The sequence below is a fragment of the Eretmochelys imbricata genome, chromosome 13 (genome assembly GCF_965152235.1).
Source record: "Eretmochelys imbricata isolate rEreImb1 chromosome 13, rEreImb1.hap1, whole genome shotgun sequence".
In the NCBI taxonomy this organism is placed as follows: domain Eukaryota; kingdom Metazoa; phylum Chordata; order Testudines; family Cheloniidae; genus Eretmochelys; species Eretmochelys imbricata.
Window position 1 is genome coordinate 39,842,385 of NC_135584.1, and position 72,089 is coordinate 39,914,473.

The window sequence follows — 72,089 nt, forward strand, 5'->3', positions numbered from 1 at the left end:
AACAAGGGTGATGTCGTGGTGGGCGTGTGCTATAGACCACTGGATCAGAAGGATGAGGTAGACGAGGCTTTCTTCAGACAACTAAGTGAAGTTTCCAGATTACAGGCCCTGGTACTAATGGGGGACTTCAATCACCCTAACATCTGCTGGGAGAGCAATACTGCAGTGCACAGCCAATCCAGGAAGTTTTTGGAGAGTGTTGGGGACAACTTCCTGGTACAAGTGTTGGAGCAACCGACTAGAGGCCATGCTCCTCTTGACCTGCTGCTCACAAACAGGGAAGAATTGGTAGGGGAAGTAGAAGTGGGAGGCAACGTAGGCAGCAGTGACCATGAGATGGTTCAGTTCAGGATCCTCACGAAAGGAAGAAAGGAGAGTAGCAAAATACGGACCCTGGACTTCAGAAAAGCAGACTTAGACTCCCTTAAGGAACTTAAGGATCCCCTGGGAGGCTAATATGAGGGGGAAAGGAGGCCAGGAGAGCTGGCTGTATTTAAAGAAGCCTTAGTGAGGCGCAGAAACAAACCATCCCGATGTGCGGAAAGAATAGTAAATATGGCAGGTGACCAGCTTGGCTTCACAGTGAAATCTTCAGGGAACTTAAAAGCAAAAAGGAAGCTGACAAGAAGTGGAAATTTGGACAGATGAAGAGGGAGGAGTATGAAAATATTGCTACAGCAATACAGGGGTGTAATCAGGAAGGCCAAGGCAAACTGGAGTTGCAGCTAGCAAGAGATGTGAAGGGGAACAAGAAGGGTTTCTACAGGTATGTTAGGAACAAGAAGAAGGTCAGGGAATGTGTGGGACTCTTCCTGAATGGGGGAGGCAACACAGTGACAGATGATGTGGAAAAAGCTGAAGTACTCAATGCTTTTTTTGCCTCGGTCTTCACAAACACAGTCAGCTCCCAGACTGCTGCACTGGGCAACACAGTATGGGGAGTAGGTGAGCAGCCCTCACTGGTGAAAGAACAGGTTAAGGACTATTTAGAAAAGCTGGACATGCAGAAGTCCCTGGGTCCAGATCTAATGCATCTGAGGGTGCTGGGGGAGTTGGCTGATGTGATTGCAGAGACATTGGCCATTCTCTTTGAAAATTTCTGACAATAGGGGAAGGTCCCGGACGATTGGAAAAAGGCAAATATAGTGCCCAAATTTTAAAAAGGGAAGAAAGAGAACCCGGGGAACTACAGACAGGTCAGCCTCACTTCAGTCCCTGGTAAAATCATGGAGCAGGTCCTCAAGGAATCCATTTTGAAGAACTTGGATGAGAGGAAGGTGATCAGAAACAGTCAACATGGATTAACCAAGTGTAAGTCATGCCTGACCAACCTGATTGCCTTCTATGATGAGATAACTGGCTCTGTGAATATAGGGAAAGCAGTGGATGTGATATATCTTGACTTTAGCAAAGCTTTTGATACGGTCTCCCACAATATTCTTGCCAGCAAGTTAAAAAAGTATGGATTGGATGAATGGACTATAAGGTGGATAGAAAGCTGGCTAGATTGTCGGGCTCAGTGGGTAATGATCAATGTCTTGATGTCTAGTTGGCAGCCGGTATCAAGCAGAGTGCCCCAGGGGTCTGCCCTGGGACCAGTTTTGTTCAACATCTTTACCAATGATCTGGATGATGGGATGGATTGCACCCTCTGCAAGTTCTCAGATGACACTAAGCTGTGGGGAGAGGTAGATACACTGGAGGGTAGGGATAGGGTCCAGAGTGGCCTAGACAAATTAGAGGATTGGGCCAAAATAAATCTGATGAGTTTCAACAAGGACAAGTGCAGAGTCCTGTACTTCAGAAGGAAGAGTCCCATGCACTGTTACAGGCTGGGGACCAACTGGCTAAGCAGCAGTTCTGCAGAGAAAAACCTGGGGATTACAGTGGATGAGAAGCTGGATATCAGTCAGCAGCGTGCCCTCGTTGCCAAGAAGGCCAATGGCAAGTTGGGCTGTATTAGTAGGAGCATTGCCAACAGATGGACGGAAGTGATTATTCCCCTCTATTCGGCACTGGTGAGGACACACATGGAGTATTATGTCCAGTTTTGTTCCCCCCACTACAGAAGGGATGTGGACAAATTGGAGAGAGTCCAGCGGAGGGCAATGAAAATAATTAAGGGGGGTTCCAAAGAGGATGGAGCTAGGCTGTTCTCAGTGGTGGCAGATGACAGAACAAGAAGCAATGGTCTCAAGTTGCAGTGCGGGAGGTTTAGGTTGGATATAAGGCAACGCTATTTCACTAGGAGGGTGGTGAAGCACTGGAATGGGTTACCTAGGGAGGTGGTGGAATCTCCATCCTTAAAGGTTTTTAAGACCCGGCTTGACAAAGCCTTGGCTGGGATGATTTAGTTGGTGTTGGTCCTGCTTTGAGCAGGGGATTGGACTAGATGACCTCCTGAGGGCTCTTCCAACCCGGATCTTTCATGATTCTGTGATTTCTGTTATACACTAACACTTCTACTCTTGGGCTAGAAGCTGTAGTAATACAGAACTAAGAATGGGAAGATCCAACGATGCATTCAGCAGTGCCTGGGACACCCCTTCCTGCATCAATTTTGCATTGGGGGTGTGACGTTATCTGGATTTTATTTGATGAAATTGTTTTAAAGAACCACTCATCTTTAAGTCTAGTGGTTTTGGTGGTGATACAAGCACTGGAAAACCTAAGGAAACTGCTTTTCTGACTTCTTGTCAGCTAGTGTGGTGAAACATCAGTTTACTTTTGTTGCTGGTTTGGTATATCTTATGAGATAATAACTACCAGTTTTAGGGTGTATTTTCCCTATTTCTCAGCAGTTTGTCCTGAATTTGGTATTCTCAGATGTGACCCACCAAGGCATGGTTATAGCCAGATCCCCAGTGAGTGTAAATCAGGAGTAACTCAAGTCTACTTGAAGAGGAACCTAAAGGGAGCGGGAAAGAATCTGCTGATCGTCCTTCATGTGGGAATAAATTATACTGATAGATTCTCGCTGGAATATATCAAGGGAGACTATGTCAGGCTGGGGAAGACGCTTAAGGAAATCGAGGCTCAGGTGATCTTCAGTGGGATTCTGCCTGTTCCTAGAGAAGGGCAACAATGGTGTGACAAGATTATGACTATCCACAGATGGCTCAGGCAGTGATGCTATAAGGAGGGGTTTGGGATGTGTGGCCACTGGGAGGCATTCATGAACAGAGGACAGGTCTCTTGGGATGGACTTCATCTGAGAAGGGAAGGAAATGGACTTCTAGGATGGAGGCTGGCACAACTAATTAAGAGAGCTTTAAACTAGGAATTTGTGGGAGATGGTTGGTTGGGGGATGTCCAGGTAATTTCCACGCCGGATTTTAACATTGAGAGGGAAGAAAACAACAAAGTAAGAAAGGATACAGCCGTGGGTAGGAGAATGGACATAAGGAGGAAGGGCAGTGTGGGTACCAGTCTAATAGGTCAGAGTGGCAGTAGAATGTCCGTGCCTAATCGGGTAAAGAACGTGAGCGAGGCCAAACAGCAAAAATTAAGATCTTTGTATACCAATGCGAGGAGCCTAGGTAACAAAATGGAGAAACTAGAGCTACTGGTGCAGGAAGTGAAACCAGATATTACAGGGAGAACAGAAACATGGTGGAATAGTCGTGATGACTGGACTACCACTATTGAAGGGTATGTGCTGTTTAGGAAAGACAGAAATAAAGGTAAAGGTGGTGGAGTAGCATTGTATATCAATGATGAGGTAGAATGTAAAGAAATAAGAAGTGATGGGATGGATAAGACAGAGTCTGTCTGGGAAAAAATTACATTGGGGAAGAAAATTACTAGAGCCTCCCCTGGGATAGTGCTTGGGGTGTGCTATAGACCGCCAGGATCTAATTTGGATATGGATAGAGCCCTCTTTAATGTTTTTAATGAAGTAAATACTAATGGAAACTGCGTGATCATGGGAGACTTTAACTTCCCAGATATCGACTGGAGGACAAGTGCTAGTAATAACAGGGCTCAGATTCTCTGAGATGCAATAGCTGATGGATTCCTCTGCAACTAGGGTTTTTGATTTCAAAAGGGCTGACTTTCAAAAATTAAGGAAATTATTTAGGGAAGTGGATTGGACTGAAGAACTTATGGATCTAAAGGCAGAGGAGGCCTGGGATTACTTTAAGTCAAAGCTGCAGAAGGTATCAGAAGCCTGCATCCCAAGAAAGGGGAAAAAATTCATAGGCAGGACCAAGCTGGATGAGCAAACATCTCAGAGAGGTGATTAAGAAAAAGCAGAAAGCCTACAAGGAGTGGAAGATGTGAGGGATCAGCAAGGAAAGCTACCTTATTGAAGCCAGAACATGTAGGGATAAAGTGAGAAAGGCTAAAAGTCAAGTAGAGTTGGACCTTGCAAAGGGAATTAAAACCAATAGTAAAAGGTTCTATAGCTTTATAAAAAGAAAACAAAGAAAGAAGTGGGACCGCTAAACACTGAGGATGAACTGGAGTTTAAGGATAATCTAGGCATGCCCCAATATCTAAACAAATACTTTGCTTTAAGTCTTTAAAGAGGCTAATGAGGATCTTAGGGATAATGGTAGCATGACAAATGGGAATGAGGATATGGAGGTAGATATTACCATATCTGAGGTAGAAGCGAAACTCAAAACAGCTTAATGGGACTAAATCGGGGGGCTCAGATAATCTTCATTCAAGAATATTAAAGGAATTGGCACATGGAATTGCAAGCCCATTAGCAAGAATTTTTAATGAATCTGTAAACTCAGGGGTTGTACCGTATGACTGGAGAATTGCTAACATAGTTCCTATTTTTAAGAAAGGGGGGAAAAAGTGATCCAGGTAACTACAGTCCTGTTAGTTTGACAACTGTAGTATGCAAGGTCTTGGAAAAAAAATTTGAAGGAGAAAGTAGTTAAGGACATTGAGGTCAATGGTAATTGGGACAAAATACAACATGGTTTTACAAAAGGTAGATCGTGCCAAACCAACCGGATTTCCTTCTTTGAGAAAGTAACATTTTTTTAGACAAAGGAAACTCAATGGATTTAATTTACCTAGTTTTCAGTAAGGCATTTGATACGGTGCCACATGGGGAATTATTAGTTAAATTGGAAAAGATGGGGATCAATATGAAAATTGAAAGGTGGATAAGGAATTTGGTTAAAGGGGAGACTACAGTGGGTCATACTGAAAGGTGAACTATCAGGCTGGAGGGAGGTTACCAGTGGAGATCCTCAGGGATTGGTTTTGGGACCAATCTTATTTAATCTTTTTATTACTGACCTCGGCACAAGAAGTGGGAGTGTGCTAATAAAGTTTGCAGATGATACAAAGCTGGGAGGCATTGCCAATTTAGAGAAGGACCGGGATATCACACAGGAGGATCTGGATGACCTTGTAAACTGGAGTAATAGTAATAGGATGAAATTTAATAGTGAGAAGTGTAAGGTCATGCATTTAGGGATTAATAACAAGAATTTTAGTTATAAGCTGGGGACACATCAATTAGAAGTAACGGAGGAGGAGAAGGACCTTGGAGTATTGGTTGATCACAGGATGACTATGAGCTGCCAATGTGACATGGCTGTGAAAAAAGCTAATGCGGTCTTGGGATGTGTCAGGCGAGGTATTTCCAGTAGAGATCTTCAGGTTTTAGTACCGTTATACAAGGCACTGGTGAGACCTCATCTGGAATACTGGGTGCAGTTCTGGTCTCCCATGTTTAAGAAGGATTAATTCAAACTGGAACAGGTACAGAGAAGGGCTACTAGGATGATCCGAGGAATGGAAAACCTGTCTTATGAAAGGAGACTCAAGGAGCTTGGCTTGTTTAGCCTAACCAAAAGAAGGCTGAGGGGAGATAGGATTGCTCTCTATAAATATATCAGAGGGATAAATACCAGGGAGGGAGAGGAATTATTGAAGCTTAGTACCAATGTGGACACAAGAACAAATGGATATAAACTGGCCATCTGGAAGTTTAGACTTGAAATTAGTCGAAGGTTTCTCACCATCAGAGGAGTGAAGTTCTGGAACAGCCTTCCAAGGGAAGCAGTGGGGGCAAAAGACCTATCTGGCTTCAAGATTAAACTTGATAAGTTTATGGAGGAGATGGTATGATGGGATAACATGATTTTGGCAATTAATTGATCTTTAACCATTCATGGTAAATAAGCCCAATGGCCTGTGATGGGATGTTAAATGGGGTGGGATCTGAGTTACTACAGAGAATTCTTTCCTGGGTATCTGGCTGGCAAACCTTGCCCACATGCTTAGGGTTCAGCTGATCACCATATTTGGGGTCGGGAAGGAATTTTCTTCCAGGTCAGATTGGAAGAGGCCCTGGGGGTTTTCCACCTTCCTCTGCAGAATGGGGCACAGGTCACTTGCTGGAGGAGTCTCTGCACCTAGAAGTCTTTAAACTATGATTTGAGAACTTCAATAGCTCAGACATTGGTGAGAGGTTTATTGCAGGAGTGGGTGGGTGAGATTCTGTGGCCGGCATTGTGCAGGAGGTCAGACTAGATGATCATAATTGTCCCTTCTGACCTTAATATCTATGAGTCTATGAATCTAGTGAAAGCAGTTGCAGAGACTTTACGCTAGCTGAAGATTTGGCCCCATGAGGAATTCGCTCCATCCTTTGGGTGTGATACAAACCCAAAGGAGGGCAAGAGGATGAATCCCGTTGTCTCTGATTGGCACTGGATCAATCCCTCAATGTGCTTGTCTCCTTTACAAGAACAGGAGGGGTCCTGTGAGTCTGACACAGAGACGGGCCCCAAGAGAGCTGAGGCACAAGGTCTCCAAGGGGAGAGTGATTCAGAACAGGACTCACTCCAGATTGGGGTTCACAGATGAAAGGAGGGATCTCTGCACCCAGCGGGGCTCTGGGAAGGAAGGGGAGAGACATTGTCCGTGAACGGAAGGGTTAAAACTGACGGGAGGTTCGTGTTACATTCATCGGGTTGCTGGGATGTGATAACAGTTTGCAAGTACATAAAAGGAGGAGTACAAGGAGGAGGGAGACAAATTATTCTCTTTAACCTCTGAGGATAGGACAAGAAGCAATGCGCTTAAATTGCATCAAGGGAGGTTTGACATTAGGAAAAACTTCCTAACTGGCAGGGTGCTTAAGCACTGGAATCAATTTCCAGGGAGGTTGTGGAATCTCCATCAGGGAAGATTTTTAAGAGCAAGTTGGACAAACACCTGCCAGGGATGGTCTAGATAATACTGAATCCTGCCATGAGTGCAGGGGGCGGGACGAGATGACCTCCCGAGGTCCCCTCCAGTCCCAGGAGTCTATGGCCCTATAGATGGATACTGAGCTCTGAAACCTGAGCACGGATTTGTTTTTCACTCTGGCTGTGGGTCCCGTTCCTGTGCCCAGGGCTGGGCTGTCTGTGGAAGTGCTGCCCCCGCGCGGCGCACGGGAGAAGGGCGGTTCTGCCGCTCGGGTTTTTGTGTGAGCCTGGTCGGGATTCCCCTCGCTGGGTCTCTCGCTCAGTGAGACCGGGCGGTGTCCTCGGGCTTCAGGCCGGTCATCTGCAGGAACAACAGGCTGTTGGGGTCATCTCTGGAGACGGCGAATCGCCCTTTTACCGAGTCACTGTCCTATATGCTACAGCCATGAATCTGGGCGACCCACTCCAGTCCCTTCCCGGAGCCTGTCGGACCCAGCTCATCCAGTAGCTGCTGAAGGTGAACCTGGAGGCTTTGCAGGAGAGGCGGAGAGAGTCTCCGGGCTTCTTCACATCCCCTCCGGACTCCACCAGCTGCAGCTGGGACCGGGCACCTGGGAATAGCAATTAATTATGCGGAACATGAGGACCTCGGGAAATAGCACAATAACCCCCCGCCTCTCCAGTACATGGAACGGGAGAATGGACCTTCCGGAGATGCTGCAGTGAGAACCAGGTACAACCAAAGCTTCATTTCCCTTGGTGCTGAAGGGGAAAGTTCTCCGGGGACTGGCTGGTGACTGCAGAGACCCAGGGGGCTGCGGATTGTGTCTCCGGGTGCAGCCTGGGCAGAGGGAGGGACAGATTTAAACAGGAAACTCTCACCCTCATTTGCATATCTCTCTCCTTATAAAAGACACCCGCCATTTCCTAGCCCGGACTCAGTTCCTCTGTGTGGGGCTGAGAGAAGAGGCGGCGCTTTCTCTCTGTGGCACCTAACCCCTGTCTCAGTCGGAGCTTCCTACTCGACCATAAGGAGAGAAACTGGCATCTTCTTTATCCCTCCTCTAGCTCCCCCACCTAACCGTGACCCTGAGGATAAACGCCACCTTCATATATGTCTGAACCGGAAAACTACATGAATACCTGACTTAGAGCCCCAAATCCGGACTTTACCCAGGGTGCAGTTCTGACCCTGAATGTAAATTCTAACCTGAGTTTTAATATTAGCCCTCAACCTTCATCCCTACCTCGAAACTAAGACTAGGCGAGACTTTGGGGAGTCCGTGGCCGTATCTCACCCAGTGGGAGCTGCGCCCTGTGACCCTCGTGCCCCCCCCGCCCCCCACCCACGGGCCTCTGCTTCTCCCTGGGCAGCCGCCTCCCCCTGAGCGACCCCATTAAATCCCTTCGTGTCCCTGTCCACAGCCCTTAGCCACGTGACTGTCCCCAATGCCCTGCGGGCCAGCGCTGGGCTGTGATGTCATCGGGGGCTGAGGGGCGGGGTCTTTTATCTCCATGGTGACTCTGTGACATTGTGGAACTTTATTGGGGCCAGGATCCTGAGCTGCACCGTTTACACTGGGGCTGTGATTTCCAGCTGTCAAATGGATGAAAAAAAATGCTCCAGTCTCTTTGGAAAGTCCCAACGGTGCCACATTCCCAGGCTCAGTGGTGTGGGGTTTATTCCGGCGCTGGGTGATCTCTGCCCCCAGGACCAGCTCTAGGCACCAGCAAGCTTACATGCTTGGGGTGCCAAAAAACCTAGAGCCGGCCCTGCCAGCGAGCCACCGCCGCAGAGGCAGAGGGAGGGGCCGGGCCCGGAGCCACCCCCGAGAGGAGGAGACGCCACCCGTGGCATGGGCTGAGTGGCCTCCTCCGGCCCTGCTGAGCCAGACTTCACTGCAAAGGCACACAGAGCTGCCCCTGGACTCGGGACTGACCAGTCCAAAGCTGCGTCCCACCCCCCTCCGGGCCAACTCTCCTGGGACTGGTCCAGCATTGGGACCCGGGTGTCTCGACACCAGCCTGCCCCCAGGCTCTGGGCACCATCCCTGCTCCCTGGCTGTTCTGGCGCTGTGGGACTCAGCTCTGCCCTCTGAGCCCTGGGGGCTCCACTGGGCTCCATGCCGGTGGAGTTTGGCTGAAGGTGCATGGCCAGGTACCCTTTTGTGGGTTTTAAATGAGCAACTGCAGGGACCTGGCTTTGGATGTCCCTGGACCAGTTGCTCCTTCCCTCCAGTTAGGTGCCAGAGGACTGGAGAAAGATTTGACATTTGCCATCTTTAGGAAGAGGTCCAATGAAGCAGCAGTCAGCCCAACTTCGATCCTGGAAAGGGACTGGAACAAATGACTAAACAATGCATTTGTAAGCTCCTGGTGGATGTCGAGGACTAGCCAGCATGGATTTGCCAAACCAGCTGAATTTTCTTCTTTGGCAGGGTCACTGGCCCAGGGGATGGGGGAAGCAGCAGCTGGGCCATCTCTCCATTTTCGCCAGGCTTTGGTGGCTCCAAGGGGAGGAGTGGAAGTTCCTTTGCTTGGGTGCTGGTGTTAATGAGTACACTAATAGGAAATTGTTTTATTTCACTAACTACAAATTCTGTTTTCATTTTTTAAAATTTTAAACAGTCAAAACAAAAAGAAAATTGCAAAGTGCAAATGTGTAAAAGCCAAAAAAAGGGGGAGCAGCCAAAATTTTTTTTGCTTGGGGCAGCACAAAACCGAGAGCCGGCCCTGTCTGCCCCACAGCCCCGCCCGGACTCTGAATGGCCCTTTGCCATATCCCAGCCTCCATCTCTCTCTGCCTCAGTCCCACTTTTTGAACCTGGGGCTGTGATAGTTCCCCGGCCTCATGGCGGTGTTGTGGGGATAAAGGCAATAAACGTTTGTGAAGGGCACAGATGCCACGGGGAGGGGCCCCACATCGGTTATAATTAACTAATTACCTTCTGCTGCATTAATGCCATAAACATCCCTGGTGTAAATCAGGAGTAACTCGAGTCTAGTGAAAGCAGTTGCGGTGATTTTACACAAGCGGAGGATTTGGCGCCAGGAGCAATTGGCTCCAACCTTTGGATCTGATGCAAACCCCAACGTGCTTGTCCCCTTTACACTGACAGACGCTGGCCTGTGAGTCTGACACCGAGGTGGGCCCGGGAGAGGCAAGGTGCCAGGTCTGCGAGGGGAGAGTGATTCAGAAAAGGACTCACTCCGGATTGGGGTTCACAGATGAAGCGAGGGATCCCTGAACCCCAGGACCAGCGGGGCTCTGGGCAGGAAGGGGAGACACGTTGCCCGGGAACGGAAGGGTTAAACTGGCGGGAGGTTTGTGTTCCATTCCCCCGGGTGCCGGATCTCCTGCCCGAGCCCAAAGCAGGGGGTGTCGCTGCTGCCTCCGCGCGGCCGCCAGGAGAAGGGCGATTCCGCAGCCTGGGTTTTTGTACGATCACAAACCCATTTGGTGTCACTGTGTCTCTCGCACAGTAATAGCGGGCGGTGTCCTCGGGCTTCAGGCCGGCCATTTGCAGATACAGCTCCCTCTTGGAGTCATCCCTGGAGATGGTGAATCGCCCTTTCACTGAATCAAGGTAGTATATTGGACTCCCAGCGGTGCTATAAAAGAGACCCATTCCAGTCCCTCCCCGGGAGCCTGGCGGACCCAGCTCACGTAGTAAGCATTAGCATTGTATATCCCTGACGCCTATATAGGCATATGCATGGGAAACGATTTTGGGAGGGGTTGAAGGTGTGAGTGTGGAGTGAAAGATTCCTTTGCAAGTTGCAAGAGGCCAAAAGGGGAGGAAGGGAGAAAGGGACGGGTTAACTCGACGATCCAGCTAGGTCCGAAGAAAAGAAGCTGACTCCAGCCGCTCAAGGCCAATGCACCCAAGCAGACTCTCTGATGCCAAGAAAGATGGGGGCCTGGATTCCAATTCCAACCAGCTGTGAGAACAGAGCAGTAAACTGAACAGGACTGCAGGGAATTGCAAAAACTAGTGAGAATGCAAAGGTCGGTGAATGGGAACATAACAACCCTGAAGCCGATGTGTTTTGGGGAAGCCAAGGAAGCCTCGGAAGGCCGGTTTGGACTGATACAAAGAGTACAGCGGACAAAGGTCCCTGGACGAAATGCCCCAAGAAGAACCCAGGACTTAAAACCCTCCCGAGAGCTGAAGCAAGTTGGAGATCAACAGTGGACCCTGGATGACCTGTGCACAGCACAGAATTCCCATCCACCACTCCACCCGATTCTTCATACATTACACCCGGGCTTGGCCAGCCTCGAGTAGTGCATGTCTGAGTATGAAAGTGGATTAGGGCTGGGACATTAACGCTTTCTTCCTTCCTCTGAGTGATGTGGGAATCCCTCAGCACTCTCCGCTGTTATTTTACTTTATTTTATTAATAAAGCTTTAAACTCAGTTACTTGGTGTCCTCCATCATCTCCTTCCCTAACGATCCTGTGGCCTCAGCCTGATCACCTGATACCTCAGGCAGATTGGTAACTTAATCTCTCACAAAGGCACCTATTGGAACCAGACTAAAAGAGTTATTTGAGAGTAAGCAGGAGCCTGGTGAAACTGTCTGGGCATATGCATATGAGCTCCAGGAGAGAATGAACAAAGTGGAGGGGTGAGACCCTCGATGAGTTCCAGACCCAGTAATGTCAGGTGTAATGATTTCCAGACCAATGAAGAAGTTGGAAGGAATAAAGGATGTGAAGTCAGGGTGCAGGATTCGCTGCAATCAAAAAGACTAAAATGATGGTGACACTCATAGAATCAAAGAATCATAGAATATCAGGGTTGGAAGGGACCCCTGAAGGTCATCTAGTCCAACCCCCTGCTCGAAGCAGGACCAATTCCCAGTTAAATCATCCCAGCCAGGGCTTTGTCAAGCCTGACCTTAAAAACTTCCAAGGAAGGAGATTCCACCACCTCCCTAGGCAACGCATTCCAGTGTTTCACCACCCTCTTAGTGAAAAAGTTTTTCCTAATATCCAATCTAAACCTCCCCCACTGCAACTTGAGGCCATTACTCCTCGTTCTGTCATCTGCTACCATTGAGAACAGTCTAGAGCCATCCTCTTTGGAACCCCCTTTCACGTAGTTGAAAGCAGCTATCAAATCCCCCCTCATTCTTCTCTTCTGCAGGCTAAACAATCCCAGCTCCCTCAGCCTCTCCTCATAAGTCATGTGTTCTAGACCCCTAATCATTTTTGTTGCCCTTCGCTGGACTCTCTCCAATTTATCCACATCCTTCTTGTAGTGTGGGGCCCAAAACTGGACACAGTACTCCAGATGAGGCCTCACCAATGTCGAATAGAGGGGGACGATCACGTCCCTCGATCTGCTCGCTATGCCCCTACGTATACATCCCAAAATGCCATTGGCCTTCTTGGCAACAAGGGCGCACTGCTGACTCATATCCAGCTTCTCGTCCACTGTCACCCCTAGGTCCTTTTCCGCAGAACTGCTGCCCAGCCATTCGGTCCCTAGTCTGTAGCGGTGCATTGGATTCTTCCGTCCTAAGTGCAGGACCCTGCACTTATCCTTATTGAACCTCATCAGATTTCTTTTGGCCCAATCCTCCAATTTGTCTAGGTCCTTCTGTATCCTATCCCTCCCCTCCAGCGTATCTACCACTCCTCCCAGTTTAGTATCGTCCGCAAATTTGCTGAGAGTGCAATCCACACCATCCTCCAGATCATTTATGAAGATATTGAACAAAACCGGCCCCAGGACCGACCCCTGGGGCACTCCACTTGACACCGGCTGCCAACTAGACATGGAGCCATTGATCACTACCCGTTGAGCCCGACAATCTAGCCAGCTTTCTACCCACCCTATAGTGCATTCATCCAGCCCATACTTCCTTAACTTGCTGACAAGAATACTGTGGGAGACCGTGTCAAAAGCTTTGCTAAAGTCAAGAAACTGTAGACAACAAACAGAGGATAGGATTCCGATAGGGCAAATATTGTCAGGGTCAGTCAGATCTAAAGGCAGACATGGATGGTGACACTGTACTGCTACCTTTAAAGATGTTTAGGGCTGAAGAGAAGAAGCTGAAGAAGAAGCCCTATAATCTTACCCTGTAAATCACTGAATTACCTGAGGCCTTAGTCCATCCCGTGCTTTGCTACACATTGGGCTACCCACATTTGCCACTCTTGCCTAATGGAAGCATGCTGAGAAGGAAAAAGAGAGGAAGCATACCCTGGAGATGGAGAAGGCAAAGGCTCAGCAGAATAGCAATCCTTCTCCAGGTTCCACTTCACATCCCAGGAAGTTCCCCACCTACAAGGCAGGCGATGATACCGAGGCCTTCTTAGAAAACTTCGAAAAGGCCTGCCTTGGTACAGCATCTCTACAGACCAATACAAAGCTGAGGTCACAGCTCAGTGGACCCTTAGCTGAGGTGGCGGCTGAAATGCCTAAGGACCACATGAACCAGTATGAACGGTTTAAAACCAAGGCGAGAGTCAGAATGGGGCTAACCCCCGAGCATTCCCGTTGGCGGTTCAGAGCCCTAAGGTGGAAACCAGATGTGTCATTTACCTGACAAGCCTACCACATTGTGAAACATTGGGATGCCTGGATATCAGGAGCAGGTGTGAAATCTCCAGAAGATTTGCCCTTCCTAATGCAAATGGAGCAGTTCTTAGAGGATGTTCCTGAGGAAATAGAAAGATACATCCAAGATGGGAAGCCCAAAACTGTAATCGAGGCGGGGGAGATTGGAGCCAAATGGGTGGTGTTAGGGGGCTTATTCCTTCACCCACTTACTTCCCTGGTCCTTCTCACATGAACAGAGAGCAATAATACCCGAAGTCCAAAGGTGCAAACAATTCGATGTTTATTGGGGTGAACTTCCAGCAAGCATGATTCCAGTTTCCTTCCTTAGTGTCCTCCTTCCCAGCTCTGACACCACAGAGCCTTACACCTGTGTCCCTGTTCCCATTCCTACCCTTAGCCAAACATGATTCTAACTTCCTTACCAACATTCCCTGTTCCTATTTCCCCCTTAGCAAAACATGATTCCAATTTTCTTACCCCCATTCCCTGTTCCCATCTCCCCCTTTAGCAAAACATGATTGCAATTTCCTTACCCCCATTCCCTGTTCCCATCTCACACCCCCACCCCCACCCACACCCACTCACTTCCTCATTGACTACAGATTATATAGTAAAACTTGAGTTCTGCTTAGCTATACCTTAACCAATCATTTTCCTGAAATTTAACTAACCAATCCTAACATATTGTAACATGATTATGTAACCAATTATATCCCACCACCTTAATTAGTTTACACCCAGCAAAATTAATTATACAGCAGACAGGAACAATCACAGAACCAGACAGAGATTATACAGACAAACAACAGCAAAGTGGGAACTATGATGACAAAACAATACAAAAGGGAGGATTTCACATCCCAGCTATTGATAAGTGAGTTCTTGCTAGACAGGATGCTATCAAACTAAGTTTCCTTTTACATTTTCTAGGCACTTCCCTTTCTCTGGAGGTGATAGGATACAATCCTGTCCTGATAGTGCCTAACAGCCCAATAGCACCTTATTTCAATGTGACTAGTTTGGGATGCGAGGAGGTGACCGGTCGCTTCCCAGCTTATGGCTGCCTCTGCTGCTTAGCCAAAGGCCTTAGCCTAAGAACAGGGCCTCAGACTGTCACAGTAACAGAAGGCCCTTACACCAGCAGATAGTGATTTTGATTCTTTCTTTTATACCTCTATAATTAGCCAAGTGATAAGAATACACCTAAATTCCTAGAGTATAGGCCTTTACAGACAGGCCTGAATATCTATATCCTAACAGGTGGAGGTAGCAGAAAAGAAAAAAACTGGTCGCTGTTTAGGCCTGTCCCAAAGTCAAAGAAACAGGTTCAATCTTTCTTAGGCTTGGCCGGATATTACAGGTGATTTGTACCACAATACAGCCAAATCACTGCCCCACTGACAGACCTAACCAAAAAGAAACAGCCAAATGCCATTCAGTGGACCAAAGAGTGTCAGAAGGCCTTTAACCAGCTTAAAGCGACACTCATGTCTGACCCTGTGCTAAGGGCCCCAGACTTTGACAAAGGGTTCCTAGTAACCACAGATGCGTCCGAGCGTGGTGTGGGAGCAGTTTTATTACAGGAAGGACTGGATCAAGAATTCCACCCTGTAGTGTTTCTCAGCAAGAAGCTGTCTGAGAGGGAAAGCAACTGGTCAGTCAGTGAAAAAGAATGTTACGCCATTGTCTATGCTCTGGAAAAGCTACGCCCATATGTTTGCGGACGGCGTTTCCACCTGCAAACCGACCATGCTGCACTACAGTGGCTTCATACCACCACGGGAAATAACAAAAAACTTATTTGTTGGAGTTTAGCTCTCCAAGATTTTGATTTCAACATCCAACACATCTCAGGAGCTTCTAACAAAGTGGCTGATGCACTCTCCCGTGAAAGTTTCCCAGAATCAACTGGTTAAAATTGTCCTTGAGATGTGGAAAATATTCTTAGTCTTTATGTACTTGGTAGTATATTTAGAGGTGCATGTGTCTTATTAACTCTGTTTTTTTCCTAGAGCTCCAGGAAGAAATCCCAGCCAGCGTTTCACCCTAGCTGTGATTTGGGGGGAGTGTCATAAATATAAAGGGAAGGGTAAACCCCTTTAAAATACCTCCTGGCCAGAGGAAGAATCCTTTCATCTGTAAAGGGTTAAGAAGCTAGGATAACCTCGCTGGCACCTGACCAAAATGACCAATGAGGAGACAAGATACTTTCAAAGCTGGGAGGAGGGAGAAAAACAAAGGGTCTGGCTCTGTCTGGGTGATGCTTTTGCCAGGAACAGAAAAGGAATGAAGTCTTAGAACTTAGTAAGTAATCTAGCTAGATATGCGTTAGATTCTGCTTTCTTTAAATGGCTGAGAAAATAAGCTGTGCTGAATGGAATGTAGATTCCTGGTTTTGTGTCTTTTTGTAACTTAAGGCTTTGCCTAGAGGGATTCTCTACGTTTTGAATCTAATTACCCTGTAAGGTATTTACCATCCTGATTTTACAGAGGTGATTCTTTTTACTGTTTCTTCTATTAAAATGTTTCTTTTCAAGAACTGAATGTTTTTTTCATTGTTCTAAGATCCAAGGGTTTGGGTCTGTGGTCACCTATGCAAATTGGTGAGGATTTTTATCAAGCCTTCCCCAGGAAAGAGGGTGTAGGGTTTGAGGAGGATTTTGGAGGGAAAGACGTTTCCAAGAGGGCTCTTTCCCGGTTATATATTTGTTAGACACTTGGTGGTGGCAGCAATAAAGTCCAAGGGCAAAAGGTAAAATAGTTTGTACCCTGGGGAAGTTTTAACCTAAGCTGGTAAAAATAAGCTTAGGGGTTTTTCATGCAGGTCCCCGCATCTGTACCCTAGAGTTCAGGGTGAAGAAGGAACTTTGACACCTGTCAACTGCCCTTTTCTCCAAATCTTCCCTTTTCATGTTGAGGTGTCATTCAGACCTGTTCCTTCCCGTGTTACTCGCGTTAGGACATCTTTGAATTGTAATGCACTATTGACCGCTGCTGTCCATTGGGAAGATTGCACCCACCTCCAAATCAGTTTTTGACCGGTCCGCACGAGCTTTGTGCTCACTGCGGGATTCTCGAACAATAGTACAGGACGGTGTCCTCAGGTCTCAGGCTGCTCAGCTGCAAATACACCAGGTTGTTGGGGTTGTCTCTGGAGATGGTGAAGCGGCCCTTGAAGGGCTGTGCGTAGTTGCTGGTAGTTGCAGTTCGGTGTATTTCCCCTTTCCACTCTAGTCCCTTCCCAGGTGCCTGTCTGACCCAGCTCATTCAGTAATCGCTGAAAGTGAAGCCGGAGGCTTTGCAGGAGAGGCGGAGAGAGTCTCCGGGCTCTTTCACATCCCCTCCGGACTCCACCAGCTGAGCCTGTGAAAAAGCCCCTGAAAATAGACACAATGAGATTCGTAGAGACCCTGGCTCCCAAGTGAGATTGTAACAAACCCTGGGGGAAATCGATGTTCCTGTGAAAGCTGTTTCAATGAGAAGGAAAAATAACCACAGTGCCATGTTCCCGACTGTGGGGAGAGTTCTGGTGGGGTTTGGCTGGTCTCTGAGCAGACAGGGGCTGCGAACTCTGAACCCCAGAGCTGCAGGGTCAGGGGAATCGCTGGCTTTTAACAGGAAATGTAAGGGGATAATTTGCGTGCACCGCTCTATATAAGAGAGACATGAACATCAATCCCAAATAACTGATATTTCCCTGAGTTTTACTCAATAGGTCTCATAGATTCTAAGCCCAAAAGGGACCATTGTGATCATCTTGTCAGACTTTCTGTGTAACACACACCTCAGAACTTTCACCAACAATTCCTAGAGCAGATCTTTTAGAAAAAATCTACCAATGTTAATCTAAAAATTATCAGTGACAGAGAATCCACCACTAAGCTGATAAATTGTTCCAATGGTACATTAGTTTCACAATTAAAAACTTATTAACCACTATGATTTTGTGGGTTAAATTTCCTACTGTTCCGAGGGCTCATCAGCCCTCTGGACTACTTGAATCCCTTCAACTGAATATCGAGGAATTAAGTGGTCTGTAAGCTTTGTATTGACATATCTGCCTACGGTGGAATTTAACCTATAGAGAACAAGGATGGATAGACCTACCTGAGTAAGAAAAGTATGGGATATTCCCTTGATGCCCCACTGCATTTCCCTCTCTCTCCTTCCCTTTACTGTCCCCTCTCCCTCACTTTAAACTCTCTCTCTCTCTCTCTCTCTCTCTCTCTCATAGATCGACATACAGAAGTATTGACAGATCCTGAAATCCTTCATTTTGCAAGGCAAACAGTTCTGTCCCTGTGCTATGAGTCTGACACATCTTTCCATCACTGCAGGGAATCCCAGTCCCATTGAGCCAATGGGAGTTTTGCCTTTGACTTGAATGGACCAGGATTGATCACTTCACAGCTGAGTCACTGTGGTGAAGTGTGTAGTGAGGGCAGCTGTGCTGGAAGGGAGCAGTCAGCCTGTATTAGCTCTCTCCACATTTTCTTTTGTGATATTCCAGGCCTGGCCCTTTCAAAGCTTATATGTGAAATGATTCCCCTGCACTTTGCCGCTCCTAGTTAATGGTCTGTCTTTCGCAGACGTGGGCCGAAGGAAGGAAGACGAAGCGATGCTACATGGTGACACGGCTTGTGGGACAGGTTGTGTGCTGCCCTGTTGTAATCTTGAATTTGATTTCAGTTGGAACAAATGTATCGAAACACAGAGGCGCAGAATGACTGTCTGACACAGGAATGAACCAGACACCGGTGGTGTTAACTTTCAGTGCGCTCAGAAAACCACGATTCCTTCTTTTTTTAAAAGGGAATTCTTAAACTGAGACGCTCTCTGTACACTGGGTGTTTTATTATGAATGGGCAAGTGCAAGAAACTTGGAGTTTGGCTAAAGAGGAATCCACTAGAGTCTGTAAAGAGGATTCCCACGGTCTGCCTGTGTATTTAGGACGAGTGACCCCCATTTCCTGCTTCCTGCAGAATGTGGCATTGATTAATCAGGGACCCCAGTCACTTTGGAAATGAAGCAGTGTGTTCAAGAAGTACGATTTGGCCTTTCTTTAGGTGAGTGCAAAGTGTGGCAAGATTCCGGTGTGAAAAATTCTAGTTCACGTCCACCTTCGGCTGCATGGCTCCTGCTTCCTGCCCAACTTCTCCAGCTGAGTTTGCTGGGAAAGGAGGGTGAAGGACGGAGAGCTAAGTGTGAATAACACTTTGGAGAAGGAATCTATTTCTGCATCATTAGGGAATGTTTAAGGACGGTCTCGGTTCTGATGGAACCGTGGGTCTTTCATCATCAAAGTGAATTTTGAGAGGAGTGAAGCCCGGATAAAGGACTGGAGGCTTCACACTCTGGGTTCCTGTCTGTATGAACGGCTCTGTTTTGGCAGTGACTGTGGGCACGGAGAGGGAGGGGGATTCGTGCTGGAGGTTTCTGTGCTCACCGCAGGAGGTTTCTGATCGCTGTGTCTCTTGCACAGTGATACCGGGCGGTGTCTTTGGCTCTCAGGCTGTTCATTTGCAGATACACCGTGCTGCTGAACTCGTCTCTGGAGATGGTGAATCGCCCTTTCACCGCATCACTGTAATATGTTGCTGAACTATAAGTAGGATTGAGTATCTGTGCGACCCACTCCAGTCCTTTCCCCGGCGCCTGACGGACCCAGTTCATATGGTAGCTGCTGAAGGTGAATCTGGAGGCTTTGCAGGAGAGGCGGAGAGATCCCGCAGGGGTTTGAATCCCCACTCCGGACTCCACCAACTGGACCTATGACCGGACACCTGGAAAGAATGAGAATCACATTCACACACGGCCTGGTTCAAAGCCCATTGGAAGCAGCAGAAAGGTTCCCGTTGACTTCACTGCCCTTTGGGTCAGGTTCGGGATGTGCAGCATCCCCCGTTGTCTCCAGTCCATGTAGCGAGGAAGGGGATAAAATTACCTGGAAGGGCTGCTAGTAAGAAAGCGAGGTTCAGCCACAGTCTTATGTTGCTGACTCTGGAGGGTTTATGGTGGGATCTGCACGGACACCCGGACTTGTCCGTCCTCTCTGCTCACCCTGCAGGGACCTGGATATCACACGATTTTTATCGTGCGCTGAGGCACTGAATTTGCATCTGCTTCTCTTTCTAAGACACAGATCTTGGACCTCAGCCCTCAGCAAACTCAGCCTCCTGGAGGTGGGTGTAGTGGGAAAGGGTGATGTGAGTAAAGGAGAAGATTAAGAATTCCACTCACAGAATAATTTCTGCAGTGTTCTCTACAATTCTTAGAGACAAAATTCCTTAAGAACATAAGAGTGGCCAGACTGGGTCAGACCAAAGGTCCACATAGCCCAGTAACCTGTCTACCAACAGTGGCCAATGCCAGGTGCCCCAGAGGGAATGAACAGAACAGAGAATCATCAAGTGATCCACCCCATCGCCCATTCCCAGCTTCTGGCAAACAGAGGTTAGGGACACAATCCCTGCCCAACCTGCCATCCTGGCTAATAGAATTGATCTAGTTCTTTTTTGAACCCTGTTATAATCTTGACCTTCACAACATCCTCTGGCAAGGAGTTCCACAGGTTGACTGTGCATTGTGTGGAAAAAAAACCTTCCTTTTGTTTGTTTTAAACCTTCTGCCTATGAATTTCATTTGGTGACCCCTTGTTCTTGTGTTATAAGAAGGAGTAAATAACGCTTCCTTATTTACTTTCTCCACATCAGTCATAATTTTATAGACCTCAATCATATCCCCCCTTAGCTGACCTATTCCAAGATGAAAAGTCCCTGTCTTATTCATCTCTCCTTATATGGCAGCCTTTACATTCCCCTAATCATTTTTGTTGCCCTTTTCTGAACCTTTTCCAATTTGATATATCTTTTTTGAGATGGGGCGACCACATCCGCACACAGTATTCAAGATGTAGGCGTACCATGGATTTATATAGAGGCAATATGATATTTTCGCTCTTATTATCTCTCCCTTTCTTAATGATTCCCCACATTCTGTTCACTTTTTTGCCTGCCGCTGCACATTGAGTGGAGGTTTTCAGAGAACTATCCAAAGTGACTCCAGGATCTCTTTCTTGAATAGCAACAGCTAATTTAGCCCCATCATTTGCTATGCATAGTTGGGATTATGCTTTCCAATGTGCATTGCTTCGCATTTATCAACACTGAATTTCATCTGCCATTTTATTGCCCAGTCACCTAGATTTGAGAGATCCTTTTGAACAGGGGTCTCCAACCTTTTACGCCCAAGATCACTTTTTGAATTTAAGGGCAACCCAGGATCCACCTGACCCCTTCCCCAAAGTCCCACCCCACTCACTCCATCCCCCACCCCTTCACTCGCTCTCCCCCACCCTCACTCACTTTCACAAGGCTGGGGTAGAGGTCTGGAGTTCGAGAGGGGATGCGGGCTCCTGGCTGGGGCTGAAGGGTTCACAGTGTGGGAGGGGGCTCTGGGCTGAGCCTGGGGAAGGGGGTTGGGGTGCAGGAGAGGGTGAGGGGTGCAAGTAGTGGGAGGGAGTTTGGGTGCAGGAGTTGGCTCCGGGCTGGGGCAGGGGGTTGGGGTGCAGGAGGGGGTACATGTTGCTGGCTCTGGGAGGGGGTCAGGGCTGGGGTTTGGGGTGCGGGAGGGAGTTCAGGGTTTATGAGGGGGTATGGCAGGGCTGGTCAAAGTTTTTCGCCTGAGGGCCACATCTGGATATGGAAATTATATGACGGGCCATGAATGCTCACAAAATTGGGGGTTGGGGTGCAAGAGGGGGTGAGGGTTCTGGCTGGAGGTGCCGGGCTCTGGGGTGGGGCCAGAAATGAGGAGTTCAGAGTGTGGGAGCAGGCTCCGGGCTGGGGCAGGGTGTTGGGGTGCAGGTGGAGGGGTGAGGGCTCCGGCTGGGGGGTGCAGGCTCTGAGGTGCATGAGGCTGTGACTGAGGGATTCGGAGGGCAGGAGGGGGATCAGGGGTGCAGGCTCCAGGTGGCACTTACCTCAAGCAGCTCCCGGAAGCAGTGGCATGTCTCCACTCCGGCTTCTACATGCTCCCCTGGTTGCCGGCCAATGGGAGCTGCAGAGGTGACATTTGGGGCAGGGGCAGCGTGTGGAACCCCCTGGCTGCCCCTGTGCATAGGAGCTGGAGCAGGAACATGCTGCGGCTTCCAGGAGCCACTTGAAGCCACGGCACATGTGGAGAGGGCAAGCCCCAGACCCCGCTCCCTGGCAGGAGCTCAAGGGCCGGATTAAAATGTCTGAAGGGCCAGATGTGGCCCCTGGGCCATAGTTTGCCCACACCTGGGGCATGGGGTGCTGGCTCCAGGAGGGGGCTCAGGGCTGGGGGTTGGGGTGCGGCCTCCCGCCAGGCAGCATTTCCCTCCAGAGGCTCACGGTCGGTGGCACAGTGTGGCTGCCACTAAGGCAGGCTCCCTGCCTACCTGTGCACTGCGCCACTCCTGGAAAGGGCCAACGCACCCCTCCGGCCCCTGGGGAGGGTCAGGCAGCACTTGCCTCTGTGCATTGCCCCTCTCTGCAAGCACCACCCCCGCAGCTCTGATTGGCCACAGCTCCCCATTCCCAGCCAATGGGAGCTGTGGGGGTGGTGCTTGCAGGAAGGAGCAGCATTCAGAGGGAGAACCCTGTCTCCCCACCCCCGGGCCATGGGGCTACGCTGGCCACTTCTGGGAGGGGCGTGGGGCCGGGGCAGGCAGGCAGTCTGGCTTAGCGGTGTGCTGCCGGAGATCGTGATTGACCGGGTGGTGACCACTGCTCTTGTAGCTCTTCGCAGTCTGCCTGCGACTTAACTATCTTGAGTAGTTTTGTATCATCTGCAAATTTTGCCATCTTCCTGTTTACCCCAGCAGGTTCTGGGTGTTGTCTCTGGAGATGGTGAATGGTCCTTTAACCAGGTCTGTGTAGTATGTGGTGTCACCAGCCCCGTTTGTAATTGAAAATCCCCTTTCCAGTCCTTTTCATGGAGACCTCCGTGCCCAGTACATACCATGACTAGTGTATGTGTGTCCAGACACTTTACAGGAGAGTTTTGCAGAGTCTCCTGGCGTTGTAACTTCTGCTCCGGACTGGATTAACTGGATTTGAGACAAGAGACACCTGCAAATAGACAAATATTAAAGATCTCGATCATGATTCAGCAAAACACGTTTTTCAGTGCTCTGGAGAATCAACGATTCCTTTTGGCTGCATTTGTTTCCTTCTTTTATCCCAGGTGCCTCTGAGGTTCTTACCTGAGAAAGCTGCCAGCAGGGAAAGAAAAATGAAACACATATTTAGTTTTGAATCAGAAACCTACCGGAACAGATGAAGGAATACGGCACAAAGTAAGTTACTTGGGGTGTGCCGGAGAAGGAGAAATTCTCTGGCTCTTAAAAAAAGAGGTTACCCTCCTTAATTTTCATGAGGCCTGAGGCAGTACAAAAACCTTTAAAGCCAGGCAGCAAACAAAGGGGCTGGAGAGAGGGAAGAGGAGGTAACCATAGGGGAAGGTTTCCAGATGACTTGGGTTAAGATTTCCAAAACTGCCTTTCTTCCTAATATAAACCAGGCATCTAAATGCCTTTAGGTGGCTTTGAAAATCTCAGCCAGAATTAAACTAAAAGGGTGGGAGGGGGAACCGAACTGGTTTCAAGACTGATCTTGATAAACTTATGTGGAGGGGGATGGTATGATGAGATGGGCACATCGACAACTGCTGGTAGCAAATATCCCCAATGGCCAGTGATGGGACACTAGATGGGGAGGGCTCTGAGTGACTACAGAGAACTCATTCCCAGGGGTCTGGCTGGTGGGTCTTGCCCACATGCTCAAGGTCCAACTGACTGATATTTAGGGTTGGGAACGAATTTACTGCTACTTCCTCCTGTCAGAGCCTTTCCTTGCTGGGTTTAGCTACACAGAAAGAGTGTGTGGATGCAGCCTATGTATTTCAGACCATGTCTCCAATTTGTCAAGCTCGTTCTGAATTCTAATTCTGGTCTCTAAAGTGCTTGCAACCCCTCTCAGATTGGTATAAGCTGCAAACTTTATAAGTGTACTCTCTCTGCCATTATCCAAATCATTTATGGAGCTATTGAATAGAAGTGGACCCAGGACAGATCCTTCTGGGACACTTCTCCGTATTCCCTCCTAGCTTGACTGTGAATCATTGATAACTACTATCTGAGTACATTTTCTAACTCATTGTGCACCTACCTTATAATAGGTTCATCAGTCTATATTTCCCTGGTTTGCTGACGAGAAGGCTATCTGAGACTGTATGAAATGTCTGACTAAAGTTGAGATATACCACATCTACTGTTCTTGTCCCCACCCCCATCCACTCATCTTGTTACCCTGTCAAAGGAGGGTATGAGGTAGGTTTTCTATGGGGAGACTTTGGCAAACCAGTAAAGTGCCTGAAACCACTATGGATTATTGCTAAAAGCAGCCAAGTCAGCAGGCTGTAAATTGGCCATTCAGCAGTCTAAGCTTGACCAAAGCAGGAGCTGGAGGTGGGAGAGGGGAGTTTTGGGTGCCACAGAGAGGGCACCTTGACCCCCTGTGATAAGAATTGTGTTGAAGTTGCTGATACATGCATCTCAGAAGAGCAGAATGTGCCCCAGGAATGTCTATTGGGGCCTCAAGGCTGCAAACTCTGGAAAAACCCACACCTGGTTAATCAATAATCAGAAGCCACCTCTCGCTTGACCATTGAAACTGCTTACTTAACAAGTTTGCTTTAAGGGACATGTCATACTATTACTAATGTATAAATAAGGGGAAAAGTTTTTATTAACTGACAGCACCTCACACAGAGTAAAAGTTACCAAGAGTTTTGGGTTGAACCCCGGGTACCAGGTTTGACATGATTTGTTAGTTGTCACCTTATCTTCTAGGTGCTTGCAAATTGATTATTTGCTCCATTCTTTCTGGGTACAGAAGTTAAGTTGAGTGGTTTATAATTCCTGGGTTGCCCTTATCTGCTTTTTATTGATAGGTACCACTTGCCCTCTTCCAGTCCTCTGGGATCTCTCCTGTCCTCCGAGAATTCTCAAAAATATTGTTTAATCCCTAAGATCTCTTTGGCCAGTCCCTTAAGTATTCTCTGGTGTATTTCATCTGGCCCTGCTGAGTTAAGGACGTCGAACTTGTCTAAGTAATTCTTAACTTGTTGTTTCCCTATTTTAGCCTCAGATCCTACCCCATTTACACTCATGTTCACTGTTAGTCCTCTGATTACTGCTAACCTTTCTGGTGAAAACCTAAACAAAAATGGCATTTAATATTTGGGCAATTGCTGCATTTTCTTGTGACCGTGTTACCCTCCTCACTGAGCAGTGGTCCTTCCCTGTCCTTCATCTTCCTCTTGCTTCTAATGTATTTGTAAAATGTTTTCTTGTTACCCTAAATACTTCAATGGTTGCGATGCTCAAACACTACAGTATTGGGAACAATATAAAAACCTAAGATAGCTTGAGGGCTCGAGCTCAAACATGGCTTATTAAAAAAAGAGAAAAAAGATATGGAAATGTATATCCTTAATGCGCTGCCTAAGTCATTTAAAAGCTCTGCACCTGCATGGCTAGGACACAAGGAGGGGTCTGGGCAGCTAATGCCGGGACACCATGAGCACTTTATCCAGCATCAACAGCATATTTTGGCTGAATTGTCTCTTTAGTCTAGTGGCCTTTAAAGGAATTATGGTTTCTCACATTTTCTGGAGATATTGGGGAATATTATGCTCTATGGGCCTCGTGCAAAGGTCACTAAAGGCAAGGGGAGGAATTCCCTTGGTCTGAGTGGGGTTTGGAGCAGGGCCTACTGGAATGTTGATTGACATTTTTGAAGGGGACTTAGGTAATGGGGTATATAATTCCCCTTGACTTTACCCTTTGAAAATTCCAGATGTGATTCACGATACTTTCCCCCGACTTGGAGCTCTGTCAGAGGTCCAGCTTTTGAAGTCTGGAGGGGATGTGAAAAAGCCCGGAGACTCTCTCTGCCTCTCCTGCAAGGCCACCGGCTTCTTCATCAGTAGCAACTGGCTGTATTGGATCTGTCATGTTCCTGGGAAGGGACTGGAGTGGGTCTCCAGCATAGATAGTGCAGGTACCCCATATGACCTGGACTCAGGGAAAGGGCAATTCCCCATCTCCAGAGACGCCTCCAATAACCTGGTGCATTTGCACATCAGCAGCCTGAAACCTGAAGATGCCGGTGTGTATCCTTGTGCTAGAGATATGGGATCCCACAATGACTCACTTCTTTACAAATACCCTAATGGGATCCTGCGCTGGAGAAAGTCCCTAAAGAAAGAGAAATACTCTGACTGCCTTCTGCTTCAGTCACAGAGTACAAGAAATTCAGAGAATCCTAGAAAGGTAGGGCTGGAAGAGGGACTTCAAGAGGTCAACTAGCCGACCCCCTGCACTGAGGCAGGATTAGATATACGGAGACCACCCCTGGTTCTTCCTCTGTTCTTAAAAACCTCCAGTGCTGGGGATTTCACAACCTGCCTAGGTAACCGGTTCCAATGTGGATAGTTAGATATGCGTACCCTTAAAAACTTCTCCCCCCTCCCAAGCCCCATATCTAACCTAAATCTCCCTCGATGGATTTTGCATTTCTTTATTTTCTGAAAGACACAGAATCATACAGACGATAGTTGCTTGTGACGGAGAATCCACCATGACTCTTGATCAGTTGTTCCAATGGTTAATTCATCTTAATGTCTTTTTAAAAAATCACCTTCTTTCCAGCTGAACATTGTCTAGCTTCAGCTTCCAGCGTCGGATCCTGTTGTATCTTTGTCTGCCAGACTGAAGAGCCCATGATCAATTTTCTCTTCCCCATCTCGGATCTAGAACCGGCACCAGTGTAAAGACTCCTTGTTTATTCCCCCAGACAGGGGATGGAAGAATAACCTAGTGGCTATAGCTTGAGTCTCGGTATGAATATTCCTGGGGTCTTTCCCACACACACAGGGATGAGACCCGGGAGAGCCAACGTGCCAGGTGTACGAAGGCAGAGCGACTCAGAACAGGACTCACTCCGGATTGGAGTTCACAGATGGAGCGAGGGATCTCTGCACCGCAGCCCAGCGGGGCTCTGGGCAGGAAGGGGAGACACATTGCCCGGGAACCGAGAGTGGTAGCGGGCGGTGCCCCAAAGGCTTCAGGCCGGTCATTTTCAGAGGCAGCAGGTTGTTGGGATTGTCTCTGGAGATGGTGAATCTCACTCAGTGGGAGCTGCGCTCTGTGACCCTCGTGCCCCCATGCCCCCCTCCCCCCCCCGGGCCTCTGCTTCTCCCTCGAAGCCGCCTCACCCCGAGCGACCCCATGGAATCCCACGTGTCCCTGTCCACAGCCCTTAGCCCCCTGACTGTCCCCAATGCCCTGCGGGCCAGCGCTGGGCTGAGTGATGCCATAGGGGGCTGAGGGGCGGGGCCTTTTATCTCCATGGTGACTCTGTGACATGGGGGCCCTTTATTGGGGGCAGGATCCTGAGCGGCACCGTTTACACCGGGGCTGTGATTTCCAGCTGTCAAATGGATGGAAAAAATGCTCGAGTCTCTTTGGAAAGTCCCGGCGGTGCCACATCCCCCGGCGCAGAGGATCGGGATTTATTCCGGCGCCGGGTGATCTCTGCCCCCCAGCCCCGCCCGGACCCTGCATGGCCCATTTCCACGCCCCGCCCTCCATCTCTGGGGTAGGGAAATGGGCCATTCAGAGTCCGGGAACGGAAGGGTTAAACTGGCGGGAGGTTTGTGTCCCGTTCCCCCGGGTGCCGGGTCTCCTGCCCGAGCCCGAAGCGGGGGGTGTCGCTGCTGCCCCCGCGCGGCCGCCGGGAGAAGGGCGATTCCGCAGCCTGGGTTTTTGTACGATCACAAACCGGTTTGGTGTCACTGTGTCTCCCGCACAGTAATAGCGGGCGGTGTCCTCGGGCTTCAGGCCGGTCATTTGCAGATACAGCTCACTCTTGGCGTTATCCCTGGAGATGGTGAATCGCCCTTTCACTGAATCGAGGTAGTATGTACTACCCCCATCGTAGCTTATATAAGCGACCCATTCTAATCCCTTTCCGGGAGCCTGGCGGACCCAGTTCATGTTGTAGCTGCTGAAGGTGAACCCGGAGGCTTTGCAGGAGAGGCGGAGAGAGTCTCCGGGCTTTTTCACACCCCCTCCGGACTCCACCAGCGTCTGGGACCGGACACCTGGGAATGAAGACAGGCCATTAATATCGGGTTAAAAAGAGCGAGAACACAATATTCTTCTAACTCTGCCAGGTCTTCAGAGGAGGAAAATACCTTCCAGAGCTGCTAGAGCGACAATGACAAGGAGCAAAAATCCCATTTTGCCGGGTGCTGGAGGGGAAAGTTCTCAGGGGACTGGCTGGTGACTGCACCGACCCAGGGGCTGCGGATTGTGTCTCCGGGTGCAGAGGGAGGCTCAGATTTAACCAGGAAACTGTCTCCCTCATTTGCATGCTCCGCTTTATAAGAGACACTCTCCTGCTGCCAATGATCGGACTGATTCGCCCTAGGGCTCCGGCTGCAGGAGTCAGAGTGTCCCGTCCGGAGTGTCTGTGCAGCGCCGGGCACAGGGCGCTGGGGTCCTCCTGACACTTTCGGACCCTGGGAGGAATGAACAGCTCCCTGCAGGGACTGTATTTCCTCGCATGGGAACTGAGGGTCTGGCTTTTTTCACCTGATATTGGGGATTGGGGGGCCTCAGCTCTGGAGCCCGGTTCCACAAGCATAAGGGCCATGCAACGTCCAGTCATGGGGGCCAGTGTCCGGTGGGGGGAGGTGTGAAGTCTTCTCTCAGGGATCCATTGGGCTGGGCCACCCGCTGGAGATGGAAGATTTCCCATGGCGCTGGGAGGGATTTGGGAGGGAAGCCCCTTTCCCTTCCCTTCCCAGCAGTGACCAGTTTACATTGAAATGATTCATGACACTAGGAAAGTGATCTGAGCAAGCCTGGCTCGTGCTTTGGACCAGGTCTGGTGGCCCGCCTGTGGGTGCAGGTAGGAGAAGCTGGGGGGAAGGGGCGGGGGAGTCTGAGGGCAGAGTTAAGTTTTGCAGTGAAGCCTCCCTGACATTCGTGTGCCAAGAGCAGCCTCTCTGGGTGTTGTTCCTCAGGGGAGAGTCGAGGGAGGATTCAGGCAACAGTGAAGGAAGATTATTATGCATGGTTGAGATTTATATTCCTGTTTATATTTCCATTCCCACTCCACTTCCCATTTACACTCAGATTGTAAACTCAGCAAGAGGGGTCCTGTCCTCTGTGTGAGCTGGAATTGCCTGGGCCCTTCAGAGTGGGGCCAAGCTAAGGGGGTAAAGTTATTTGGAGTGAGGACTCAAATCCTTTCACTAGCCCATTTCACCAGGGTAGTGTATAAGCCAGGAAAGTTCCCCACAGTAGCTAGATCATTCCCCCACTTACAGAATTGGCATCACGAACAGGATCCTATCCACAGGGTCCACCCCATTGGTTTCCTGGTTGAATTCTGACAGCACTGTCCGGGCCTGGTCAAGAACCTGACTATGGCTGGAATTGAAGAACTATGGGCCCACTTTGCTGAACTTGTGCGCAGATGATCAGACCAAGCTGAGGCATTACAACAAGCTAGAACAGAACAGAGAGAAGCCTTATCACTGGCTAAGGCAATAATGGACCATCAGGCAGCAGAAGCTCAGAAACTCCCTATTATTTATAGCCTATGGGACCAGAAAGTCACAGAATTTGGTGGTTTCCCAACAAGACCAGGAGACATTACAGTAGAGGAGTGAGTCAAGTCTGTGAAGGCAACTCTGTGTGTGCAAAGAGTACCTGAAGAGGATCATACGGGCTTCATAGAGGAACACCTGAAGGGCCAGGGCCAAGGCCATGGTTAAGCTCATGGCAATGGCAGACAAGAAAGATGTGGAAAAGGTATTTGAACTCCTCCTAGAAGTGTACAGAGACAAGATGTCACAGTCACAATAAAATAGCCTCATGGGAATGTCCCAGTCACTATAAAATTGCCCCCCATGAGGTCTTCTGGGTAAGCAGCAGCATTGTATATCGCTGACACCTATATAGGCATATGCATGGGAAAGGATTTTGGGAGGGGTTGAAGGCGTGAGTGTGGAGTGAAAGATTCCTTTGCCGGTTGTGAGAGGCCAAAAGGGGAGGAAGGGAGAAAGGAACGGGTTAACCTGGCGATCCTAATCCTACCGAAGAAAAGAAGCTGATTCCAGCCACTCAAGGCCAATGCACCTAAGCAGACTCTCTGATGCCAAAAAAGATAGGGGCCTGGATTCCAACCCCAACCAGCTGTGAGAACAGAGCAGTAAACTGAAAAAGACTGCAGGGGATAGCAAAAACTAGTGAGAAGGCAAAGGTCAGTGAATGGGAACATAACAACCCTGAAGCTGAAGTGTTTTGGGGAAGCCAAGGAAGACTTGGAAGGCTGATTTGGGCTGATACAAAGAGCACAGCGGACAAAGATCCCTGGATGAAACGCCCCCAGAAGAACCCAGGACTTAAAACCTTCCCAAGAGCTTAAGCAAATTGGAGATCAACAGCGGACCCTGGACGACATGTGCACAGGACACAATTCCCGTCCACCTTTCCCCCCAATTCTTCATACGTTAATCCCGGGCATGGCCAGCCTCGGGTAGTGCATGTGTGAGTATGAAAGTGGATTAGGGCTGGGGCATTAATGCTTCCTTCCTTCCTCTGAATAACATGGGGAACCCCTAGTACTCTCCACTGTTATTTTACTTTATTTTATTAATAAAGCTTTAAACTTAATCACTTGGTGTCCTCTGTCATCTCCTCCCCTAACGATCCTGTGGCCTCAGCCTGATCACCTGACCACTCAGGCAGATTGGTAACTTAATCTGTCACAAAGGCACCTATTGGAACCAGACTAAAAGAGTTATTTGAGAGCAAGCAGGAGCCTGGTGAAACTGTCTGACCATATGCATATGAGCTCCAGGAGAGAATGAGAAGAGTGGAGGGGTGAGACCCTCGACGAGTTCCAGACCCAGATACGGTTCTGAAAGAGCAGTTGGTGCTGGGGCTCCAGGATGATTCCTTCCACCGTGAAATTAGAAGGAGGTTTAAGGAAGAGCCCAGTCAGAAGTTCCATTAACTCAGTCTGGCTGCCATTATGTGGTCGGAAGAAGAGGAAGTTCCTGTGGCAGAGACAGCCAAGCCGAAGTCCTGTACACGAAGTGGGGGCCTAGTGAATGCAAGTGCTGGGGAAAAGACCCTGCCCCAAACACAGTTAACACTGGAAAGTTTAAGTGAAGCTGTCCAAAAACTGACAGTCAGTCTCTAAGGTGCCACAAGTACTCCTTTTCTTTTTGCGAATACAGACTAACACGATTGTTACTCTGAAACCAGTCCAACAGCTGAAAGTGATGACTGAGGTGATAAAAGGAAAAACCTCCACTAAAATGCCAAAGTACCAAGGACACCAGGATCCTGAAGACCCCCACTGCAGGATGAGCAGGGAAGGCACACTTGTTACCCTTGTGAAAGGCCGGGGCATACTAGCCGAGAATGTCCACTGAGAAGGAGAAGAGAGTCCCAGGCACTGGAAACCAATGGGGCACCAGGAGCAAGTGGTCCATCTACAATAGAAGGCCAAGCAGCTGCAGAAGGATTCCTCGGCCTGTGATTGGTGGAAAATCACTCTGCAAACAGTGTTGAAAGGAACACCGGCAGTGCCAGCATATCTAGTGACTTCCGTAAGTGAGCATTTGGAGACTGTCTAACTTCTGAAGTACGTATAGCAGGGGTGGAAAGCAGATGTTTGTTAGATACTGGCTCAGAAGTCACCACCATGACTGAGTCGCATTTTCAAAATTATTTGAAAGACAAGGAGCTGACCATGCACAGCACACAGTTTCTATGTCTAACAGTAGTTAATGGACCGGCAATCCCAGTGGTGGGATGCGTTAAAGCAGACATAGACTACATGGGTCAGACTCTGCCAGGGAAATGCATCTTCATCCTGAAAGACAAAGCCTGTGAAGGGAGCCATGTGGGAGAAGGAGTCCCAGGGATTCTAGGGATGAACATCATTAGTGAGCTAAAGGAGGTACTGTTGCCAGTAGAAGGAACCAGGAGGATAAATTGCCATAGGCACCCCGAGAAGAATGCTGTGCTGAGTCGAGTACTGGCTCGAGCAGAGAGACAAAACCATTGACTGGGCCCTGCGGGGCAGATTATAAATGTTAAAGTGGGCAGATAAGAGAAGAGTGTTGTTCCTTCTCAGAGAGGGAGGATCCTTGATTAACACTGCTGGGTCCCAGGAAATCCCAATGGATATGGAGCTCTTGTAGAGCCTACATCTGGGATAAACCTACCGAATGGGCTCCAGCCAGCCAATGTCTGACTAATGCCATCAAAGGAAGAGGACCAGTGAGTCTTCTAAACTCAAGTTTGAAGGCTGTGGAGTTGCATCCTCAAAACAGCACTGCAGAGGTACATTGGCCTGCGGGAGTGGTTCCTCGGGTGAAGGTAACATTTGAGGAGAATGGAAATGAGCTGCGGGTGACAAGGAGGGAGCAGGGAGGATGAGTTCCCTTTCCTCGAGAAAGACGTGGTGAGAGACTGCGGGTTCCAGTTCAAGCAGCACTCCAGGGGCTGATGCCTGCACAGGTGGCTAACTTAAGGGCATTCCCAGAGAAGCATCAAGAAGGCTTTTCTAAGGATGGGGTGAACAGTTTGGATGATTGGGTCAAAGGTCACCATGACAGGCTGAAGATAGCCTGTGAAGTTGCTCTCAATACAACTAAAGACACAGCCCAAAGCAGGAAAAGGACTTAGGATCGCAAGTCCAGTAGCGATCTCCTCAGGCCTGGTGACCATGTACTAGTTCATACCCATAGACACCGGGGGCGTAATAAAATGCAGGACAAGTGGGAGTCAAATCCCCACATTGTAGTCTCTCACAATCCCTCCGGACTCCACCAACCCCTGCCTGCCCAACAGGAGGAAAGGGACGACCTTCTCACAGCAGGGCTCCGAGCATGATTGCATCTGAGATTCCTTGCTGAATTTATGTCAGTCAAAGTCACATCTTCTGTATCCCCTTCCCTGACTCCCAGACCTAGTCCTCACCCTAATGATAAATTCGAACCCTGACCTGAACATTTATTGTGACATTCTCTGATTAGAATAGGACCATTTGGATCGTTGTTGCAACTACTGGTATATATTTGCAGCAAATTTTGTATAAAGGTTGTTGAGTGAGGTGTCTATGAAAAGGTTATGATTTGCTGATTAGAATTATGCTATCTATATACAGGTATCATTTTTGTATGTGAAGTTATCAGTATTGGAATATCCTCCTGCTTTATGGGGATTGTCTGCCCCTTTCTTTGCAGTTCACCCCAGTGGAGTGACCATAGCTATCCTCACTGGGATACCAGTCACAGCCAGATATATCATGTAAGATATCTACAAAAAAGTTATAATTTGGCAGGTATGATGATCTTGTTTATATGTTTGTATCACCTTTGTCTTATGAGTTATTGCTATGTGTCTGTATCTCTGTATTTCAAACTTGTGCTATGCTTCTGGTGACACCCCAGGCAGTTTGGCATCAGCACTGCCTAGCCTGCTGGATGCCCCATGAAGGACCCTCAGCGATACAACTGACCCATTGAGAGAAGGCAGATGCACCTTGTGACTCAGCAAGGCAGGCAGGGACATGCCCATGGTCAGAACTCTAAGGGCTTGTCTACACTGGCACTTCACAGCCCTGCAACTTTCTTGCTCAGGGGTTTCTGGTGAAGGTGGGTTTTTAGAGCCCTGGGAGAGCTCTCCCCCAGCACTGTGCCATGACCACACAAGCCACAATAAAGCGCTGCCACGGCAGCATTGTAACGTTGCCAGTGTAGACTAGCCCTGAGGCTTCCCAGCCACATGCTGGGCAGCTTGTCTTTGAAACAAAGGAAGCACAGGCCGCATGGCAAAAGACTATAAAAGGCAGCTGCATCTTCTCCATTTGGTCTTCAGTCCTGCTTCTTCCCTCTGGAGGGACTTTGCTACAAACTGAAGCTCTGAACAAAGGACTGAATGACCCATCGCAGCTGTGGGTGTCCTCCAGGGACTTGACTTAAGCCAGCAGATTACTCCATCACTGCTACAAGCCTGAACCACGATCTTTGCCATTTCTGGATGTCATTGATTCCTTTAACCAATTGTAACTCTCACCTTTCTTTCTTTCTTTCTTTCTTTCTTTCTTTCTTTCTTTCTTTCTTTCTTTCTTTCTTTCTTTCTTTCAGATTTGAGAAACTAATAGATTGGCATCAGCATGATTTTGGGGTAAGATCAAAGTTGTGTATTGACCTGGGTGTGTGGCTGGTCCTTTGGGATGAGAAGAACCTATTATTTGATGAGACTGGTTGTAAAAAACCACTCATCTCTGAACCTAGTGTTTTTGGTGGTGATATAAGAGCTGGAATGCCTGAGGAAACTGCCTTTATGTTTTCTTGTTAGCCACTGTGGTGAACCAGGAATTTACTTTTGTGGCTGCTTTGGTATATCTTATAAAAGAATAACCACCAGTTTTGGGGTGTGTTTGCCCTATTTCTCAGCAGTTCATCCTGTATTTGGCATTTTCAGTTATGACCCACTAAGACACAGTTGCACTTATCTTAACCTTAAAACGACCAGACCGTACCCTGCGACTGGGGAGGCGGGGGTAAAGTGAGAGGCCCAAGGTCTCCCAGTAATTCCCTGGAAGACGTGATAACAGAACCCAGGTCCCATGAGTCTAGTGCATGACTTCAACGGGACAGCTTTTTGTGTGTTTGTGTTTATATGTGTTTGTGTTAGAGTTTTCTGCGTGTTAAAAGACTAATCTGTTTGTGTGTGTGTTTATGTATATATATTGGTGTAAGGAAGAGTTTGTTTGTGTCTCTGAGTTTGCTTTTTGTGTTCAGGTGTGTGTTTGTTTTTTGAGTGATTGTGTATATTTATGTGTTTTTATGCGTGTTTGCATGCTGTCTCTGTTTGCGTTTTTGTGCAGCAGTTATTGCCTGTATGTGCTTATGTGTCTTTGTGTATTTTTCTGCATGCATCACTGTTTTTTGTGTGTGTCTGGAATCGAAGAAAAAGGGAGAGAGAATAAATCTTTCCAGCACCCTGTCTGATGCTCAGAGGAGTTCCAGGGGGAGTGAGTGAAACCGATTCTGAAACTGCTCCAATCTGCAAGTATTTCTAGCCTGGGAGACTCTCTCCGGGCTGCTCCCATCGCCTGTCCCGGGCAGTCGGGGGCTGGTTCGCGCCCTGAGCAGCGGACACGTTGCGCTGTTACTGCAGGGGGAGGTTTTTGGCTGAGCTCAGACTCGCTTCCCCTCGCTGTGTGTCTGGCGCAGGAATACACTGCGGTGTCCTCCGCTCTCAGGCCGGTCATTTGCAGGTAGAAGTTGGTGCTGTCCTTGGAGGCTGTGAACCGGCCCTGGACCGAGGAAGCGTAGTACTTGTTTCCCTCATTGTAATACCAAGCCAGCCACTCCAGCCCCTTTCCCGGCTCCTGTCTGATCCAGCCCAGCCAGGAGCTGCTAAGAGTGAACCCGCTGGCGGCACATTGCAGTTTCTGGGACTCTCCGGGCTTCTTCAGCGCTGCCCCGACTGGGTCAGAACCACCTGCGAGCGGGCCCCTGCGGGAGAAGGGAAATGGCCGATTGGAATTAAAGCTCAGTCACCACATGAAACCAGTCATTAGCCCCGGGTTCAATGGAAAGTGAACAGGGAACAGTGGGAGAACCAGCCACACTGGGCACTTTGTACATCAGTCGGTGGGAGACGACAGAAGAAAGAAGTGTCCCACCCCACATCGATATCAGCCGCAATAGTCCCAGATACCCGGCCCCTCCTGTGTATTAATGGGGGATAAATTACCTTCCAGAGCCGCTGCAAAGAAAACCAAATGGAGCCAAAGTGTCATTTTCCACATTGTTGTTGGGGAAAGTTTTCAGACTTTTGGCCGGTAACTGCAGAGACCCAGGGGCTGCGGATTGTCCCTCCGGCTGCAGCCCGGGCCTAGAGAGGGGCAGATTTAAACAGGAACCTGTCACTCCTATTTGCATATCCCCCTCCTTATAATAGAGACAAGCTCCCTAAGAGCGGCCTCTGAAAACCTCGGTTTGGGGATTCAGGGAGCTGCAGTCAGACGTCAGTGGTTAGGGATCCAGAGTGGAGTTACGGGCATGGGGATCCATCCCCCTTTTCCTCCACAGACTCCCTGGGTTGCCCTGAGCAAGTGTGACATGTCCCTTTGTGTTTCAGGCCCCCACCCGCACCTCGGACACTCCAGCACCATCCTGCCTCGCAGCGCTGTTGTGAGGACAAACTCATGAAAGATCAGGAGGTCCCCAGATGCCATGTGATGTGGCCATGAGAGGGCCTAAAACGGAGGAATGTCTCTTAGCCTGGTCCTGCTCCTAAAATCTTGGCAATGACCGGGGGTGTTTTCAGTACCGCATGGGAACATTTCCAGCCACACACCAGGTGGATTCTCCTTACCACGGGAAATGTGACTGGTTTCTGAGCTGGGTAACTTGAGTCACGCTGCGTTGTTGTGGGCAGTGCGCTGTAAATACTCCAGCCCTGCTACAGACTGATGGGAAGCCCATGAAAGTCAGAGAAACAAACGAACAAACCCAGAAGCACCGGCTGGTTAGTCCCGTGTTCGCTGGAGGATGCCCTGTGTGCGCGCAACTGAGTCCCGACAATTCTGCCAGGATGGCTTGAAATTTCCGTGCAGGTGTTTGCAAAACAGGGAGGGGAGTTATCATAGAGCAAGAGCTAATGAGGATGATTCCTACAGAGACTCAGCAATTCTGATTGAATGACACACCCCGGTGAGCAATAAGACTAGCGAAATATTCCCTTGCAGATCCGTATGCGGGCATGAAATAATGAAATCCTGCGGGCTTTATTCCCCGTGTGTGTGACCCCATTGATTTAACTGGGACAGGTGGTGGGAGTAAAGAATGAAGGATCTTGCAGAAGATTAGTAAGGACATTGGCTCATCAAAGCACCAGTCAGTACCCTTTGAGCCTGAGGATGGGACATGGAAAGCAGAGTTAGGGCAGGAGCTTGGGGTGCACAAGGGGTATGGCAGGGGTGGGCAAATATTTTGTCCCGGGCCCATATTTGGGTATGGAAATTGTATGATGGGCCACGAATGCTCATGAAATTGGGGTTGGGATGCAGGAGGGGGTGAGTGCTCCGGCTGTAGGTGCTGGGCTCTGGGGTGGGGCCAGAAATGAGGAGTTCAGGGTGTGGGAGGGGGGGTGAGGGCTACAGTTTGGGGTGCAGGCTCTGTGTTGCAGGAGGGTGGGTCTGAGATGTTTGGAGGGTGGGAGGGGTATCTGGGATGGGGCAGGGGGTTGGGGTGCTGGAGGCGGTCAGGGGTGCAGGCTCCAGGCGGTGCTTACCTCAAGCATCTCCCAGCAGCAGCGGCATGGCCTGTCTCCATCTCCCAAGCAGAGGTGCAGCCAGGTGGCTCTGCACGCTGCCCCATCCATGCAGGTGGTGGGCATATGGGAGCCAATGGGAGATGCAGGGGCACTGCTTGGAGCAGGGGCAGTGTGTGGAACCCCCTGGCTACCTCTAAACATGGGGGCCGGAGAAGGAACATGCTGCTGCTTCCGGGAGCCACATGAAGCCATGGCACACCCCATTTCCTGGCAGGAGCTCAATGGCCAGATTAAAATGTCTGTAGGGCCGGATGCGGCCCCTGGGCTGTAGTTTGCCCACACCTGGGGCATGGGGTGCTGGCTCCAGGAGGGAGCTCAGGGCTGGGGCTTGGAGTGCAGACTCCTGCCAGGCAGCATTTACTCCCAGTGTCTAAGGCAGGCTCCCTGCCTACCTGGGCCCCACACTACTCCTGGAAATGGCCAGCAACTCCTGTGGCCCCTGGGATGGGGCTGAAGGGGGTGGCACATGCCTCCGCATGTTGCCTCTCTCTGCAAGCACTGTCCCTGCAGCTCCCATTGGCCACAGCTTCCTATTCCCAACAAATGGGAGCTGCGGGGGTGGTGCTTGCAGGTAGGAGCAGTGTGCGGAGGGAGATTCCCCCTGCCCCCCCACCTCCTGGGCTAAGGGCCATGCTGGCCGCTTCTGGGAGTGGCGTGGGGCCGAGGCAGGCAGGGAGTCTGTCTTAGCGGCAACCCGCTGTGCTGCCGGAGATTGCAATCAACTGGAAGCTCCTCTAGGATCTACCAGTTGATCGCGATCGACCAGGGGGTGACCACTGCTTTTGTAGCTCTTCGCAGTCCGCCTGGGTCTTAACTATCTTGAGTAGTTTTGTACCATCTGCAAATGTTGCCACCTCACTGTTTACCCCTTTTTCCAGAACATTTATGAATATGTTGAATAGGACTGGGCCCAGTACAGATCCCTGGGGGTGTAAAATTTTAGGGAGGTTCCACCACGAGCGTTAAGAAGATAAGAACGGCCATAATGGGTTAGACCAAAGGTCCATGTAGCCCAGTGTCCTGTCTCCCAACAGTGGCCAATGCCAAGTGCCCCAGAGGGAGTGAACAGAACAGGGAATCATCCAGTGACCCATCCCCTGTTGCCCATTCCCAGCTTCTGGCAAACAGACTCTTTAAATAATGTCTCTGTCATTTCTTCCTCTTAGTTCATGTTCACAAGGCAGGTCGAAGAGCAGAAAGCTAATGATCAATAGCAACTGAGATGGATTCTAGCTCTGCATTGCCAGCCACGAAGTAAAGTCCTCTCTATTCTCTCAACATAGCGAGTCTTTAATTGCCAAGGCGCATTTTGAGATGACTGAAGCCCAGATCCATTATTGGCGGTTTCTTGGTGTCTAAACTGCTCTGCTGTGTCTGCGTCTGCTGCTCTCTGCGGGCGCTGGGAGCTGGTTGGATTCGAGGAGGAGGTTTCTGTATTCACGGCAGTTGGTTTCTGATCGCTGTGTCTGTCGCACCGTGATACCGGGCGGTGTCCTCTGCTTTCAGGCTGATCATCTGCAGATACACCAGGCTGCTGGAGTCGTCTCTGGAGATGGTGAATGGCCCTTTAACCACATCGCTATAAAACATGCAGTGGCTATTAGCAGGGTTGTATATCCGTGAGCCCCACTCCAGGCCCTTCCCGGACACCTGACGGACCCAGCTCATGTGGTAGTTGCTGAAGGTGAACCCGGAGGCTTTGCAGGAGAGGGGGAGAGATCCCCCCGGCTTCTGAATTCCACCAACGGACTCCACCAGAAGAACCTGGGACCGCACATCTAGGGGGAAAAGAAGAAGGAAAAATGCTATTAAGAATCACATTAATACAAGACCTGAGCCAAAGCTCACAGAAGCCGTTGGAAAGATGCCCATTCACTTCACTGTGCTTTGGGTTGGGGAAGGAATGTCCAACCTTCCCTGGAGTCTCCAGCCAATGTTGGGGGCAAGGGAGGGGAGAATTACCTGGAAGAGCTGCTAGGGCAAAGAGAAGATTCAGCCACAATATCCTGCTGCTGACACTGGAGGGGTTTCTGACGGTTACTGCAAAGATGCCAAGATCTTGGCCTGCTCCCTTTTCATACTCTGCCATCCAGGAGACACCAGATTTATGCAGGGCCCCGAGACACTGAATTTGCATCTTCCCTGTTTAAAAAAACACACAACCGCAACCCTCATTAAACTCAGGCCTCTGGGAGACGGGTTCGGAGGAAGAAGATATTCAGCTGGAGAAGGAGAGTTAGAATCTCTCTGATCCCTTCAGGGATGCTTGCTGCCTCTGACAGACAAAATGCACCATTGATTGTTCACCTGCCACTGAGCTCTGTCTGTTCTCAGTTTGTGAGTTTCTTGCCACTGTGACCTAGCACACAGAGCACTAGACTGGGCCATGGGATACGGGCTGTTTCTTCCTTGGTCTGCTGGGTTGCTTGGATCCATCACTTCTCTCTCTAAAGATGGGACAGAGACCCTGACCTGACCCTCCTTTGTGAAGTGCTCTGAGACCTCCTGTTGGAAATCTCTCTATAAATGCTAGGGGTTAGTGCTATTACTAATGTCTGAAACCGTCTTTTTCTGTTTCTGTAAGAAGAAGAAGGCAAGCCTTTGAAAGCAGGGGTTCTGGAACAATTTGTATAATACGGATGCTGAGAGCCATTAAGCCAAACTGGAAACCCTGTATATGATGGAAACCACTCCAAGCCAGGCTTGGAGCAGCACCCCTAGTTCCACCACCTATGTTTGAAACTCTTTTTTGCACTGCTGGACGACAAGACAGAATTATGATTAGATTAGCACCTTAAAATGAATGGGAGATGGGTGTGGGTACCCCCAGCCTGCTTTGACTTTTGTGGCCCAGAAGTCCCAAAGAGCTAAACTCTGCTAAATCATGCAGTGAAAATGGACAGGTGGTACCCTGAAAGAATCTCCAGCCTAGGATTATAAACCTGCAGGTATTTGTAAGCGTGTGTAACTGTGATTGACACAGTACCCCCATTGCTCTGAGTGGGGCTAATTGTATGAATAAAAAATTTCAGTTTCCCAGAAGTGTCATATCACTCGTCTTCTTCTTCTTCTTCTTTGTATTAGTGTCAATATGATTTTCAACACCCACTGTACATAGGGAATAATGTTGAGAAATAAATAATAAAATAAATAAATAATAAAATAAAATAATAGCAAATAACAAAAATACATAGACCTGAGAAGTTGAGCCCTGCCCTTGTGTTTCTGCATTCTGACACAGGGTGGAGTTTTTAAAGGGTCTGAAGCCATGTAAACACTCACTTCCCATGGGAGTTGGAAACCTCACAACTTTGGGTTCCTTTGAAAACCCCGGCACACTCTGTAATGGGTTGAGGACATGTTGTTTCTCAGGCGAGATACAGTGCTCTCAGATGCCCAGCTCAGCAATATTTCAGTGCGGGCATTTTTTGCAAAGATTGCTGTGTAAAAGTCTGGGCTGGGCGTATTCCAAATAATTTAATGGACATAGGAGCTCAGTGGATAATTTTCAAGTATTTTTCATCTAGACCCTAGAACAATTTCTTAGGTTTCAATTCAGGAAAGCACTTAGGCATTTGCTTAACCCCATCTCTGTGCAGGACACCTTTTACATTTAAGCACAACTCTTAGTCCCATTGATTTAACTTTACATTTTATTCTCCATAGTGTCATTGGCTGTACAAGACCTGACAGAATATTTTTCTCATATTATTAATAAACATAAAAATCCCTAAATATTTACCTGCTGCTCTGTGCACAAACATGCCCTTTAATACTTATCCTTGAAATAGTTTACTATAACAGTATTTCATTGTAATTCATTGCTTTCTTTTCATCCACAGAACCAGTTATCTCATCATAGAAGGCAATTAGATTAGTCAGGCATGACTCTCCCTTGGTGAATCCATGCTGACAGTTCCTGATCACTTTCCTCTCCTCTAAGTGCTTCAGGATTGATTCCTTGAGGACATGCTCCATGATTTTTCCAGGGACTGAGGTGAGGCTGACCGGCCTGTAGTTCCCAGGATCCTCCTTCTTCCCTTTTTCAAAGATGGGTACTACATTAGCCTTTTTCCAATCTTCCGGGACTTCCCCCGATCACCATGAGTTTTCAAAGATAATGGCCAATGGCTCTGCAATCACATCTGCCAATTCCTTTAGCACTCTCGGATGCAACGCATCCGGCCCCATGGACTTGTGCACGTCCAGTTTTTCAAAATAGTCCCTAACCACTTCTTCCTTCACAGAGGGCTGGCTACCTCCTCCCCATGCTGTGCTGCCCAGTGCAGTAGTCTGGGAGCTGACCTTGTTCGTGAAGACAGAGGCAAAAAAAGCATTGAGTTCGTTAGCTTTTTCCATATCCTCTGTCACTAGGTTGCCTCCCTCATTTAGTAAGGGGCCCACAATTTCCTTGGCTTTCTTCTTATTGCCAACATACCTGAAGAAACCCTTCTTGTTACTCTTAACATCCCTCGCTAGCTGCAACTCCAGGTGTGATTTAGCCTTCCTGATTCCATTCCTACATGCCCGAGCAATATTTATATACTCATCCCTGGTCATTTGTCCAATCTTCCACTTCTTGTAAGCCTATTTTTTGTGTTTAAGATCAGCAAGGATTTCACTGTTAAGCCAAGCTGGTCGCATGCTGTATTTACTATTCTTTCTACACATCGGGATGGTTTGTCCCTGTAACCTCAATAAGGATTCTTTAAAATACAGCCAGCTCTCCTGGACTCCTTTCCCCCTCATGTTATTCTCCCAGGGGATCTTGCCCATCAGCTCCCTGAGGGAGTCAAAGTCTGCTTTTCTGAAGTCCAGGGTCCGTATTCTGCTGCTTCCCTTTCTTTCTTCTGTCAGGATCCTGAACTCGACCATCTCATGGTCACTGCCTCCCAGGTTCCCATCCACTTTTGCTTCCCCTACTAATTCTTCCCAGTTTGTGAGCAGTAGGTCAAGAAGAGCTCTGCCCCTAGTTGGTTCCTCCAGCACTTGCACCAGGAAATTGACCCCTACACTTTCCAAAAACTTCCTGGATTGTCTATGCACCGCTGTATTGCTCTCCCAGCAGATATCAGGATGATTGAAGTCTCCCATGAGAACCAGGGACTGCAATCTAGTAACTTCTGCGACTTGCCGGAAGAAAGCCTCATCCACCTCATCCCCCTGGTCCGGTGGTCTATAGCAGACTCCCACCAAGACATCACCCTTGTTGCTCAGGCTTCTAAACTTAATCCAGAGACTCTCAGGTTTTTCTGCAGTTTCATACTTGAGCTCTGAGCAGTCATACTGCTCCCTTACATACAGTGCAACTCCCCCACCTTTTCTGGCCTCCCTGTCCTTCCTGAACAGTTTATACCCATCCATGACAGAACTCCAGTCATGCGAGTTATCCCACCAAGTCTCCGTTATTCCAATCACATCATAATTCCCTGACTTTGCAGGACCTCCAGTTCTCCCTGCTTGTTTCCCAGGCTTTGTGCATTTGTATATAGGCACTTGAGATAACCCGCTAATCGCCCCTTGTTCTCAATATGAGGCAGGAGCCCTCCCCTCTCACACGCTCCTGCTCGTGCTTCCTCCCTGTATCCCGCTTCCCCACTTACCTCAGGGCTCTGTCCTCTAAAGTGTAGTTCAACTGTATATTCAAAAACTCGACGTGAGAGTCCAGTCAGTCAAATGAAGTTTCATAATGCAAAGAGCATGGTGGTGGGGTGGGAAGGGAGTCTCCAATGAGTCAGGTCTTTTGTCTGAGCTGCTACTGTCAGTATTTAACCAGGAAGTGGGAGCTGTCAGCTTTGTATACACTGGATTGACCTGAAGGGGTTTAAGCCAGGAAGCAGGGAGTGTGTGGGGCCTGGGTAGGTGTATGGAGCGCTGGGTTCGGGTGTGTGGCCAGAGAATCTAGCAAAGGCTCTGAGGGTCTCTAATACATTGTCTGATACTTGATCAGAGATCACACCCACTATGGAGCGATGGGAAACAAGATGGAATATTGTCTGGGAATTATATACATAAACCTGACTTTACTCCTGGCCTGGTGACCCTTCCTATTCGTGCGCCCAGTGGGGTATTGTTTATGGATCTGCAGCCCTCTGCGGCCCATGGGATAAGGGTGAATCCGCAGCTGGTGTTTGTGTATTATCAGGCATAGGTTTCGGTTCACTGTGCGCTTTGCACAGTAGTACAGGGCGGTGTCCTCGGTCTTCAAGTTGCTCATCTGAAAATAAACCATGTAGTTGGGATTGTCCCTGGAGATGGTGAATCGCCCTTTGACGGAATCAGCGTAGTAGGTGGAGGTGACTTGAATGTGGGCGACCCACTCCAGGCCCTTTCCAGGAGCCTGACGGACCCAATTCATGTGGTAATCGGTGAAGGTGAACCCGGAGGCTTTTCAGGAGATGCAGAGAGCGTCTCTGGGCTTTTTCACATCCCCTCCGGGCTCCACCAGTTGGATGTGGGACCGGGCACCTGCGAATAAGGACACGTTTAGAAATGGTACTGAGAAGAATAATACAACATTTCCCCTTTCTCTGCAATGCATTTAAGAGCAGTAAATACCTTCCAAAGCTGCTAGAATGAAAACCAAATGGAGCCAAAGTCTCATTTTCCCCACTGCTGGAGGGGAAAGTTCTCAGGGGATTGGCCGGTCACTGCACAGACCCAGGGGCCTGCGGACTGTGTCTCCAGGTGCCCCCTGGGCAGAGAGAGGGACAGATTTAAACAGGAAATTTTTCGACCTATCTGAATATCCCCTTCCTTATAAGAAACAAGCTCCTGCCCTTTGCTTTACCCTCAGTCTTAAAGAAGAGGACTCAGAGGGACCCTTATTCTGTGTTGTGAAACGTCTGAGCTGGGGGATCATGTTTGTGCTTTTACCTAAGGGAGAAGTAAAATGATCTCAAATCCCAAGATATCCTTCCCTGGCCTGATAGAGCGTGTTCTTGGGTCAGGAAAAAGCTTCCCTTATTCCTCTTTGCCTTTGGGTTAGACTGCGGAAGACAAGCGTATGTGGTAGCAGGACCAGAATCTGAGAAACTCTCCAGGTACAAGGGGAAGCAGGTTCAGCGTTTTGTAGCCATTGGAGACCTGACAGTGACAACTGGCTGACAGCTAATGCAGGATGGGAATGTCGCACAAGACTTTGGGAAGTCCTGGGACAAATCTCACCAAGTGGGAGCTGCCTTCTGTGACCATAGTGCCCCCCGGCCTCCCACCAAGGGGACCTCTGCTTCTCCTGTCCGAGCCCGAAGCGGGGGGTGTCGCTGCTGCCCCCGCGCGGTCGCCGGGAGAAGGGCGATTCCACAGCCTGGGTTTTTGTACGATCACAAACCGGTTTGGTGTCATTGTGTCTCCCGCACAGTAATAGCGGGCGGTGTCCTCGGGCTTCAGGCCGGTCATCTGCAGATACAGCTCCCTCTTGGAGTTCTCCCTGGAGATGGTGAATCGCCCTTTCACTGAATCAGGGTATGCAGTACCCCCACCGGTGTTTATAAAAGCGACCCATTCCAGTCCCTTGCCTGGAGCCTGTCGGACCCAGCTCATGTGGTAGCTGCTGAAGGTGAAGCCGGAGGCTTTGCAGGAGAGGCGGAGAGAGTCTCCGGGCTTCTTCACATCCCCTCCGGTCTGGACACCTGGGAATAAAGACAGGCCATTAATATCGGTATCAAAACAGCGAGAACACAATATTCTTCTAACTCTGCCAGTTATTCAGAGGAGGAAAATACCTTCCAGAGCTGCTACAGCGAAAATTACATGGAGCAAAAGTCTCATTCTTCCTGGTGCTGGAGGCTTAAGTTCTCAGGGGACTGGCTGGTGACTGCACCGACCCGGGGGCTGCGGATTGTGTCTCCAGGTGCAGCCTGGGAAGAGAGAGGCGCAGATTTAAACAGGAAACTCTCTCCCTCATTTGCATATTTCCGTTCTTATAAGGGACACACACTCCTTCTGCCAGTGATCTGAGTGACTCGCGCTAGGGCTCCGGGTGCAGGAGTCAGACTGTCCGGTCCTGAGTGTTTGTGCAGCGCCAGGCACAGGGCGCTGGGATCTTCATTAGACTTTCGGACCCCTATTAATTTCATCTAGTGACGCCTGGTTTTTGTATTTGGTGAAAGGATAAATAACTGCTACACTGCTTGGACCCAGAAGGGTGCGGCTTCTCAGTGCAATGCTTCAGGGTCTGGGGATTGAGGGGTTTTAAGCAGGGGAGGCGAGTAGAAGCATTTGCATCTTCCCCTTTTCCTACGGGACAGATCAATTCAACTGCAAATGGACTCCAGATCCCAGCCCCGAGCGCACGAAGGAGAGTTACTTACTATAGTGTCTAGCAGTGATTGAGTGACAGTATCTTTAACAGGTTTCAGAGTAACAGCCGTGTTAGTCTGTATTCGCAAAAAGAAAAGGAGTACTTGTGGCACCTTAGAGACTAACCAATTTATTTGAGCATGAGCTTTCGTGAGCTACAGCTCACTTCATCAGATGCAAACCGTGGAAACTGCAGCAGACTTTATATATACACAGAGAATATGAAACAATACCTTCTTTAAAGATGTTAGAGAGCTTATTCCTTCACCCACTTACTTCCCTGGTCCTTCTTGCATGAACAGAGAGCAACAATACCTGAAGTCCAAAGGTGCAAACAATTCGATGTTTATTGGGGTGAACTTCCAGCAAGCATGATTCCAGTTTCCTTCCTTAGTGTCCTCCTTCCCAGCTCTGACACCACAGAGCCTTAGACCTGTGTCCCTGTTCCCATTCCTACCCTTAGCCAAACATGATTCCAACTTCCCTACTCCCATTCCCTGTTCCCATCTCCCCCTTTAGCAAAACATGATTCCAATTTTCTTACCCCCATTCCCTGTTCCCATCTCCCCCTTTAGCAAAACATGATTCCAATTTTCTTACCCCCATTCCCTGTTCCCATCTCACACACCCACATGCCCACCTTTAATATCTTTAACAGAGCTCCTGATACTTGAGCAAAGCCCTGGTAAATTCGTGTATCATCCTTAGCATACAATACTGGGGTCTTTGTCAACACCAATTCTCCTACCGTGCACACAGGATAAGCTGTTTAAAAGGGACTCGTTATTTAGTGCCCGTGAGTTTTTCTTTGCCCATTTTGAGGCAACTTAGAAGGAGTTTGATTGTGAGAAGTTGGGCGGTCAGCACCTCCAGAGAGGGGCAGCCATATGGGTACCCAGCACGGGGCAGCCGGCCATAGGACGCAGCCGGTCCTTCTGTAAGGCGAGAGAACAAAGGAAAATTCATTTGCTTCTATGCTGTGGAAATAATGTATTTTCGGTGGCATATCTGAGAGCACCCAGGGCAGTTAGGCATTCTGCCACGGGACAGGAATGGCCTTTGGACACGTGTTTGTATTTCTTCAAAAACTCCACCTTTTGCTGTGAAGCAGAGATGTAGGGAATAACACTGATGTCCATTTGAGCCCCTTCTTCTCGGCTCGGGGAATTGTTTGCTCAATGGCGCCACGTCGCTGTCTCTCTAGGATGGGTCCTGAGGGTTGAGGTTGAAAAGGTTGGTTCTTTGTGCCCTGGGAACACTCAGCAATCGCCTTAGTCTTGCTGTCTCTGCTCACCTGCCTCACATGGATTCTCCCCCACGCCGCACATTGGCTGATGTCAGCACTGGTGTGGGGACCCCAAACTGTCCCTAATCAAAGGTGTACGAGGCACAGGAGGAGAGTGCGTGAAAACAGACCCACATCCCACCCAACTGGCCCAGGCCTTAGTGCAAACAGAAGGGGGAAGGCAGGGAAATCGGGATTGTACACTTCTAAACGGCTGCATGGGGTGACGATATTCCTCGGGCTAGGCGGGACACAGTACTGACAGAGGCCCTCGTGCTAGGCCCTCCACACGGGGGTGAATTTCACCCACAGAGAATGATCCCTGGGCTGAGGGGGAAGGTCATCTCTAGATTAGTGATCCTTCCCTTCCAGTCAATCATCTTCATTCCGGGCTCAGCATCGCCACTGACCTTCCCTCGGGGCTCAGCTTCTCCCTTCAATAGGAGAAGGAGGGAGCCTTGCACTGGAGAGTGGCTGACCAGAAAGCCCTGGTGAGCCGTGGGGCGCATCCCAGAGTGAGGGCGGATGCACCTGCTCCTTCTTCCCTAAAATAGCCACTGAGCATCTGCTCCCTGCGCTCCCCGGGGACAGATGGAGTCAGCAGCGCCTCTCTCCCCGCTGGCAGCTGTGTGGGATCCCGCCAAGGGGAGATACTTTGTGTCTCTCTTCTCACTGCTACGGAACGAGAGGGCCACCCCCAGGAAATCCCTTCCCCAGTCTCTGCAGAGGGAGGTTTTTGTCTGAGCCCAGACCGGCTTCCCCTCACTGTGTCTCTCGCGCAGTAATACAGGGCGGTGTCCTCGGGTTTCAGGCTGTTCATTTGTAGGTAGAAATTGGAGCTGTCCTTGGAGGCTGTGAATCGCCCCTTGATGGTGGAAGAATAATACTCGCTCTGCCCTGGTTTCCAGTAGCTGACCAGCCACTCCAGCCCCTTTCCCGGCTCCTGTCTGACCCAATCCATATAATAATCTGTGATAGTGAACCCGCTCACGGCGCATTTCAGCCGAGTGGATTCTCCGGGCTTCTTCATTTCCGGGCCGGACTGGGTCAGAACAACCTGTGACCGGGCGCCTGTGGGAAAGGGGGGAGAGAAAAGCGAAGAGTGAGGGAACCAGCCACATGATACACTGCTCCCCTCGGTTAACAGGAGACGAATATCAATAAAAGCAGGTTACAAAATACGTTTTCAGATCGTTGCAGAAAACCAGGAATGTTTGCCCCCTTCCCCAGTGCCTTTACGGGGATAAAATACCTTCCAGAGCCGCCACAAGGAAAAGTAAATGGAGCCAAAGTCTCATTTTCCCTGGTGTTGGAGGGGAAAGTCCTCAGTGGAGTGGCTGGTAACTGCAGGGACACAGGGGGCTGCAGTTTTGGTCGGGTGCTGCTGGGACAGAGAGAGATTTAAACAGGAGACAGTCGCCTATTTGCATATCCCGCCCCTTATAAGAGACAAACTCCTTCCCGAGCAGTCTCATTTTCTTTTCGTGGGGTTCAGAGAAATGGGCAAGTCTTTTGGTCTTGCTCTGGGCCTGACCCAAAGCTCAGAGAACTCGATGGGAATCTTTCCTTTGACTGTGTTAAGCATCGGATCTGACACTCTGCTCACTGTAATGTTGGAAATACCTCTAGCCATATATTCCAGCCGTCTGTCTTAGGGCCTTCTGGGAGCACCCCTAACCATAGCATCTCAGCGCCTCGCCAGGCTTAAATGTATGTAACCTCACCACACGACAGTGATGTCAAGAATTGCAATTTTCTTTACAAAGCGGGTACCCAGGCACAGAGAAGGAGATTTTGAAAGGTATTTAGGTGCCCTAAAATGCAGGAAAGCACCTTGTGAGATCTACAAAAGTGACCGGGACTCTAACGCCCCTTGATTTCAATGGAATTTGGGCGTTTAGGAGCCTTCATAATCTCATTAGATACCAATGTCCTTCTTTGGGAACCTAAATAACTTTTGAAATCTGGGTCTCGGTGACTTGCCCAAGCTCCCAAAGGAAGACATGCTAAAAATAATAATATGGGTCCAATGGAAAAGGCCGACCTTAATCTGGGCTTCATCTCAAATGGATTGGATTACAGAAGGGTTGGATCTGAGGGGAACCTCGGGATGTAGTTTTGTGGCTGCTTTTCTTTTGGAAACTGTTACCCGTTATTTTCCGCACAGATTTCATGGGGGATTGACAGGGTCAACGTGCAAACGCAGTTTCTGTGTGTAAAGGAGCCGGGTAGGTAGGGAACCCACTGCCCCTTTCCAGTCTTGTCCCCAAGGCTGTGCGGTGCCGTATTCCTCATCACTGCCCCCTCGTGGTACATGGGAGAAGCGGACTCTGCAGCCCGCCCCCCTTCTCTGTTTTCCTTTTTTGTGTTATTGGTCATATTAAAGCCAGAAAATGTATATTTTGAGGCGGGGGGCGGGGGTATTTATTCTTTTAAACCAGGATTTTTTTTCTATTAGGAAAATGGTCCTTGTGCCAGAGCCACATTTGGCAGAAAAAATATTCAACTGGAAAACAAACCAACCAACCAACCAACCCAGGTGGTGGGTTCCTGTGAGAGGTCAGTCCTTTCCTCTGGAATGTGTCGCTGACCGTGGTGACACTAAGTGGACTCACAGCCTGGTTTATTAATGAGGATCGATGGCCTGTTTTATGCAGGAGCTCAGACTAGTTTATCATACCGCTCCCTTGCGGTTTATGAATCTGCGACTATCTGGCAGGTTTTTTCGTGGGCTCAGAATTTGTCCCTGGCAGAGGAAAGAAAGAAGAAGGGCCCCAAATAAGAATTTCCCTGACGCGACTGCAGGGCCCGATTGCTGTCAGTTCGTACTGGGGGTGGGACTGGGAGACTCAGGCCTGGTGCCCCCGCCCAGGCCTATGGGGCTGTGGTACGGCGGGTCAGTGGGGTCAGTGCCGGGGGAGGGGTCGGGTCACAGGGCTCCATTGGGCTGGGACACCCCTGGAGACAGAATAAAGCCCTGGGCACTGGGCAGTAGCTGTGACTGAAGCCCCGGCCCATCCCCCTTTCCCAGAAGCGGCGGCTCCACGGACCTGTGCTCTGCCTGGTGGGAAATATTCCCCGGCAGCTTTCACCACCCGGGACAATCGCGGTTTGCTTCTCTCCCCGGAGTTCAACCGAGAATTGCGAGGAGAGGAGCGGCTGGACAGAGGCAGGCAGGGCTCTGCTCTGGATTGCAGCTTTGTGCATCAGTGGGAGACGTTTCCAGGGAAGGGAGGAGTGAAGAGCTGGAGTGAGATGCGCGTCCACCCTGGGGCGTGTTCTCAGTCCGGTCCCCACAGCCGCGCTGGGTGTCACCGCTGCCCCCACGCGGAGAATGGCAGAAGGGCGAGTCCGCAGCGGGTCTCTGCAGCCTGGCTCCCCCAGCCTGAGTCTCCTCACTCAGCGACACAGCGCGTGTTCTCCGGGCCCCGCCCGGGGTATGCAGGTAGCCGCTGGAGCTGGCCTTGGTATGAACCGGCCCGGAAGGTGTGAGAGGAGCGGGTTGTCCTTGGGATTAACCCCGCTCCCCGCGCATTTCAGCGGGATGGATTCTCTGGGCTGCTTCCCTTCGGGACCCGACTGGGTGAGAACAATCTGCCACCGGCCCCTGTGGGAACGAAGCGGGAAGCGGTGAAAGCAAACATCCCACCTCAACTGAGAGGGGACCGAACCCCTCCCCGCCCAAGGCACACATGAGAGTCTGACAAGCAGGAGGCTGGTCTGGGCTCGAGACCCCACAGCAAGGGGACGAAGGGAGGGTCTGGCATGGCAGGGTTGGGGGGACTCAGCCGATAGTGGGTGTTGGGTCTCTGCAGATGCACCGTGAGTTTCAGTAGCTGGGTCTGGAAGTGGGTTCCCAGCTTTGTCTCTTGCAGACGGATCGGGACAGGCCGCCTATGAATAGAGGGTGACAGATCCATGGGGATAGCACGGGGCAGGGAAATCCTCTGCTCGCCGGAGGAGGGGCTCTGGTACTGAAAGGGGGGCGTGAGTTGTGGTTACTGCGGCTAAAGGGACATTTAAAAAACACCGCTCCGCCCCTCAAACCGAGCAGTGTTGTAGGAACAGGGGTTGGGAAGAGGAGACAGAATCAGACACGGAGGAGAGTTTGGTGAGAGCGAGAACATTGGTAGACTCTGTAGAGTAGACATTGGGATTGGTAGACATTGGGATTGAGAGAAATTTTTGGAGGGGAGGGGACACCTTTCTGAGACTTTGGGGGCATAGAGGAGTCGCACAGCGTGCCCAATGAACGAAAAGGAAAAGACCGCTCTGCCCCAGCATTGCTGCTGTCGTGTTTATCAGACTACCCTGACATTATAGAGCTTGATTTTCTTCTCACTCGCCCGAGTGTAAAGCCCCAGGAAAGCAACCGATGAGCTCAAGGAACCGGAAGTCCTCTCACCTCCTTGTCAGTAAGAAACACTTCACTTGGAGTCAAGAGAACACGTTTCTCTCCCTCCCTCGGCTGCAAAACAGGGGTCACCCCAGGGAAGTTAATGGATTTCCAAACAATGTAAAACTTAAATTTATGCAGGAGAAAATGACAAGATCCTTTATAATATACCCTGGGGTTCCTCACACTCTGTTTCTTAGAGAAGATAAAATTCCCCAGTTTTTCTTTAAATCTAACCAAGAACCTAACCCTGCCTTTCTGCCTAACCCTAAATTTAACCTCTCTTCAAATCCGGACCTGAACGCTAATCCATACACCAAATGTTTGCCTTTACCCTAAAATGCTAATTCTTCCTCTAGCCCCGAAAATCCTGATTTAATCCAACAGTCTAATTTAACCCTGGCTCTATAATTCTAAACCTCACGTTTAATATAACACTGACCCGGACACCAAAATTAATCCCGGCCCTTCCACTTATATTTAACCACACTGAACCTTACCCTTAGCCTTAACCCTAATGCTAATCTTAACCTTGTCCCCTAACTCTAATCATACCCTTATCTCTCATCTTAACCCTATCCCCTAACCCTAACTTTAGGCATAACCCTAACCACAACACTCGGACTTTTCCCGGTACACGTATGAGCATTTTATTGAGGCTGAATTTTCCTCTCTCTACATTTCGCTCGGTGACCGCTCCTTGCTGGGAGGGGTGTGTGTGTTTTTTCCACTCGAAGCCCCAAGCGCTGCATTAATTGCAGGATTCTGCGCAGTGCCAGCCGCGTGGCAAGGGAGTAAAGTCTGGGGTTGCAGGACCGCGCGGGAATCAATCGTGCAGAGAAAGTGAGGGAGCTGCGAAGTCTTGTCACTCTGGCGGCAGGAAGGACGATACCGGGGAGGTCAAATCACTACCTGTTTTATTTAAAGCATCCTATTTCCTGGTGAGAGCCATGGATGCGAGAGTGGGGCCGTTACTGAAGACGGTGCCCAGTCTCGTGTCGGTTCTCAGATTTAATCTCTTTACATTTTACAGACCTTGGGCGCCCCAAGAGGAGAACACCCACTCTGAGGGAAGGTTTTTGTCTGAGCTTCCACAACAGGGAGTCTCTGGCGGCGATACCAGGCGGTGTGCTCGGGTCTCAAGCTGTTCCTGTGGGAATACAGCAGGTCTCTGGGGTTGTCCCTGGAGATGGTAAATCGCCCTTCCACTGAATCGGTGAAATATGTGCCAGCATCGAGAGCTGTCTGTGGCGGAGACCCATTCCGATCCCCTCCCGGCTTGGGTGGCAGGGGGACGCAGGCCTTCCCACTCCACTGCGTCCTGGCCCAGGGCCCTAAGGGTGGCAGAGGGGTCTGCCATCGTGTCAGTGGGGATCCAAGCCGCAACACGCTGACTCACCCTCTGCCAGCGTTGCAGCCAGACAAGCGTCTACTATCTCATGGTCACGTCCACACTCCCCCTCCATGGGTACCTGCTGATCTGGTGAGGTACAGCGATCAGCGAGGGCCTCAGTTGCCAGCAGAAGCTCTGCCAGTGTTGGGCCAGCCGGCAGTCCAGGCCAGTCATTTGTTTCCTGCGAGGCCAAGTTGTTCAGGGGTCCAGGAGGTCCGAGCCAGTCGTCTGCACTCTGCGGGACTCCTGCTACCTCCCAGTGTGAGAGCTCAGGGGACGCATCTGTCCCCTCCAGTGTCTGGGCCCCAACTGAGCTTCTGGTCCCACTTTTATACTTCCAGCCCCACCTCTTGGCTTCCAGGGGGTGAGCTAGTGGGTAGGGCTCTGCCCATGAGGGGATGGAGCTACCCTCTTCCTCTGTGTCTGGGGAGGGCCAGGCCACCTCACTACACTGGGGTATAGGTAATGTCTTCGTGCAATGACTAAGGAAATCATGCATGGACCTGTGACTCGACCATGTGACTCCAAACACTGTCTTGTCACCTGTAATTTTCCACTAGCTGTGCTGAGGGCATTGTTTGAAACAATGGGTTTCCCTTCAGATAGCAAAAGATATAAAAATTGCTGGAAACCCCTCCATTCTTCCTCTTTCCTCCTCAAACTTCTGGAATATGGACTTATACTAATGGGAGCCTTCGAACTAATGGACCAAGGACCTTCCCATGATTTGGAAGCAGCCAGAGACTTGACTTAAGCAAGAAGTTTATTCCATCACTGCTGCGAGCCTGAACCAAGAACTTTGCTATTTATTTAATGTATTTGATTCCTTTAACCAACTTTAACTCTCCTCTTTCTTTCTTTCTTTCTTTCTTTCTTTCTTTCTTTCTTTCTTTCTTTCTTTCTTTCTTTCTTTCTTTCTATGATTAAAGCTTTAGATTTTAGATCCTAAAGGATTGGCATGAGCATGATTTTTGGGTAAGATCTAAGTTATATATTGACCTGGGTGAGTGGCTGGTCCTTTGGGATCAGAGAAACTTTTATTTAAAGAGATTGGTTGTAAAGAACCACTCATCTCTAAGTCTAGTGTTTTTGGTGGTAATACAAGGACTGGAATGCCAAAGGAAACTGCTTTTATGACTCCTTGTTAGCCATTGTGGTGAAACAGAAGTTTACATTTGTTGCTGGTTTGCTATATCCTATGGAGGATTAGCCACCAATCTTCAGGTGTATCTGCCCTATTTCTCAGCAGTTTGTCCTGAATTTGGCATTCTCAGTTGTGAGTCAAGAAGGAATTGTTACAGTTGGGTACTGAACAAATCTGTACATGTATAGAGTTTCAGAGTGGTATCCGTGTTAGTCTGTATCAGCAAAAACAACGAGGAGTCCTTGTGGTACCTTAGAGACTAACACATTTATTTGGGCAAAAGCTTTCATGGGCTAGAACCCACTTCTTCATGCATGGAGTGGAAAATACAGGAGCAGGTATAAATTCATGGAAAGATGGGAGTTGCCTTACCAAGTGTGAGGTCAGTCTAACGAGACAATTCCCTTAACAGCAGGACACCAAGGGAGGAAAAATAACTTTTGAAGTGGTAATGAGAGTCGCCCATTTCAGACAGTTGACAAGAAGGAGTGACAGTTGTCAGAGTAACAGCCGTATTAGTCTGTATTCGCAAAAAGAAAAGGATTACTTGTGGCACCTTAGAGACTAACCAATTTATTTGAGCATAAGCTTTCGTGAGCTCACTTGTATCCAATGAAGTGAGCTGTAGCTCACGAAAGCTTATGCTCAAATAAATTGGTTAATCTCTAAGGTGTCACAAGTACTCCTTTCCTTTTTAAGAAGGAGTGAGTAACAGTAGGGGGAAATCAGTATTGGGAAAATTAGGTTTAGGTTTTGTAATGACCCAACCACTCCCCGTCTTTATTCAGGCCAAATCTGATGGTCTCCAGCTTGCAAATTAATTCCAGTTCTGCAGTTTCATGTTGGAGTCTGTTTTTGAAGTTTTTGTTGTTGAAGAATTGCCACTTTTAGGTCTGTTACTGTGTGGCCAGACAGGCTGAAGCGTTCTCCTACTGGTTTTTGAATGTTATCATTCCTGATGTCAGATTTGTGTCCATTTATTCTTTTGCGTAGAGACTGTCTGGTTTGGCCAATGTACATGGGAGAGGGGCATTTCTGGCACATAATGGCATAGATCACACGCTACCAATGTATATATCACATGCTACCAGGCTTTTTCACATCCCCTCCAGACTCCAGCAGCTGGACCTGCTACCGGGCACCAGCAAATCAAGGCATGTTAAAACCAGTTTGGTATTAGAATCAATAACTCAACATTCTTCAAGGCATTCAGGGGATAGCATACCTTCCAAAGCCACTACAATTATCAGTGAGTGGAGCCAAAGCCTCATTGTCCCTGGTTTAGGAGGGGAAAGTTCTTGGGGGGTTGGCTGGTAACTGCACAGAGGGCTGTGGATTGTCTCTCCGGGTGCAGCCTGTGCAGAAGGGGAGAGAGATTGAAACAGGAAACTGACACCCTTATTTGCATATCCCGCTGCTTATAGGAGAGACAACAAACCCTTTTCCTGAATGCTCGGAATTATTTGGCTGGTCACTCTAGGGGAGGGAGTCGGACTGGTGGTAACTCTGTGTCTGGGAAGTGCTCACCGAGTGTGGGGCCATCCTGACCATACTGGTGCACAAGGAGCTCCCTTAAATCCCCTCAGATCCCTTCAGATGTAAGGACTGAGCTACAGTCTGTTGAAGGGAATGGAAAACCCCACCTTTGGCTTTAGCAGACCGTGGATCAGGCCCTTACAGAGAAAACTATTTTGCTAGTAAGCAGGGCAGCATCATGGGAAATTTTCTTTTTGTATTGAGCCCAGAGGAGTTTGGAACATGATGTAACCTTTCAAGAGTGTTAGATTGATAGTGACATTGGGTGATTTTTCAAAGGTAGCTGAGAGTATTAGTGTATTAGTATCTGATTCTCAACAAACCGCAATAGGGGTTTCAAACCCAGCGCATTTAGGCACCTTTGAAAATCCAAGTCCTAGTTGTTACACCAGTAACTGATTCCAGAAATATTCCTCTTTTGCAGGGTGCATTTTAACTTTGGTGTCAGATAAATGCCAAATTCAAACGTCTGAATATTCAAGAAGCCCCAGTTCCTATGGACACATGATCATATAAAAAAAGAAGGGGAAGCGGTAGATGTGTTATATCTTAACTTTAGTAAGACTTTTCATACTGTCTCAAATGACTTTCTTTTCAACTAGGGAAATACAACCTAGATGGTGTTAGAGGGATTTCCCTCCACCCTCCCACTTCCCTGGTTCTTGTCACCCAGACAGCAAGCAGCAAAAACCAGAAGTCCAAAGCACAGATAATGCAATGTTTTTTGAGGTTACTTTCCAAGCAAGCATATTCCAGAGCCCTTCACACCAGTCGGGCTTATCTCTATACACCGATAGAGTCTGTTCCCCAGTGTTCCCTTCCCAGCTCTGATGCCGCAGAGTGCTTCCCCCGCTTCCCCCTTCCCAGCTCTGACACCACAGAGCATTTACCCCATGTTCCCCTGCCATAAACATATAGCTAAGGGTAGCATAAAATCCCTCCTTTACCTGTAAAGGGTTAAGAAGCTCAGATAACCTGGTTGGCACCTGACCAAAAGGACTAATAAGGGGAGAAGATACTTTCAGATCTGTGGGGGAAGCTTTTTGTTTTGGGATGTTGTTGTTCTTTCTGGAGAGAAAGAGAGAGACCAAGCAAATAATCCAGCTCCTACTGAAAGATACATCTAAAATTAGAGAAATAGTAAGTAACAGCAAGGGAATGTGTTAGAGTATCTTTTGTTTTAGCTTGTGAATTTTCCCTATGCTAAGAGGAAGGTTTATTCCTGTTTTTTAGATGGGAATCCTCTGTGTTTAAATCTTATTACCCTGTAAAATTATCTTCCATCCCGATTTTACAGAGCTGTTTCTTTTACTTTTTTTTTCTCTTTATAATAAAAATTCTGTTTTTTAAGAATCTGATTGGGGTTTTTAGTGTCCTAAAAATCCAAGAGTCTGGTCTGCGCTTATCTTGTTTACTGTCAATCACCCCCAGGAAAGGGGGTGAAGGGACTTGGGGGATATTTTGGGGAAACAGGATCTCCAAGAGGTCCTTTCCCTAAATCTTTGTCTAACTCACTTGGTGGTGGCAGCAATACTGTTCCAAGGACAAGGAAGAATTTGTGCCTTGGGGAAGTTTTAACCTAAGCTGGTAGAAATAAGCTTAGGGGGTCTTTCATGTGGGTTCCCACATCTGTACCCTAGAGTTCAGAGTGGGGAGGGAACCCTGACACCCCCTTCCCAGCTGTGATGCCACAGAGGGTTTACCCCGCATCCCTCTTCCCAGCTCTGACACCGAAGAGCATTTACTGCATGTCCCTCTTCCCAGCTCTGACTGTGTCCCCATCCCCTATTCCTCCTATTCCCATCTCCTCCTTCTTAGCAGGCCCAAACACACCTGCTGTGCACGGCCACAGTCCCATCCCTTACAGATTAGGGTCATGTTCCATTTTGGATCTGGGGTCTTCCTCCCACCCTTTTTGTGCCCCATGGGAGGGGGAAGGAGTGAGGTTGTGTGTGCTCTGGTCAGGGATGGGCATTTATTTGGTCTTTTAGTGTTTTATACACCCCCCCCCGCCCCCCAAGCCCCTTCTGACTGGTTGCTTGATTTTGCCTTGAGGTAGGGATTGAGGCAATCTCAAAGTGTGCTCTGAGTAACACTTTAATTGCTCGTATCTGTTCTCATTGTACTAACAAATCCAGCTGACTAGGTAAAAGCAACATCACAATGTCTTTGTCCCTTGTTTACACACATTAGTATAATAGTATCAAAAAGTCAAACCCAAAATTCTATTCCAGGCTAACAAACAGACCTATATACCAGCAGATGGAGCTACTATAATGTAGGTTCATAACTGGTTGTAAAACCATTCGCAGAGAGTAACTATCAGTGGTTCACAGTCATGCTGGAAGGACTTAAGCAGAAGGGCCCTGTAGGGATCTGTTCTGGGTCCGCTTCTGTTCAATATCTTCATCAATGATTTAAATAATGGCATACAGAGTACACTTATAAAGTTTGTGGATGATACCAAGCTGGGAGGGGTTGCAAGTGTTTTGTTTTAATGTGAAATGATCTTTAGAAACTGGAGAAATGGTCTGAAGTAATTAGGATGAAATTAAATAAGGAGAAATGCAAAGTACTCCACTTAGGAAGGAACAATCAGTTGCACACATACAAAATGGGAAATGACTGCCTAGGAATGAGAGCTGCGGAAAGGGATCAGGGGATCATAGGGGATCACAAGCTTGATATGAGTCACAGAATCATAGAATATCTGGGTTGGAAGGGACCTCAGGAGGTCAGCTAGTCCAACCCCCTGCTCAAAGCAGGACCGAACCCCGAATAAATCATCCCAGCCAGGGCTTTGTCAAGCATGACCTTAAAAACTTCCAAGGAAGGAGATTCCACCACCTCCCTAGGTAACGCATTCCAGCATTTCACCACCCTCCTAGTGAAAAAGGTTTTCCTAATATCCAAACTAAACCTCCCCCACTGCAACTTGAGACCATTACACCTTGTTCTGTCATCAGCTACCACTGAGAACAGTCTAGATCCATCCTCTTTGGAACCCCCTTTCGGGTAGTTGAAAGCAGTTATCAAATCCCCCCTCATTCTTCTCTCCCACAGACTAAACAATCCCAGTTCCCTCAGCCTCTCCTCATAAGTCATGTGTTCCAGTCCCCTAATCATTTTTGTTGCCCTCCGTTGGACTCTTTCCAATTTTTCCACATCGTTCTTGTAGTGTGGTGCCCAAAACTGAACACAGTACTCCAGATGAGGCCTCACCAATGTCGAATAGAGGGGAATGATCACGTCCTTCGATCTGCTGGCAATGCCCCTACATATACATACCAAAATGCCATTAACCTTCTTGGCAACAAGGGCACACTGTTGACTCATATCCAGCTTCTCATCCGCTGTAATGGCTAGGTCCTTTTCTGCAGAACTGCTACAGAGCCATTCGGTCCCTAGTCTGTCGTGGTGCATGGGATTCTTCTGTCCTCAGTGCAGAACTCTGCACTTGTCCTTGTTGAACCTCATCAGATTTCTTTTGGTCCAATCCTCTAATTTGTCTAGGGCCCTCTGTATCCTATCCCTACCCTCCAGTGTATCGACCTCTCCTCCCAGTTTAGAGTCATCTGCAAACTTGCTGAGGGTGCAATCCACACCATTCTCCAGATCATTTATGAAGATATTGAACAAAACCGGCACCAGGACCGACCCTTGGGGCACTACACTTGATACCGGCTGCCAGCTAGACATGGAGCCATTGATCACTACCCGTTGAGCCCGACAATCTAGCCAACTTTCTATCCACCTTATAGTCCATTCATCCAGCCCATACTTCTTTAACTTGCTGGCAAAAATACTGTGGGAGACCATGTCAAAAGCTTTGCTAAAATCAAGGAACAACATGTCCACTGATTTTCCCTCATCCACAGAGCCAGTTATCTCCTCATAGAAGGCAATTAGATTAGTCAGGCATGACTTTCCCTTGGTGAATCCATGCTGACTGTTCCTGATCACTTTCCTCTCCTCTAAGTGCTTCAGAATTGATTCCTTGAGGACCTGCTCCATGACTTTTCCAGGGACTGAGGTGAGGCTGAGTGGCCTGTAGTTCCCAGGATCCTCCTTATTCCCTTTTTTAAAGATGGGCACTACATTAGCCTTTTTCCAGTAGTCCTGGACTTCCCCCGATCGCCACGAGTTTTCAAAGATAATGGCCAATGGCTCTGCAATCACATCCACCAACTCCTTTAGCACTCTCGGATGCAGCATATCTGGCCCCATAGACTTGTGCTCCTCCAGTTTTTCTAAATAGTCCCGAACCACTTCTTTCTCCACAGAGGGCTAGTCACCTCCTCCCAATGCTGTGCTGCCCAGTGCAGAAGTCTGGGAACTGACCTTGTTCATGAAGATAGAGGCAAAAAAAGCATTGAGTACATTAGCTTTTTCCACATCCTTTGTCACTAGGTTGCCTCCCTCATTCTGTTAGGGGCCCACACTTTCCTTGACTTTCTTCTTGGTGCTCACATACCTGAAGAAACCCTTCTTGTTACCTTTAACATCTCTTGCTAGGTGGAACTCCAGGTGTGATTAGGCCTTCCTGATTTCACTTCTGCATGCCCGAGCAATATTTTTATACTCATCCCTGGTCATTTGTCCAATCTTCCACTCCTTGAAAGCTTCTTTTTTGTGTTTAAGATCCTCAAGGATTTCACAACCTCCCTGGGAACAGTGCTTAAGCACCCTGACAGTTCGGATTTTTTTCTCATGTCAAGTTTTTCCTGATGCAATTTAAGCCCATTGCTTCTTGTCCTATCCTCAGAGGTTAAAGAGAATAATTTGTCTCCCTCTTTCCTTGTATTCCTCCTTTTATGGACTTGAAAACTGTTACCATGTCCCCTCAGTCTTCTCTTCCCCAGACTAAACAATCTCAAGTTTTTCACTCTTCCCTCATAGGTCATGTTTTCTAGACTTTTAATTATTTCCATTGCTCTTCTCTGGATTTTTTCGAATTTGTCCATCTCTTTCCTGAAATAACCTGGAGTTGCAGCTAGCAAGAGAATAACGAGAATAATAACCAAAAAAATGGAGAGACCGCTCCCTGCTCCCATCCTGAAATCCACTTATATTTATGTTATGCTGTTTTTTCAAAGCCCATATTTAATATTAGTGATTGTGTGTGTAATATTCCACTATTGCATACCAAGGTACAGAAAAGAGCAACAAAAACTAGGGGTTTGGAAGAGGTTCCATATGAGGACAGATTAACAAAACTGGGAGTGGGAAAAGAGACAACTAAGGGGGGAGATGAGAGAGGGCTATACAATCATGACTGTGTGGAGACAGTAACTAGGGAAGTGTTATTTACTCCTTCTCAGAACACAAGAACTAGGGGTCACTGAATGAAATTAATAGGCAGCAGGTGTAAAACAGACAAAAGGAAGTATTTCTCCACACAACACACAGTCAACCTGTGGAACTCTTTGCCAGAGGATGTTGTGAAGGCCAAAATACGACAGGGTTCAAAAAATAACTAGGTAAGTTAATGGAGGGTAGGCCCATCCATGTCTGTTAGCCAGGTATCCTTAGCGTCTGTTTGCCAGAAGCTGGAACTGAGTGACAGAGGATGAATCACTTGATTGCCTGATCTGTTCAATCCCTTCGGGGCACCAGGGATTAGCCACTGTGAGAAGACAGGATATTGGACTCGATGTGTCTGACCCAGTAGGGCCGTTCTTATGGTGCATGAGCTGGGAACAGAGAGACTCAGAAAGGGCTCTTAAAATCGACTGCTGAACTCCTCCCCAACGAGGGGAGTAATGCTAAAATCGACCATTCTGGGTTGAATCTGGGGTAGTGTAGACACAATTCGATGGTATTAGCCTCTGGGAGTTACCCCAGAGTGCTCCATTGTGACCACTCTGGACAGCACTCTCAACTCCGATGCACTAGCCAGGTACATGGGAAAAGCCCCGGGAACTTTTGAATTTCATTTCCTGTTTGGTCAGCATGGCGAGCTCAGCAGCACAGGTGACCATGCAGTCCCAGAATCGCAAACGAGCTCCAGCATGGAGTGAACGGGAGACGCTGGATCTGATCGCTGTGTGGGGAGAAGGATCTGTGCGGGGAGAACTCTGATCAAAAAGAAGAAATGCTCATGTATATGCCGAAATTGCACAAGGCATGGTGGAGACAGGCTACACCAGGGACACTCCAGTTAAGGAGCTCAGGCAAGCCTACCACAAGACAAAGAAGGCAAACTGATGCTCTGGGTCAGAGCCCCAAACATGCTGCTTCTATGATCATCTGCATGCCATTCTAGGGCGGGTCCCTACCAGTACCCCACCACTGTCCATGGAGACCTGCAAGGGGGGAGTCTCACGCAACATGGAGGAGGATTTTGTGGAGGAGGAGGCGGGGGAGGAGGGGAATGTGTAGCAGGCAAGCAGAGAATCAAGCAGAGGAGGCACCTCTGGTGAGTGCTCATTTGTAACTACAGTACAGGGTTTAAAAGCAATTGTGTTTAATGTTTGATTTTCCCTGCAGACTTGGCATTTGTGGCCAGTACAGCTAATGGAAAAGTCTGTTAACGTGTCTGGGGATGGAGTGAGAATCCTCTGGGGACATCGCCATGAAGCTCTCCTGGAGGTACTCTGAAAGCCTTTGCAGAAGGTTTCTGGGGAGGGCTGCCTTATTCCGTCCTCCATGGTAGGACACTTTACCACGTCAAGCCAGTAGCAAGTAGGCTGGAATCATTGCAGCACAAAGCATGGCAGCGAATGGTCCTGGGTTTTGGTCGCATTCACGCAACATTTGGTCTTTATCTTTCTTTCTCAGCCTCAGGAGAGTGATATCATTCATGGTCACCCAGTTGAAACTGGGGAATTTTTTTAAGGAAAATATTTAAGAAAAAATTTTAAGGAAATAGTCAAAGGACCCTGTTCATGCTGGGCTGTTTGCGCTTGGCTAAAAGGGATCATCCTGGAGTATAGCCACACGGTGGGGGGAGGGGTGTGCTGCACATCCAACCCAAAACCACAACCTCTCCTTTTAAACGGCATACCCAACTGGCATTGCTTGTTATGGGAAAGGAGGGCACTGTAGTTTGAAACTATTTCCACATGTTATGAAGGTGGAAGAAGCCAACCCAACATACCCTTTTTGGCTTACCATGGCTTCTATCTAAAGCACATGTGCTGTCTGCTGTGAATTGCTTGATTCACTGTGAAAGCGTCTTCCTTTTCTTCTTAGAAATGTATCTTCTTAAATTTTACTCTCCCTTTCTATCCCCACTGCGGGTGCAAATGTTTCTATGCTCCCCCTATCATCTCTGTCCCTGAGGTTATCGCAGATTAGAAGGCGAAAAAAACGCACTCACAATGACAAGTTTTCCAAGCTCGTGCAGTCTTCCCGCACTGATAGGGCACAGCTGAATGCATGGAGGTATTCAGTGGCAGAGGCCAGGAAAGCATTCAGTGAGCATGATCAGACCCATTCAGGTGGAGATGCTGAGGCTAATGGTGGAGCAAATGGACATGATCAGGCGTCTGGTGGAGCTGCAGGAAAGGCAACAAGAGCTCAGACCGCCGCTGCATCCATTGTAAAACTGCCTGCCCTCCTCCCTAAGTTCCATATCCTCCTCACCCAGACGGCCAAGAATGCAGGGAGGGAGGCTCCAGGCACCCAGCCACTCCACTCCAGAGGATGGCCCAAGCAACAGAAGGCTGTCATTCAAACAGTTTTGATTTGTAGTCTGGCTACAGTAAGCAATGTGGACTTGTCTTTCCCTCCTTCCGCACCTAACCCAGGCTACCTTCTCAGTGATCTAGCTTTTTAAAAAATAAATAAAGAATGCATGGATTCAAAACAATAGGGACGTTATTTCCTTTGCCAGCTGTGGTTGAAGGCGGGAGGGGGATAAGCTTACAGGGAAGTAAATTCAACAAAGAGGGCAGTTTTGCATCAAGGAGAAACACACACAACGGTGACATCGTAGCCTGGCCAGTCATGAAACTGGTTTTCAAAGCCTCTCTGATGTGCAGCACACCTAGCTGTGTTCTTTAATTGCCCTAGTGTCTGGCTGTTCAAAACTGGCTGCCAGGCGATTTGTCTCAACCTCCCACCCCGCCATAAATGTCTCCCCCTTACTCTCGCCGATATTGTGGAACATACAGCAAGCAGCAATAACAATGGGAATATTGGTTTCGCTGAGGTCTAACCTAGTCAGCAAACAGCAGCAGCGAGCTTGTAAATGTCCAAAGGCACATTCTACCACCATTCTGCACTTGATCAGCCTATAGTTGAACTGCTCCTTACTACTGTCCAGGGTGCCTGTGTATGGCTTCATGAGCCATGGCATTAAGGGGTAGGCTGGGTCCTCAAGGATAACTCTAGGCATTTCAACATCCCCAACAGTAATTTTCTGGTCTGGAAAGTAAGTGCCTTTTTGCAACAGTTCGAACAGCCTGGAGTTCCTAAAGATAGGAGCATCATGCACCTTTCCTGGCCATCCCACATTGCTGTTGGTGAAACATTCGTTGTGATCCACCAGTGCTTGCAGCACCATTGAGAAGTACCCCTTGTGGTTTATGTACTGGCTGGCAAGGTGGTCTGGTGCCAAGATAGGGATATGTGTTCCATCTATATCCTCCACCACAGTTAGGGAACCCAATTGCAGGAAAGCCATCCACTGTGACCTGCACATTTTCCAGAGTCACTACCCTTGCTAGGAGAAGGTTAGTGATTGCCTTGGCTCCTTGGATCACGGCAGCCCCCACGGTAGATTTGACCACTCTGAACTGATTCCCAACTGACCAGTAGCAGTCGGGAGTTGAAAGCTTCCACAGGGCTATCGCCACCCACTTCTCAACTGTCAGGACAGATCTCATCTTGGAATTCCTGCACTTCAGGGCAGGGTAAAGCAACTCACACAGTTCCACGAACGTGGCCTTACGCATGAGAAACTGTCACAGCCACTGGGAATCATCCCATTCCTGCAACACTATGCAGTCCCACCAGTCTGTTCTTGTTTGAGGGGCCCAGAATTGGCGTTCCACTGCATCAACCTGCCCCACTGCTGCCATGATGTCCCAATTGCCACATCCCGTGCTTTCAGGAACATCTGTGTCCATGTCCTCCTCACAATAGTCCTTGTGCTGGCGTCTCTTAGCCCAGTTCTGCACATACTGCAGGATAATGTGTGAGGTATTTACAATGCTCACAACAGCAGCGGTGAACTGAGCAGGCTCCGTGCTTGCCATGCTATGGCATCTGCATGGGTAACCCAGGAGAAAAAGTGTGAAACTATTGTTTGCCATTGCTTTCAAGGAGAGAGGGAGGGACAGAGCAGAGACTGATGACATGTACCCAAAACAACCTGCGACAATGTTTTTGCCCCATCAGGCATTGGGAACTTAACCCAGAATTCCAATGGGCAGTGGGGACTGTGGGACAGCTACCCACAGTGCACCACTCCGTGAGCTGATGCTCGCCACGGTATTGAGGACGCACTCCACTGACCTACTGCACTTAGTGGGGACATACTCGATAGACTGTATAAAATCGCTTTCTAAAGATCGACTTCTATAAATTGACCTAATTTTGTAGTGTAGACATAAACATAGTTGCACCAGTTTGACTTAGACTTTGTCTGCAGGGGAAATTAGTTTTGTTATAAATGAAACAGTGAATTTAAATCCATGTACAGATACTGGTCTAATCCCAAACGTACACTCTCTTTGGGGTAGAAAAGTGCCTTTCAAGGGCTTAGCTTATATCCCCGGTCTGCACTTAAACGTTTCTTTCTTTCTTTCTTTCTTTCTTTCTTTCTTTCTTTCTTTCTTTCTTTCTTTCTTTCTTTCTTTCTTTCTTTCTTTCTTTCTTTCTTTCTTTCTTTCTTTCTTTCCCAGTATAACGATTTTTGTTTCTCCACATTTAAGTAAAAGGGTGTCTCTCCTGTACCAGTTGCTATGGGAAAATGTTATGATGGGCATATGAAATAGATATAAATAATGTCCTCGGGGAAATGACACTCTCATGGAAACGTCTCATGGTGAAGGAGCAGCAGCTGAAGGTGGGAGCTGTGTGGGTTAAGGCCACAAAGCCTGAAAAGCATCTCTGGTGACAGGGAAGGAAAAGGGAATGGAGAGAAGATGCAGCTCCTGGGCGTTGTCAGCAATACAGCTGGGTAAAGGCAAGAGAGAATCACGTGGTGTTACCAATGCCAAGGGACCCAGTATCTCTGCACTGCTGAAAAGCCACTTCCCCTTTTGGTACCGGCCCTGCTGTGCCCTGGTCAATGTGTCCCTGGCGCAGTGACAGGTGGCGGTGTCCGCAGCTGGTTCTTTTTCGTTTGTTTGTTTGTTATAAAGGAAACAAATAAATATGAATAGTCCTAAGTCAGGGCGAATCTCAGCTCTGCAGCTCCAGCCCCTGAGCAGCGGGCTGTGGGGGAGGGTCCGGTTCACGGGGTCCCATGGGGCTGGGACCCGCTGGCGCTGGGAGAGAGTTGGGACTGCATCCCCTTCCCAGCAGTGACCGGCTCCAGGGAGCTGGGGGTGACCAGAGGGAAACAGTCCCCGGCAGGTTTAGCCAGAAGGAGAAGGGGCCAATGGCTCGTTGCTTCGCTCGCTGGAGATCCCCCGTTCACTCGCACGAGAAGAGCCGTTTGCGTGAGGCGAGCAGCGCTCCGCAATGCACTGGGAGGGGGGACGTAGTCCGGACATGAAAGAGTTAACCCGCGATGTCGGAGGTTTCAGTCCTGACGGCCCTTCCCCTCCTGCGGCCCCGACAGGAGAGTTTTGCTTGTGTCGTTGCTGCCCCCACGCGGCCGGCGCGGGAAGTCCCGCAGCTCCGGTTTTGGTGTTAGCATGGACCGTTTTACTCTCACTGTGTCTCTCGCACAGTAATAGCGGGCGGTGTCCTCGGGCTTCAGGCCGGTCAGTTGCAGATACAGCTCACTCTTGGCGTTATCCCTGGAGATGGTGAATCGCCCTTGAACAGCCGGGGAATACCATTGGTTCGATCCACCAGTGTTAATCTCAGCCACCCACTCCAGCCCCTTCCCGGGAGCCTGGCGGACCCAGCCCATGTAGTAGCTGCTGAAGGTGAAGCCGGAGGCTTTGCAGGAGAGGCGGAGAGAGTCTCCGGGCTTTTTCACATCCCCTCCGGACTCCACCAGCTGCACCTGGGACCGGACACCTGGGAATAAAGAGACGTTGTTAATATCGATATAAAAGCAGAGGTAAGAAACTATTCTTCTAACTGTCAGTTATTCAGAGGAGGAAAATACCTTCCAAAGCTGCTGCACCGAAAAATAAAAGGAGTAAAAATCGCATTTTCCCGGGTGCTGGAGCGGAAAGTTCTCAGGGGACTGGCTGGTCACTGCACAGACCCAGGGGGCTGCGGATTGTGTCTCCGGCTGCAGCCTGGGCAGGGAGAGGGACACATTTAAACAGGAAACTCTCCCCCTTATTTGCATGCCCCGCTCCTTATAAGAGACACACACTCTTACCCTTACACCCTTACCCTTTTTAGTGATTAACTGTCGGTGCAGACGGTCCCTTCCTCTGTGCTGTGCAGCCCCTGGGCGGCCGGATCCTGATGATACTGTTATCCCGAGGAGGGCTGAAGTGATCTCTCACCCCTCAACACCATCTTATGGCCTGACAGAGCATGTTTCGGGTGGTTCAGTGCAGGACACCCCTTGTTCTTCATGGCCTTGGGATCAGAGGGTTGGAGAGAAAAATATTTGGCAGGAGAACGGGGGCGGTGTATGTGAGACTCTCTGGGTCCAAGAGGAAACTGAGGCACGCTTGTTTATAACAGTGGAAGTCCTGGCAGTTAAAATTCAGGGGTTGCCTAATCTAGGATGGGACTTTCACGGAAGGATGGAGGGAGCACTGGGCTCTATGTTGTTCAGTAGAAGCCGCTTTCTGGTCTCTCTCCATCCCGGGGTCTTTTTCTTCCTCTGCCTCAGCCTCTGTCTGCAATCGCAGTGACCCCGATCTTAGAGCCCTTGGTCACGTGACTGTCCCCATTGACCCGAGGACCAGCGCTGGGCTGAGTGATGTCATCAAGGGCTGAGGGGCGGGGTCTTTTATCTCCATGGTGAAATTATGAAATTGCAGAGATTTATTGTGGGTCGGGATGTCTCAGCAACACCCATTGGTACCAGCTGAGAGTCAGGGCTTTGATTTACAGTTGTCAGTGGGGTGAAAAGAATCCCTCAGTCCCTTTGGAAAGTCTCAGCTGTGCCCATATTCCCAGGCTCTGTCAGTGGGGCTTAGTCAGGCGCTGGGTGATCTCTGCCCCACAGCCCCACCCGGACTCTGCATTGCCCATTTGCATGTCCCGGCGTCCGTCCCTCCTCTTTGAACCAGGGGCTGTGATAGTTCCCCGGCCTTGTGGGGATAAAGGCAATAAACGCTTGTGAAGGGCGGAGACGCCAAGGTGAGGGGCCCCACACCCGTTATAATGTACTGATCACCCTCTGTAGCTTTAATGCGCTAAACATCCCCTTTTGCTAAAAGGGCGAGATCCTCACGGGTGTAAATCGAGAATAACTCGAATCTAGTGAAAGCAGTTGTGTGACTTGACGCTGGCTGAGGATTTGTCCCCATGAGGAATTCGCTCCATTCATTGGGTTTGACGCAAAACCCATTGGGCACTCCAGCCCCCTTCCGGGGGCCAGACGGATCCATCCAATCCATGAGATAACTGCTGACGGTGAACCCGAAGGCTTCAGGTTTTTTCCAGTCCCTTCGGACTCCACCAGCAGGACCCGCAACCTGGCCGCTGAAAATAGAGATTTCTTTAGACCCCTGATTCTATCACGCTCAGGAACCCGGAAGGGCGTACACTTTGTTCTTTAATAGTTACCTGGGAGAATTGACAGAGTGAGAATTAAGTTCAGCCAAACTCTCATCTTCCTGTGTTTTGTGTAAGAAATTCCGAGGGGAAGAGTGAAAGTGAGAGTGTGGAAAAACCTGCGCCTTCTTCTGGCAGGAGCTGCAGGGCCAGAGCCGTGGCAGGATTTAAACATGGTGATTAGCTCTTGATTTGCATAGAGACCCCTTCATATAAGAGAGAGGTTCCTCTGGCTAAGCACCGTGAGCGGGGATAGATAGATAGATAGATAGATAGATAGATAGATAGATAGATAGATAGGAAGGATGACTGTTGATGGATGGATAGATGGGGTGGGGGGGTGTATGGGGAAACAAGGGAATGTTAAATAGCCGGTTTTACTGAGTGGTGCTCAGACGGTAAGGATGGATAGTTGAATCCATAATGCGCCATGGTAATAGGCTCTCAGACTATTTGGAGACCAGTTCATTGTTGAGGTTAATCGGAGTGAGACAATGTACAGGGCAGGGAGTGGAATACATGTGTAACATCTTAAAACATGTCCCACACAGCTCTTTGGCATAGACAAATAGGGATTCGGTTCCCTTTATAGATGCCAGGGTTTGTGTTTTCACCTATGCTGCTTTCCATCCTCACAGGGGAACTGAGAGGCGAACATGGGAATATCTGGAGTTCTCTTGGACAGATAATAATTCCTTTGAACCCATATCAGTGTCTGCAATAGAATATCTGGGACCGAGCGAATCCCCACCACACCCAGTGCGGGACACCCGGTTCCCGGTATCTCCGCCTCCTGTGGATCTAGATCTGCCTCTACAGCCGGGTTCATTTCCCCCATTTCAAACGGAGGAAATTGCTTTCTCTTGTGAGCGCCCAGCGCGCGGATTGGCAGCACCAAACCAGCCGGGACTTTCTCTGGGAACCGCCCCAGGAGGTTTTTGTCTGAGCTCAGACCGGCTTCCCCTCACTGTGCAGGGGGGGTGTCTGGCACAGCGATAGCGGGCGGTGTCCTCGGGCTTCAGGCCGGTCAGCTGCAGACACAGCAGGTTGCTGGGATTGTCCCTGGAGATGGTGAATCGCCCTTTGGCTGCATCAGCCTCCCAAGTGCTACTCCCACTGCCGCTGCTGATACGGCGACCCACTCCAGCCCCTTCCCGGGAGCCTGACAGACCCGCTCCATGCACTAATCCGTGAAGGGGAACCCGGAGGCTTTGCGGGAGAGGCGGAGAGAGGCTCCGGGCTTTTTCACACCCCCTCCGGACTCCACCAGCTGCACCTGTGACGGGACATCTGCAAATAAGGACACACCAGGCATCGGCCGATTCTGCTGGAGAAGAAACCTGGGGATGCCCCGCTCTTGCTGGGGAGTAAATCACCTCTCAGCTCTGCAGAGAGAGAAGCCAACGTCTTGTGTCTCTGCCCGCGTCGGGTGTTCTGGGGAGATGACTGCTGCGGCTCAGGGCTGTGGCTTTTCAATGCTAGGGTTGCAGGGTCTGGGGAATGGCAGGGTTTTACGCAGGGAGCTGAATCACCGCCTTTGCATACACTGGCTTTTTGTAAGGGGCTGATAAGTTCATCCTCTGCTTGACTTGAAATCCCCAACTCAGAGCTCAAATAGGAGAGTGATTTATCCAGAGATCCGGCTCTGGCTGAGTGACTTTGTCCATAACACACTACCTGTTAATCTGATCTGCGAGATGGTCACTTGTTAAGATAACATCCTCAGCAGAGTGACAAGTATCAGAGGGGTAGCCATGTTAGTCTGTATCCACAAAAAACAATGAGGAATCCTATGACACCTTAATAAACTAACAAGGCTTTGTCTACACCACAAAATTTCACAGAAGTTGATTTTTGGGAACAGATTGTAGAAAGTCAAGTTCATGCACCCACACTAAGCACATTGATTCGGTGGCAGGACCGTGGCAAGCGTGGACATTGGGAGCGGTGCACTGGGGGTCGCTATCCCACAGTTCCCATGGTCCCCGCTGCCCATTGGAATTCTGGGCTGAGCTCCCAGTGCCTGATGGGGCCAAAAATTTGTCACAGGTGGTTATGGGTAAATGTCATCAGTCAGCCCTCCCTCTGTGAAAGCAATGGCAGACAATCATTTTGCACCCTTTTCCCTGGATTGCCTGAGCAGATGCCATTGCGTGGCAAGCATGGAGCCCGTTCAGCTCACCGCAGCAGTTATGACCATTGTAAACACCTCATGCATTATCGTGCAGTTTATACAGAACCAGCACCTGAAAAACCAGGTGAGGAGACAACAGAAGCACGGTGATGAGGACATGAACACAGACTTCTCTAAAACCACGGTCCCTGGAAATTTGGAGATCATGGTGTTAATGGGGCAGGCTCATGCTGTGGAAAGCTGATTCTGGGCCCGGGAAAAAAACACAGATTAGAATCATAGAATCATAGAATCATAGAATATCAGGGTTGGAAGGGACCTCAGGAGGTCATCTAGTCTAACCCCCTGCTCAAAAGCAGGACCCATACCCAATTAAATCATCCCAGCCAGGGCTTTGTCAAGCCTGACCTTAAAAACTTCTAAGGAAGGAGATTCCACCACCTCCCTAGACAACGCATTCCAGTGTTTCACCACCCTCTTAGTGAAAAAGTTTTTCCTAATATCCAACCTGAACCTCCCCCACTGCAACTTGAGACCATTACTCCTCGTCCTGTCCTCTTCTACCACTGAGAATAGTCTAGAACCATCCTCTCTGGAACTACCTCTCAGGTAGTTGAAAGCAGCTATCAAATCCCCCCTCATTCTTCTCTTCTGCAGACTAAACAATCCCGGTTCCCTCAGCCTCTCCTCATAAGTCATGTGTTCCAGACCCCTAATCATTTTTGTTGCCCTTCGCTGGACTCTCTCCAATTTATCCACATCCTTCTTGTAGTGTGGGGCCCAAAACTGGACACAGTACTCCAGATGAGGCCTCACCAATGTCGAATAGAGTGGGATGATCACGTCCCTCGATCTGCTCGCTATGCCCCTACTTATACATCCCAAAATGCCATTGGCCTTCTTGGCAACAAGGGCACACTGCTGGCTCATATCCAGCTTCTCGTCCACTGTCACCCCTAGGTCCTTTTCCGCAGAACTGCTGCCTGGCCATTCGGTCCCTAGTCTGTAGCTGTGCATTGGGTTCTTCCGTCCTAAGTGCAGGACTCTGCACTTATCCTTATTGAACCTCATCAGATTTCTTTTGGTCCAATCCTCCAATCCCTCTGTATCCTATCCCTGCCCTCCAGCGTATCTACCACTCCTCCCAGTTTAGTATCATCCGCAAATTTGCTGAGAGTGCAATCCACACCATCCTCCAGATCATTTATGAAGATATTGAACAAAACCGGCCCCAGGACCGACCCCTGGGGCACTCCACTTGACATCGGCTGCCAACTAGACATGGAGCCATTGATCACTACCCGTTGAGCCTGACAATCTAGCCAACTTTCTACCCACCTTATGGTGCATTCATCCAGCCCATACTTCCTCAACTTGCTGACAAGAATACTGTGGGACCGCATAGTGTTGCAGGTCTGGGATCATTCCCAGTGCGTCCAAAACATTTGCATGCATAAGGGCACTTTCATGGAACTTTTTGACTTGCTTTCCCCGGCCCTGAAGTGCCAGAATACCAAGATGAAAGCAGCCCTCACAATTGAGAAGCAAGTGGCAATAGCCCTGTGGAAGCTTGCAATGCCAGACAGCTACCGGTCAGTCAGTAATCAGTTTGGAGAGGGCAAATCTACTGTGGGGGTTGCTGTGATGCAAGTAGCCAATGCAATCATTGAGCTGCTGCTATCAAAGGTAGTGACTCTGGGAAATGTGCAGGTTATACTAGATGGCTTTCCTGCAATGGGAGTCCCTAACTGTGGTGGGGCAATAGACGGAACGCATATCCCTATCTTGGGACCGGATCACCAAGGCAGCCACTACATAAACCGCCAGGGGTACTTTTCAATGGTGCTGCAAGCACTGGTGGATCACAAG